At 45.9% G+C, this 67,550-nt stretch overlaps 1 protein-coding gene across 1 annotated transcript; it reads left to right on the top strand.

Moving 5' to 3' along the window:
- The first annotated feature begins 21,320 nt into the window (after positions 1-21,320).
- On the top strand, positions 21,321-38,609 carry HDAC11 (histone deacetylase 11). Its single transcript, XM_007950622.1, has 9 exons — positions 21,321-21,387; positions 23,583-23,683; positions 30,806-30,853; positions 32,024-32,066; positions 34,431-34,507; positions 35,519-35,581; positions 36,616-36,712; positions 38,027-38,205; positions 38,394-38,609. The coding sequence occupies exons 1-9, from the start codon at positions 21,321-21,323 to the stop codon at positions 38,607-38,609; spliced, it is 891 nt and encodes a 296-aa protein (XP_007948813.1).
- Positions 38,610-67,550: the final 28,941 nt, after the last annotated feature.

Below are 67,550 nucleotides of genomic sequence, written 5' to 3'. Positions count from 1 at the left end.
TTATAGAAAACTTCAATACCTCAACAATAATCCAATTTAAACAATCTAATTTAAAAACGGGCAGAGAACGTGAACAGAATCTTCACCAAACATGTTCAAGCAGCCAACAACACACGAAGAGATGCTCATGATCGCTAACCATCACAGAGATGAAAATCAAAACAATAGTGAGATATCTCACCCCAGCATTAATAGCAAAGTTAAAAAACAGAAAACAACAAATGTTGGCAAGGCTGTGGAGAGACTAGAACCCTAAGACATTGCTGGTCAAATTGTAAAATGATGCGACCACTGTGGAAAATGGTATGGCACATCTTTAAAATGTTGGAAATAGAAGTATCGTATGATCTCACAATCCCAAGACTGGGTATATATCTTAGAGAAATAAGAGCCATGACACAAACAGATATATACATGCCCATGTACATAGCATTATTCACAATAACAAAAAGATGGAAACAACCTAAGTGCCTGTCAATGGATGAATGGATAAACAAAGTATGGTACATAGACACAATGGAATACTATGCAACATTAAAGAATAGCAATGAATGTGCAAAGCACCTCACGGATGAGCCTGGAGGACATTATGCTGAGTCAAATTAGTCTGTTGGAAAAGGCCAGTGTGGTTGTTCAGTTTGTGTGTCAATTTGGCTGGGCCTGGTTGAATAGCTGGGTGGCTGGATGTAGTATTCCCCATGATGAGACTGGTAATCATCTCCATGGTGGAATTTATTGTGAGCAGCTGTGTAGTTGTCTTACAGATGTGGACTGCTTCCTGTATATAAGCAGAAGCCTTGGGGAATGGTCTTGAGCTTAGACACTGCATGTAGCCGTGTCGTTGTTCAGCAGCTTGCCATGCTCTGCCGACCTTGGGACTTACAATGGACTTAAATTAATGGCCTGTCATGTGGTTTGTACATTGGGACTGTGCCCTTTTACTTGTCAACCTTGGGTTTGTCTGCCTCAGCAGCCAGCAGCTTCTGAGTGAAGAAACAAACACCTCTAGCTCCAGTGGGCTAAGAGAGGAGGCAGAGCTGGACCCCAGGGTTGAAGAGCTTTCACCCAGCCCCTAGAGCCTGGCATTTTGAACTTGGACTTAAAGCCTCCAAACTGTGAGAGAATAAACTCCTGCTTGGTAAGTCCATCCCATTTGTGGTATATTCTTGTCAGAGTGGTACTAGGTAACCAGAACAGCCAGATAGTGTCGTTTTACCAATACTATGAAAAGTAAAAAAAAAAAAAAAAAAAAAATACTCACAGAACGAAGCATTCTTTGAAGGTTACCATGGGTGGCAGGGGAAGGGAAGGTAAGTTACTAATTAAAAGGTAAAGATATATTAACTCGGATGAAGGGAAAGACAATATATAATACATGGATGGTGATCACAAAACGATCAAGGCAAAGGAAAACACTGAGAGGAGCAGCAAGCATTAAAGACAATAAAGGTAAATACTATTACATACACAATCCTGTAATAACAGTAATAACAATAATTGGCCAGTGTATACACAGATAAACATGAAAGCTTAACAGCCATGGGAAGGGGAATTAGACTATACTCAGGGATATATAGATAGATAGATTTTGACAGAGAATATTTGTTCATATGTATTTGTATGTGCTGCAAATGTATCCATGTATATGGTTGAGCAACTTCTTAGCCATAACCAAACACCTTGAGGGAATGAGTTGCTGGGCCTGTAGCTCAGGATCACAGTCCCAGGGGACATCAAGGTCATTTGGCATAACATAATCCACAAAGACAATGTTCTAAAATCCTACTTTGGTAGCAGCAACTGGGGTCTTAAAAGCTTGTGAGTGGCCATCCAAGGTGCAACTATTGGTCTCTCCCCATCTGAAGCAAAGAACAGTAGAGAAAATTGAAGACATATGGAAGAAATTAGTTCACAGGACTAATGGATCATATGAACCCTAGCCTCCATAACTGTGGGACCAGAAGAACTAGATGGTCCTCTACTAACTTCTCTGAAAGGGATCACAATAGGAGGTCCTGGATAGAGTTGAGAAAAATGTGAAACAAAACTCAAAATAATAATAATAATAACAAGACCAGGCTGGTGGAACCCTCAAAATTATAACCCTAAGATATCCTTCAAGCTGGAACTGAACTCACTCCCATGGCTCAAATTTCAGCCAAACAATAGACAGGCCTATAAGGTGAACAATAACACCAGGGAGGTACTCACTCCTAGAATGATCAACCATACTAGTTCAAAAGGGTAGCATTTGCACAAAGACAAAGCTCAGAAGGCAGGAAGGAATAGGAAAAAAGGACACATGGAAATGGTAAACAGGGAAGGAGTGGAAGGAGTGCTATTACATTGTCTAGATTGCAGTCAATGTCACAAATCAAAATGTATGATTCTTGTTGAATGTAAAACCAAATTGCTCTGTAAACTTTCACCCAAATCACAATGTTGTTGTTGTTGTTATGTGCCGTTGAGTTGGACCCGACTCATAGTGACCCCTCCTTGGGTTTCTGAGGCAGTATCACTATGGAAGTAGATTGCCCCATCTTCCTTCCAAAGAGTGGCTGGTGGGTTTGAACCTCCAGCCTTCTGGTTAGCAGTCAAGTGTCTTAGGCACTATGCTACCAGGCTCTTCAAATCACAATAAAGAGTTAAATAAATAAATAAATAATTTTTACAAAACAAACTTCATCCTAAGTGAATGAAGCCAGACAGAAAAGGCCTTAGTTTGTGTGATTCTAGTTACGTAAAATATACAGAATAGCCAAATCCATAGAGACAGAAAGTAAGATTTGTGAATTCCAGGAGCGGGGGAGTAGGGAAAAGAGAGTGACTGCTAATGTATATAGATATAGGATTTCTATATAAGGTAATGAAAATGTTCTCAGAGCAGTTGTAAGGATAGATGTACAACTCTGAATATACTAAAAACTATTGAACTGTATGCTTTAAATGGATTAACCATATGATATAACTCAATAAAGTTGTTAATAAACACTGAGATATGACTTTTCACCCCTTAGATTGGCAAAACTCATTAAGAGTGTAGGGAAACAAAGTGTCAGATAGTGTTGATAAAGTAAATTGTTGCTGTTGTTAGGTGTCATTGAGTCTACTTACTCATGGCAACTCCACTACAACATAATGAAACATTCCCCTGTCCTGCATCATCTTCATGATCACCAACATACTTGAGTTAATTGATGAGGCCACCGTGTTTTTTGATTGCCTGCTAACATAGAGGGCTCATCTTCCAGCACTATATTGGACAATATTCCCTTGTGATTTATAGGTTTTCATTAATTAATTTTCGGAAGTAGATCACCAGACCTTTCTTCCTAGTGTATGTTAGTCTGGAAGCTCCACTTAAACCTGTCCACCATGGGAAACCCTGCTGTTACTTGAAATACTGAGGGTGAAGCTTCCAGTGTCATAGCAACATGCAAGCCACCACAGTATAACAAACTAAAAAGCAATTCTCTACCAGAATTTAAAGTACACCTTAACTCACACTTTTGTGTCTAGTTGACCCTATGGAAATATTTGTAGAAGTACATCCAGGTTACTAAGAATATCTTGGGGCACTGAAATAAAAAATAAATGGGAAATTAATATATATTGACAGAGGACACAGTCATATAAGAGGAAAAGACACAGCCTTTTAAAAGAAGGAGGCAGATCAGGTCATGCTAATGTCAAAAGATCTGTAAAGATGTATTTTAGGTGAAAAAATTGCAAGGTTCTGAATGGTGGGCAGAGATTATTTTTTCATAGGGAAAAATGATGGTACAGAAAAATATTCAGGAAGGAAAGGTAAAATAGTGACTGTCTCTTGGGGAGTAGGTTGCGATGGGAAAGAAGGGTTTTGTTTTCATTTAATAATGCATTGGAACTGTTGGTATTTTCTAAATGCCTTACTATTACTTTTTAAATGTCACTGAGATTAACTGTGCAGTGGCATAACAAGCCAATTTTGTTTTCTTTATGCTTTCCTGCATTAACACCTTGTACAATCTCATAAAATCTGTGCTAGTTCTCCACCTGTGTGTGTAAAGACTAGTTTTGTTTTAAACATCAACAACAAAAACAAGAAACTAGTTATTGTTGCATGGACTCTGATTCATGGTGACGCCATATGTGTCCGAGTAGAACTGTGCTGCATAGGGTTCTCGATGGCTGGTTTTTCAGAAGTAGAGCACCATGCCTTTCTTCCTAGGTGCCTCCAACCTTTTGGTTGGATCACCCAGGACTCTGTTGTTTTCCATGAAGATCCAAAAAAGGGCTCATGCCTTTCCTCCCTGGACCTCCATTTCCTATCCTCATGAAAAGGTAGCAGGACCAGATTAGCAGAGGACACTGCCCTACATGTGTGTGTGTCTGGGCATATGTATGCCTGGGCTCCCACATGCATTTGTAGGCTTACATTTCTGTATTTCTTGCTGTGATAGCAGATTTACTGTTCAGCTCCAGGGCCCCTTCCAAGGCCCATATCTAATCTTGTAATCCTACTTTCAATCTTTCTTTGTTTGTTTTGTTTTTTTAGAGCCCTCCTTCCCACTGTATAAACATTAGGCCCAACAAAAGCCAAATATACCCCTGGCATAGGTATATATGGTTACATCTGTGTCTTCCTACTATTCTTTAGTTCATTCATCAGTTTATTCATTCTCTGTCTTTCTCTATTTATGTGGCAGCCACTTTCCCCTTCTAAGGAAGGGACACAGTGAGGATGAAGATGCTCAGTTCCAGAGACCTTCAGGGAAACACAGAGTGCATTAGGGAGCACCTCATCCTCATTCTAGGCCAGTCAGAGAAACTGAGACTCCACGCATCAGCATGCATTGCCAGATTTGGGGCTGAGGCATGGCAGAAAGCATTATTAGTTTGTGTATGTCTGTAAGAATCTGTGCTTGTATGTATGAACTTGTGTGTATCTGTGTGACTATGACACTATATGCATATGCGTGGTTGTGATGCTGTGTGTCTGTACTTGTAGTTGTGGTGTATTATATCTCTCTCCATCTGCACAGCTGATAAGAACTTGTGTGGGTATGTGTTATTTTTTTGTTTGCCTTACATGCCTTGATGTGAGAGAGGCCAGGCAACAGTGAGCTAATGAGCTCCCAGGGCCATGGAATTCCCTTGATGACAGTCCTCACTGGTACAAGCTGCTTTCAGGAGCCCAGAGGTGGTAGCAATGATTTCATCCAGCCCATGGTGTGCAAACTTCCTAGGCCCATCCCTGTTGGTCACAAGAAGCCCTGCCAACCTCCTTTGGCTGAGGCTGCAGCTGTGGGTTCTACATAAACTCAGGGGCTTTCACAAATGCAGTGACTTCTTGTCCCTCTGGGCATCACCAGGTTGGACTAGCTCTTGGCCTGGAGTATTGATGATAGGTAGAGGTGGCCAAGATAGTATCAGGTTTCCATGGTGATAGGCCTTGTGAGATCTCTGGGTCAACAGACGTTTGCAGGCAGTCCTGGAGATAGTAGACAGGGTCACTTATCAACAACTCATTCTTGTTACAGAGTGGCTCAGAGAAGACTACAGAATTGTCTAAGTTCATTCATAATATCAGTGGACATTCTCCATTCTCCATCTTCCTCAACCTGGTCTGATGCTATGGATGGCAGACATAACCTGGCTTCCTTGTTCTTGGTCTTCCAGTTGCATTTAGCTAATGGGAGGCACCAACTGGGCAATGGAGGCCAGGAGAGAGAAAATTTGGAGTGTCTTACCATCCACATCAATTTGGCAGTGGCCATGTCTCACAGCTCCTCTCAGGTGACTACTGGCCTTTAGCTGCCACTCTCACTGGTTCCAATAACCCCTTTTTTTCTCTTCAAGTTTAGGGATGACAACTCCTCATGGCTGCCAGCCTCAGGAGCTGTGCCATCCTTTCTGGTTTCTGTAACCCTGCCCTCATCTCAGGTAAATTGTCCTTTCTCTAAACTGTTCTCAGTCAACCTGTGAGTGAGCCGTTTCTTTCCTGGTAGGACCCTGCCTGATAAATAGACTTTCCCATTGCACTATGAGTAAAATATGCACTCTCTCTCCCTGTTTCCATGTGTCTGTACTGGCTTCCAGGCCTTTGTACTTGCAGTTTCTTCTGCTTGGAACACTCCTCCCTGGCCCTTCCTATGGCTGACTTCTCATCTTTCATTCCTCCATTTAACAATCATCTCTGGTGGTGTAGTGCCTAAGGCATTCGACTGCTAACCAGAAGGCTGACAGTTCAAACCCACCAACCACTCTTTGGAAGGAAGATTGGGCAATCTACTTCCATGGAGATATTGCCTCGGAAACCCAAGGAGGGGTCTCTCTGAGTCTGAGTTGACTCGATGGCAGTGAGTTTGAGTTAGGCTTCATCAATTAAAAAAACAAACCACATTTATCGTATTCAGCAGTGCTTAGCACTCACTAACGACTCTGATTCATGGAGATAACATGTATGTAGAGCTGTGTTCTGCAGGGTTTTCAATGTCTCATTTTTTCAACAGCAAATTGCCAGGCCTTTCTTCCAAGGTGCCTCTGGGCAGACTCGAACTGTCAAACTTTCAGTTTGCAGCTGAGCACTTAACCATTTGCCCCACTCAGAGATGTCCTCACAATCTTTGCTATGTTTGCCCATTGTTGCAGCCATTGTGTCGATTCATCTCATTGAGGTACTTCCTCTTTTTCACTCACCCTCTACTTTACCAAGCACCATGTCCTTCTCCAGGGCTGCTCCCATCTGATAACTTGTTCAATGTATATGAGATGAAGTCTTTCCATCTTTGCTTCCAAGGAGCATTCTGGTTGTCCTTCCTCCAAGACAGATTTGTTCATCCTTCTGGCAGTCCATAGTATATTTAATATTCTTTGCCAACACCATATTTCAACATCTAATTCATAACTGATTCATAATCAATTCTTCTTTGGTTTTACTTATTCATGCTTTCACATGCATATGAGGAGATTGAAAAGACCGTGGCTTGGTCAGGTGCACCTTAGTTCTTAAAGTGACATCTTTGTTTTTAACACTCTAGAAAGGTCTTTTGCAGCAGATTTGTCCAATGCAATACATTGTTTGCTTTCTCGACTGCTGTTTTCATGGGCATTGATTGTGGATCCAAGTAAAATGAAATCCTTGAGAACTTCAATCTTTTCCCTGTCCATCATGATGTTGCTCTACTTATCAGGATTTTTGTTTCACATTGAGGTGTAATATATACTGAATGCTATATAGTCTTTGATCTTCATCTATAAGTTCTTCAAGTCCTCTCTGCTTTCAATAAGCAAGGATGTGTCATCTGTATATTGCAGGTTGTTAATGTGTCTTCCTCCAATCCTTATGTTGTGTTCTTCTTCATTATAGTCCAGTTCCTTGGATTATTTGCTCACTATACAGATTGAATAAGTATGATGAAAGGATATAACCTGGATGCACACCTTTCTTGATTTTAAACCATGCAGTATACCCTTGTTCTCTTTGAATGAATTCCTCTTGGTCTATGTACAGGTTCCTCATGGGTAAAAGTTAGTGTTCTAGAATGCTCATTCTTCTCAATGTTATTGATAATTTGTTATGATCCATACAGTTGAATGCCTTTGCATAGATAATAAACCACAGGTAAACATCTTTCTGGTACTCTCCGCTTTCAGTCAAGATCCATCTGACATCATCAATGACATCCTTGTTCCATGTCACTTTCTGAATCCGGCTTGAATTTCTGGCAGTTCCCTATCAATATACTGCTCCAATCATTTTTTAAATTGTCCTCAGCAAAACTTTACTTGTGTGTTATATTAATGATATAGTTTGATCATTTCTGCATTCTATTGGATCACCTTTCTTTGGAATGGGCCGAGAGTAGGGTGCTATTCCAGTCAGTTGGCCAGGTAGCTGTCTTCCAAATTTCTTGGCATAGATGAGCTAGTGCTTACAGCTCTGCATCTGTTTGTTGAGATATCTCAATTGGTATTCTGTCAACTCCTGGAGCCTTGTTTTACACCAATGTCTCCAGTGCAGCTTGGGCTTCTTCCTTCAATACTATTGGTTCTTGATCACATCCCAAAATGACTGAACATCAACCAATTCTTTTTGGTACAGTGATTCTCTGTATTCCATCCATCTTCTCTGACATTTCCTATGGTGTTCAATATTTTGCCCATAGAATTCTTTAACATTGTAAATTGAGGCTTGAATTTTTTCTTTAGTTCTTTCAGCTTGACAAATGCTGAGCATGTTCTTGCATTTGGTTTTGTAACTCAAGGTCTTTGCACATTTCTTTATAATACTTGACTTTGTCTTCTTGAGCTGCCCTTTGAAAGTTTCTGTTCAGCTCTTCTGTGTCATCATTTCACTTTAGCCACTCTATGTTTAAGAGCAAGTTTCAGAGTCTCTCAGACATCTATTTTGATCTTTTCTTTCTTTCCTGTCCTTTTAATGAACTTTTACTTTATTATGTATGGTGTCCTTGATATAATCCCACAACTCGTCTGGTTTTTGGTCATTAGTGTTCAACTAATTTTTTTTTTTTTAACCTTTTTATTGTGATTTGAGTGAAAGTGTACAGAGCAAATTTGTTTTACATTCAACAGTTTTTGCACATTTTGTTTTGTGACAATGATTGCAATCCCTTCAATACAACCTATATCTTCCCACTTCCTTCCTGTTGTTACTTTTCCCCTGTGTCCTTCTTTCCTATGCATTCCTGCCCTCTGAACTGTCTCCCTGAGCAAATGCTGTCCTTCTGATCTCCTATCATTGATTGTTCTAAGGAGTGCAACTCTCTGATGTAATTGTTCACTTCATAGGCCTGTCTATTGTTTGGCTGATGGATCAATCATGGGGAGTGAGTTCAATCCCAGACTCAAAGGGTAATGTGATAGTTGTGTGTCAACATGGCTGGACCACAATTCTGTGTGGTGTAAGCAATTGTGATGTGAGTTATTTTTATGATGGGATTGGATGTATATGTTTTGAGCAGCCAATCCATTGGAAGGGAGTTTCCCTAGTGGTGTGGCCTTCTCCAATATATTTATGGATATCCTGGAAAAAGAGACACTATTCTGTGGATCAGGATCCTGTTGTACTGCCTACAACTGCCCGTGAGTTAAAAATCCACCATTCGGCCTGGAGATCTTGGATTCATCATTTGTTGGAGTCAACAGACAGTATACGGTCTGCCAACCTTGAGCTTGTCAGCCCCTGCAGCTGCGTGAGTTGGGAAAAGCCTCCAGCTTGATGTTTGATCCAAGAACTTGGGACTTGCCAGCTGCCATAAGTGTGTGAGCCATTTTCCTAAGATAAATTTCTCTTTCTCTACATGTAATATAAGCTTTACTGGTTTTACTTCTTTAGAGAGCCCAGCCTAACACAATTTGGTACTGGGAGTAGTTCTAGAGAGACAAAATCATAGGGATGAGCTTCCTAAATTGGTTCTCACCAATTCTGCTTTGTTTTTCCAATTTGATTAATTGTAAAGGCACTGGTGACCTGCCTCCATTAGTAAAGGGGCCATGCTAATCCATTGCATGGGGTGGCAACATTAATATGCAAAATAGCATCACCAATAGATCAAGTACTTTTAGAAGTGAGGCTCTGGGTGACTGATACATTTCTGCAGTTTTGTCAGCGTGAGGAGTATAAGGAAGCTGATAGGTTGGTGCTACTTACCCTTGACAAAGTGGTAAAAGAGCAAGATCAGTCACAGCTGAAGTTTTACATAAAAGACCTCAGTGTTTCCAGTTGTGCTCTGAAGAAAGCCTTCTTTCTTCTAGCAACAGAGCTGATAATGCCAAAAAACAAACCCAGAGTCTTATTGTAAAGGTGGCTGAATTACAACGCCAATTGAATTGCCAACCCAGAATGGTGTCTAAAGTTAAAGTGAGGGCATTTATTGGGAAAAAATGGGATCCTGAAACCTAGAATGGGAACATATAGGCAAATAGTCAGGAAGATGAGGATATGGAGCCTGTAAATTCTGGTGAATCCCTCCCATCTGAAGGGATTAGTATAAAACCATTATCCCTTCCACCTCAGTTTGATGGGATTAACCCAACTCTTCCTGCTGGGTCCTTGCCTGAGGTAGATGCCATGGAAGACATTGCTGAATGTCCTCAGGAACTTCCCCAACCACCCATTGTTGCTGCTAGACCTATAACTAAAGTTAAGTCCAAGCAAGCCCCAAAAGGTGGAATGCAAAGTGTGACTGAGGAGGTGGTACACTACACCCGAAAAAACCTACTTGATTTTACTAACATGTACAGACAGAAACCTGGAGAATATGTATGGGATGGCTACTGAGGGTGTGGGATAATGGTGCAAGGAATGTAACATTGGATCAGTCTGAGTTTATTGATTTGGGCCCACTAAGTATGGATTCTTCATTCAATGTTTCAGCTCCAGAGGTTAGGAAAGGATTTAATTGTTTATTTGGTTGTCTAACTGAAGCATGGATTATGTGGTAGCCTACCTCAAGTCAAGTTGAAGTACCAGACCTGCCTTGGTATAATGTAGAAGAAGGTATCCAGAGGCTTAGGGAAATTGGCCTGTTAGAATGGATTTATCAGATTAGACCATTAGAGCCAGAAATGGAAAGTCCAGAGGACATGCCTTTCACCAATATAGTGAGGAATAAATTTGTGAAGGGAGCCCCAGCATCCTTGAAGACTGCTGTGATTGCTATTTTATGTAAGCTGGATTTGACAGTGGGAACAGCCCTAATTGAACTAAGATGCTTAACTACAATGGGGCTGATTGGACCCCATGGTAGTAGGGGCCAAGGGGAAGCAGTTAATAGACAAAGGCAAGGTGGATGTGGTTACCATAAAGGACAGCAGAGTCAAAACAATAATCAGAATACTCTGATGCATGTGGAATTATGGCATTGGCTACTTAGTCATGAAATAGATGACAAACCTACTAAATATTTACTTTCTCTGTATAGACAGAAGAATTCTAGGTCATATAAACAGCAGCCTAGATTGAATTGCCAGAATACGATCATGGCCTCTCAATCAATTCCCAGACTTGAGTCATTTTACATATTCACAACCCCTTGAATGAAGGAGAGGCTGGGTCCCCTTGAGGAAGGACCCCTTTACATTGTAAAAAAAAATGTATAATGTCAGTCTTTCTCCCAGCTTTCCCTAAAGGGATCTGAGGCCTTTTACGAGAGTGACTATTCATTGGGGAAAAGGAAATAATCAGAATTTTCAGGGATTACTGGACACTGGCTCTGAACTGATACTAATTCCAAAGCATCATTGTGGCCCACCAGTCAGAGTGGGGGCATATGGAGTCATTGGTGGAATCTTAGCTCAGGTGCATCTCACAGTGGGTCCAGTGCATCCCTGAACCCATCTGTAGTGATTTTCCCAGTTCCAGAATGCATAATTGGAACAGATAGATATACTGAGCAATTGGCAGAATTACCACACTGGGTCACTGACATGTGGAATAAGGACTATTATGGTAGGAAAAGCCAAGTGGAAGCCATTAGAACTGCCTCTGCCTACAAAGACAGTAAACCAAAAGCAATGCTGCATCCCTAGAGGGGTTGCAGAGATTACTGCCACCAACAGGGACTTGAAGGATGCAGGGGTGGTTATTCCCACTACATCCCCATTTAATTCATTTGGCCTGTGCAAAAAACAGACGGATCTTGGAGAATGACAGTAGATTACTGTCAACTTAATCAGGTGGTGATTCCAATTGCAGCTGCTGTTCCTGATGTGGTTTCATTGCTTGAGAAAATTAGTGCATCTCCTGGTACTTGGTATGCAGCTATTCATCTGGCCAATGTCTTTTTCTTAATACCAATTTCAAAGGACCATCAGAAGCAGTTTGCCTGCAGCTGGCAAGGCCAACAATATACTTCCACAGTTCTTCCTCAGAGGTATATCAACTCTCCAGCACTATGTCATAATTTAGTCTGTAGGGATCTTGATCACCTTTCCCTTCCACAAGACATCACACTGGTCCATTATATTGACGACATTATGCTGATTGGACCTAGTAAGGAGGAAGTATCAATGGTTCCAGACTTACTGGTGAGACAGCTGTGTGCTAGAGGTTGGGAAATTAACCTGACAAAAAATCAGCATCTTCCACTTTCTAGGGATCCAGTGGTATGGAGCATGTTGAGATATTCCTACTAAAGTGAAGGATAAGTTATTGTATCTGGCTTCCCCTACAACAAAAAAAGAGGCACAACATCTGGTGGGCCTCTTTGGATTTTGGAGGAAACATATCCCTCATTTGGGTGTGTTGCTTCAGCCTATTTATCAAGTGACTTGGAAAGCTGCTAGTTTTGAGTGAAGCCCAGAACAACAGAAGGCTGTGAAACAGGTTCAGGCTGCCATGCAGGCTGCTCTGTCATGGGAGCCATATTGTCCGGCTGATCCAATGGTGCTTGAAGTGTCTGTAGCAGATAGAGATGCTGTTTGGAGTCTTTGGCAGGTCCCTATTGGTAAATCGCAATGCATCCTTGGGATTTTGGAGCAAAGCCCTGCCATCCTCTGCAGATAATTACTCTCCTTTTGAGAAACAGCTTTTGGCTTGTTACTGGGCTTTAGTAGAGACTGAATGCCTAATAACAGTCCATCAAGTCACCATGAGGTATGAGCTGCCCATCATGAACTGGGTGTTGTCTGACCCACAGAGTCATAAAGTTGGATGTGCACAGCAGCACTCCATCATTAAATGGAAGTGGTATATCAAAGATTGGGCTCTGAAGGCACAAGTAAGTTGCATGAGGAAGTGGCCCAAATACCTATGATCTCCACTCCAGTCACATTACCTTCCCTCTCCCAATCTGCACCTACGGCCTCATGAGGAGTTCCTTATGATCAATTGACTGAGGAAGAGAAAACTCGTGCCTGGTTTACAGATGGTTCTGTGTGATAAGCAGGCACCTCTCGAAAGTGGATAGCAGCAGCATTGCAGCCCCCTTCTGTGACTTTCCTGGAGGAGAGTTGTGAAGGGAAATCCTCCCAATGGGCAGAACTTTGAGCTGTGTATCTGGCTGTTTACTTTGCATGGAACAAGAAATGTCCAGATGCATGATTGTATATGGATTTATGGACTGTGGCTAATGGCTTGGCCGGATGGTCTTGGACTTGGAAGGAGCATGATTAGAAAATTGATGACAAGAATGTATGGGGAAGAGGTATGTGGAGAGATCTCTCTGAATGGGCCAAAGAGTAAAGATATTTGTGTCTCATGTGAATGCCCATGAAAAAGGTGACCTCAGCAGAGGAGGACTTTAACAATCAGGTGGATAGGATGACATGTTCAGTAGAAACCAGCCATCCTTTTTCCCCAGCTGCTCCTGTCATTGCTTAATGGGCTCATGAACGAAGTGGCCATGGTGGCAGGGATGGAAGTTATGCATAGGCTCAGCAACATGGATCTACTTACCAAGGTTGATTTGATGCATAGGCTCCACTTACCAAGGTTGATTTGGCTATCACCACTGCAGAGTGCCCAATCTGCCAGCAGCAGAGACCAACACTGTGTCTGCAATATGGAACCTTTCCTTGGGGTGATCAGCCAGCAACCTGGTGGCAGGTTGATTACATTGGACCACTTCCATTATGGAAAGGACAGCGTTTTGTTCTTACTGGATAGATACTTATTCTGGATATGGATTCGCCTTCCCTGCATGCTTCTGCCAAAACTACCATCTGTGGACTTACAGAATGCCATATCCACCATCATGGTATCCCACACAGCATTGCTTCAGATCAAGGGACTCACTTCACAGCAAATGAAGTGCACAATGGGCCTATTCTCATGGAATTCACTGGTCTTACCATGTTCCCATCATCCAGAAGCAACTGGCTTGATAGAATGATGGAATGGCCTACTGAAAACACATTTACAGTGCCAGCTAGGTGGCAATACCTTGAAGTGTTGGGGCAATGTTCTCCAGGAGGCTGTATATGCTCTAAACCAGCATCTAATATATGGTGCTGTTTCTCCAATAGCCGGATTCATGGATCCAGAAACCAAGGGATGGAAATGGGAGTGGTACACTCATTATTACCCCTAATGACCCACTCAAAAAAATTTTGATTCCTGTCCCTGTACCCTATGCTCTGAGAGTCTGGAGATCTTAGTCCCAAAGGGAGGAACACTCCCACCTGGAGACACAATACTGATTACATTGAACTGGAAGTTAAGAATGCCAGCTGCCCATTTTGGCTTCCTCATGCCTCTGGATCAACAGACAAAGAAGGGTGTTACTGTTCTATCTGGTGTGATAGATCCTGATTACCAAGGGGAAATTGACTTGACATTACATAATGGAGGTAAAGAAGAATATGTCTGGAATACAGGAGATTCTTTAGGACATCTCTTAGTACTACCATACCCTGTGATTAATGTCAATGGAAAATTATAGCAACCCAATTCTGATATGACTGCTAATGGCCCAGACCCTTCAGGAATGAAGGTTTGGGTCACCCCACCAGGCAAAGAACCACAATCAGCTGAGGTGCTTGCTGAGGGCAAGGGAAATATGGAATGGGTGGTAGAAGAAGGTAGTTCTGAATATCAGCTACAACCACGTGACCAGTTGCAGAAATGAGGACTTTGATTGTTATATTTCTTCATTATATATGTGCATCAAATATTTTTGCTTCCTTCTGTTATGAACTATGAAATGTAAGTAAGGTTAATGTGTTTCAGTTGTACGCGTGTTAACATATTATGTTGGGCAAAAATATGACTTTATAATTGTCCTTATTTAGAGATTATATATGGTTAAGAAGATGTGTACAACTGCCAAGTTGACAAGGGGTGGACTGTGATAGTTGGAGCTGTGTGTCAACTTGACTGGACCACAATTCTGTGTGGTTTAAGCAGTTGTGATGTGGGTTGTTACCATGATGGGATCAGATATATATGTTTTGAGCAGCCAATCCATTGAAAGGGAGTTTCCCTAGGAGTGTGGCCTGCTTCCAATATATTTATGGACATCCTGGGAAAAGAGACACTCTCCTATGGGTTGGGATCCTGTTGTGCTGCCTAAAACTGTCTGTGAGCGAACAATCCCCCATTCAGCCTGGAGATCTTAGATTTGTCATTTGTTGGAGTCAACAGCTGGTATACTATCTGCCAGCCTTGAGCTCGTCAGCTGCTGCAGCTGCATGAGTTGGGAAAAGCCTCCAGCTTGATGTTTGATCCGAGAACTTGGGACTTGCCAGCTTCTATAAGTGAGCCATTTTCCTGAGGTAAATTTCCCTTTCTCTGTATGTATTGTTCTGGTTACCTAGTTCTGCTCTGATAAGATATATACCACAAATGGGATGGCCTTAACAAACAGGAGTTTATTCTTACAATTTTGAGGCTTTAAGTCCAAGTTCATAGTGCCAGGCACTAGGGGCTGGGTGAAATCGCCTCAACCTTTGGGTCCAGCTCTGTCTCCTACTCCTGGCCCACTGGAGCTAGAGGCATTTCTTCACTCAGATAGCTGCTGACTGCTGAGGCTGAGAAGCCCCAAGGTTGACAAGGAAAAAGGCACAGTCCCAATGTTACCAAACCACACAGCAGACCATTAACTTAAGTCCATTGTAAGGCCCAAGGTCGGCAGAGCATAGCAGGCTGCTGAGCAACAACATGGCCACATGGAGGGTCCAAACGTGCCATAAGCTAGAGACTAATCCCAAGGCTTCTCCTTATATACAGGAAGCAGACCACATCCCAAAGGTAGCTACTCAGCTGCTTGTGGTAGATCCCACCATGGAGTTGATTGCCAGTCTCATCATGGGGAATAACTACCACCAGCTGCCCAGCCACTCAACCAGGCCCAGCCAAGTTGACACACAAACATAACTACCACCCGTATATATAAGCTTTACTGATTTTGCTTTTCTAGAGAACCCAGCCTAACACAGGTGACTAGGATCCACAGTCTTGGGGGTTTTGCTAGTCTCTATCAGACCAGTAAGCCTGGTCTCTTTTGTGATTTTGAGTTTTGTTCCACATTTCTCTCCCACTCTATCCAGGATCTCCAAGTTTGATCTCTATCTGAATGGTTAGCAGTAGTAGTCAGGCACCCTGTAGTTCTTCTGGTCTTTGGGTTGTGTAGGCTGAGGTTCCCATGGTCCACTCATCCCTGGAACTAATTGTTTACATATGTCTTTGATTTTCTTCATTTTTATTTGCTCTGGACAAAGAGAGACCAATTGTTACATCTTAGATGGTTGCTTGTAAGCTTTTAACATCCCAGTAACTGGTGTAGTGCCTAAGGCATTTGACTGCTAACTGGAAGGCTGGTGGTTCAAATCCACCAGCCACTCCTCTGAAGGAAGGTTGGGCAATCTACTTCCATAGAGCTACCTCCTCGGAAACCCAAGGAGGGGTTGCTATGAGTCGGATAAGACTCGCCGACAGGGAGTTTGGTTTGGTTTAACTACTCACCAAAGTAGGATGTAGAGCAATATTTTTGTGTACTATATCATGCCACTGAGCTTGATGTCTCCTGTGAGCATGGTCCTGAGCCCGCAGGCCCAGTGACCTATCCCCTCAAGGTGTTTGATTGTGGTAAGAAGTTATCATAACTGTACCTCCCATTAGTGTTACTATTTATGTACATTTTTATAGCACAATTATGTATATAGAAATTTCATCTGCCAAATATCTACATGGTCATGGGTATATTCTCATTCATCCATCCATACCTGATCATCTTGCCTGTTTACCTGTGTGTCTACCCACAAGATTAATGTTCATTGTTTCTGATAATGCAGTATTGTGTATGTGATAGCATTTACCTTTGTTGTCTATACCTTTTGTGCATCTCTCTATGTCTTCCTTTTCTTTAGTCATATTGTGCTTGTCGCCAGCTTTTGGTATATTTCCTTTCCCTTCACCCAAATCAATATGTGTCTCTTACTTAGCTACAAATTTTCCCTCTTTTCTCCTCCCATCCTTGGTAACCAACACAGGAAGTTTTCTTCCATACATAAACTTTTCCTTGACTTTTTATAACGGTGGACTCAAATAATATTTGTCTTTCTTATTGACTTATCTCACTCAGCATAATGTCCTTCCACGTTATGAGGTGTTTTGCAGATTTTTCATTATTCATTAATGTTGCATAGTATTCCATTAAAGAGCTCTGGTAGCGTAGTGCCTAAGGCATTTAACTGCTAACCAGAAGGCTGGCGGTTCAAACCCACCAGCTACTCCTCAGAAGGAAGACTGGGCAATCTACTTCTGTAGAGATACTGCCCCGGAAACCCAAGGAGGGGCCACTATGAGTCAGATTTGACTCAACAACAGTGAGTTTTGTTCAGTTTAGTAATCCATTGAATGTATGTACCATAGTTTGGTTATCCATTCTTTTGTTGACGAGCACTTAGGTTGTTTCCATCTCTTTCCTATTGGAACAGTGCTGCGATGAACATGGGTGTGCATATTATCTATTCGTGTCCTGGCTGTAACTTCTTTAGGATATATACCTAGTAGTGGGGTTGCTAGACCAAATGGTATTTCTATTTCCAACTTTTTAAGGAAGCACCATATCATTTTCTACAGTGGTTGTACAGTATTAGTTCCACTGGCAATGTATGAGAGTTTCAATCTCTCTACACACCCTTGCCAACATTTGTTGTTTTCTATCTTGTTGAACTTTGCTATTATTGCTTGAGTGAGATGGTATCTCATTATTGTTTTTTGATGTGCAACTCTCTAATGGCTAATGATCACAAGCATTTCTTCACTTGTTTGTTGGCCACCTGAATATCTTTGGTGAAGTGTCTGTTCGTGTTTTCTGCCCATTTTTTAATCGGATTATTTGTCTTTTTGATGTTGAGGTGTTGAAGTTTTCTACAAATTTTAGAGATAAGTCCCTTGTCAGATATGTGTTCTCAAATATTTTTTTTTTCCAAATCTGTAGGTTCTCTTCTTCTGGAGAAGTCTTCTGATGCACATAAGAATTAAATTTTTAGAAGGTCAACTAGTTTATCTTCTGCTGTCCATGCATTTTTGGTTATGTTTGATAGTCTATTTATGCCATAAATTAGGATCCTTAAGTTTGCCTGTAGGAGCTCTGGTAGCTTAGTGCCTAAGGCACTTGACTTCTAACCAGAAGCCTGGAGGTTCAAACCCACCAGCCACTCCTTGGAAGGCAGATGGGGCAATCTACTTCCGTAGTGATACTGCCTCGGAAACCCAAGGAGGGGTCGCTATGAGTCAGGTCCGACTCGACGGCACATAACAACAACAACAAGTTTTCCTGTATTTTTCCTTTGATGATCTTTATAGTTTAGGTTTTACATTTAGGTCTTTGATCTATCTCAAGTAAGTTTTTGTGTACAGGCTGAAGTATGGACCTTACTAATTTTTCTGCAAATGGATATCCAGCTTTGCCAGCACCATTTGTGAAATAGATTCTCCTTATTTAATGGGCTGTCAGATTTATTCTTGAAATGGTCTCTAAATTCAGGTGAAATGTACTCAAGGTTGTACTTTGGTTCTCATGTACTTTTATCTTCAAACTCTTCAGCTTCAACTTGAACTTGCATAATAGCAATTGAGGGCCTGTTGCACAGTCAGCCCCTGGCCTTGTTCTGACTGACGATATTGAGCTTCTCCATTGTCTCCTTCCACAGATATAGTCAATACCATTCCTGTGAATTCCATCTGGTGAAGTCCATGTATGTTGCTGTTTATGTTGTTGGGAAATGGTATTGGCAATGAATAAGTTACCCATTTTTCAGATGCAGGAATCAAGAATCAAAAACCTGAAGTAACTTTCCAAAGGTTACTACACTGGCAGGTGGCTGGCTGGGTTTTAATCCAGGCCCAAACTTCAGTTACCTTTTCAAAAAATTGGGATGATGTTGGACCTCCTCATAAGGTTGGAAATATCAGATGTTTTGTGATATATATTTTACCATAATGAATAAATACGCAAAATAAATTTGGTAAAGTTTGGGCCATTCCCCTTCATTGTTTCCCGCTGGAAGTCCTGCTGCAGCCACCAGTGGTCTGAGTTGTCCTCCTGGCACCACTCTATGATCAGCTGCTTCTGTTTGGTTGGAAAGACAGCAGGACAGACAAAGGCCCATTGTCTCTGTCCTCAGGGGCTGTTGGGCACTCCTCCCTTGTTCCTGACCCACAGACATTCCCAGCTGTCCTTTAGCCTTGTCTTGGCTTTCCTGAGTGGGAGTGGGGGGTGCACCGTGAAGATGGCATCACCAGCCCAGATTTATGGATGAGGAAACTCAGTTTAAAGACTTGTTTTATGTCAGAGCTGCCAAAGACGGGGCAGGGGCAGGGTGTTCACTCTGAAAGGGTGAGTGTGCGGCCTCTGTGGGTCTATGTCAGAGATGGCAGGGTGAGAGCAATCCCTCATTAATTCGTGGAAGCACCCGAGGTTGTAGAATTGCTGGAAACAGGAAACACAAAACTAAATCCTTGTGGTTGCTGTTGGTCTTTTCCAACTCACATCGACCCTATAGATAAGAGTAAACCTGCCCCACAGGGTTTTCAAGACTGTAATCTTTGTGGGGGAGCTCTGGTGTCATAGTGCCTAAGCCATCTGACTGCTAATAAAAAGGCTGGCGGTTCAAACCCACCAGGCACTCCTCGGAAGGAAGTTTGGGCAATCTACTTCGGGAGAGATACCACCTCAGAAACCCAAGGAGGGATCGCTGAGTTCGATTGGACTCCACCGCAGTGAGTTTGGTTTTTTTGGTTTAATCTTATGGAAACAGACTGTCGCAGCTTTCTCCGCAGAGCGGCTGGTGGGTATGAACTCCCAGGAAGTCAAGTTTGTCTTTCTCTCCGTCTAGTATTGTTTACGAGTCTGAATCCACTCGACCAAAATAGCTTTTTATTTTTCAAGTGCTGTTTCTAGGACTCAGAGAAAGGCGCCTGGGACTGAAAGGAGAGGGGAAAGGGGATTAAAATGGTCCCTCCCCCCGGGCGGGACGATGACGATGACGATGACGTATTCTCCACCCTCTGTGACGCATGGTGGCGAAAGCTCGCCGCGGCCCCGCCCCCCAATGGGCGTGGTTTTTCGAGCCAGGCTGTACTCCACTGGGTATTTGCTGCGATGGGCGGGACTACGCGCCCGACCGGCCATGGGGGCGTGGTCTCCTTTCCTAGCTGAGAGCTCAGCACAGGATTCCAAGCTTTTGCGACCTTAGCGCTGGCGCCAGCGGGGCGGAGTCGCGCCTTGCCAGAGGTCCGTCCCACAGCGGAGGCGGCCGGGCCGGGGCGTGTCCTAGGTGGGGTCCCGCCCCGCCCGTTCTCGGAGCTGCTGCCTCTGCCGGGAGGTCTTGGTCCCGGGATGTGAGTGGTGCGGGGTTGGGCGCGCTGGGTGGAACGCCGAGATTGACCCCAGGGTGCCTGGGGTCCCTGTGAGCAGGGACACAAGTGCGCAGGCGACTGGGCAGAGGGTGCGGGGGTTGTGGGGCGCCCGCGCAAGGTGTTCCCTGGCGAGTCCCCGTGCGCACGGCCAGCCCAGAGCCTTTTCGCCGCTGCTGAGAGCGACTCTGCAGCGCAGTCCAGACCAGGCGGGAGCCTGTGATTTGCTCGAGTCTGACGTCTGTCCTCTCCCGGGCCCTACCAGCTGTGCAGAGGCCCCTGTAATGGCAGCAGTTGGTGCGGGGTTCCTGGTGCTGGTGTGGTAGCTGCAGGGGGTAGGAAGAGGATTGGCAGGGACCCAGGTGACCCACGTCCCTGGTGCAGGATTGGGCCACTGCCTTCTTGTGCCCGGCCCTGCTGTTTCTGAGAACTGTAACCCCAGTGCTCACAGACAGATCGCTTTCTGGGCCAGATCTTGCAATTCATTACCGAATTCTCCCAACAGCCCACATTTCACAATTCAAGAAATTGAGGTTAAGGGCCCAGGACCACACAGTTGTTGAGTGTGATGGTTATAATGTGATAGATGATAGTACGATGCTGAGGCCTTGTAGCCAGACAAGGGAAGGCACCTCACTGATACACAGACCCCTTGTTTGTGTGACCTGGGGCGCATCTTACCCTCTCTGAGCCTCTAGGAGGCCGTGGTACCTACCTCCAAGGCTGCTGTGAAGTAGATATTTTAGGGAAGGACAGTGAGCCCTCAATAAAGGTTGTTGGTGCTGCTGTTCTTAAGTGGCCCTTTTCTAGGCCCAGGGAGTGATGGTGCTGGGTCAGGGGTGTGTGATCAGCCAAAGCAGAACTCATAGGAGCGGGAGGACATGATGGTTACTCTCCACACTGAGACCACCCCATTTGTGCACACTGAAGGCCACACACAACTCAGCTGTACCAGCCTGTGCCAGAGATGCGCTGGCCCATCGTGTACTCTCCACGCTACAACATCACCTTCATGGGCCTGGAGAGGCTGCACCCATTTGATGCGGGGAAATGGGGCAAAGTGATCAATTTCCTCAAAGGTATGTAAGGTTCTCTCTCTCCCTCCATCTACTCCCTCTACCCCACCTGTCCACCATTCCTGTCTTCCTGCTGCCTTTTCTTGAACACAAGCCTTGGACCCTCCCACCCGACTGCCTTCTACCCATGCTATTGAAGGTGTCTTTCCAACCTAGCCCTTTAAGCACTGTATTTGCCTGTCTCAGACCCACTTGACTGTGGACCTGTGTTCTGTCTCTGCCTCTGCCTCTGGAGGCCAAGCAGAAAGGAAGCTGATTAATGATGGACACAGAAGAGTAGTTTGGAAAAGTCCAGTGTCCATGCCCCACAAGTGCACAGAGCCCACGGGGCAGAGAACCTTTGCTCCAACCCTCTGAATACAGAAAGTAGGGCCCAGAAAGTTTAGGGGACATGCCCAAAGTTCCTGAGTGGCAGAGTGGAGTTCAGAACTTAAAACCTCAGGCTCCTAGCAGGGCTCCTTCCATCACTTCACTGCTCATCTCGCTGAGCAAGCTGATGCTCTGGAGCACATGTGTTTTAGCTGCAGCTTATAATCCAGTGGTCTGATTTAGGTGGGAAATTCAGGTATACACGTAGACTTGTGTATGAATATTCTCCTTGTTTCCTTTATCAAGGCTTCTTTCTTGGAGGGAGGTAGGCAGTGTTACCTGGCATAGAATGAAACACTGAATATCTTAAAAAAAAAAAAAAAATCTTACCACCCTTCTGATCATATTAAGGATAAAGTCTCACTTTAGGGCTAGCCCATCTTTAACACCTTTCAACACTTGCCCTTTTTAAAACAAATCTAGAGCAAGTCTCTGTGCCTTGCAGAAAACAAGATCAAGTTCAAGGTTAATAAGAGTATTTGTTTCATTGTATTTATTTTTTTAGTTTTTAATTAATTTCTATTTCTGGTAATTGATAGTGAATTTCCATTTGTAGTAGTGACTAGAAAGAAAAATACTGGGTAGAAAAGAGCTCAGGTTGTGTGTCACCAGGTGAAGTGACCAAAGCCAGGCCTGCCTCATGCCATGCTGTCGTCTTGTCTTCTTGTATATGGTCCCTTGTATGCCATTTCTAGCAGACTCAGCTTGAATTGCTCCCTGGTTCCCCTTCTCAGACTTCTGTGTCACCAGGAGCTCGACAGGAGGGTTCCTTGTCTCTCTGTCTCTGAGCTGATAGTCATCCCTGAATTCCTCCTTTTATCTTTGAGGATGAAGGTGAAGAGGAAGCAGGAACCTTGATGGTGAAAAACCTTGAATGTCATGCCAATAAAAGAGTTTGTCCTTTGCCTGAAGGCAATGGGGTAGACATGAAATGTTCTTGGAGAAAGATTACCTGTTTGGTGCTGTACATGGGAAATATATGTAACTGGTTGGTTTCTTACCAGGGCTGATTTCTAAGATTGATACGTTAAAATAGATCCCCTAAAGTCTGACTTTGTCACTTCAATTTCCCTAGAACCCAGAGCACCATGGTCCTGTCCTCCCATGCCCTGTGGTACTTCTTGCTCTGAGTTTCTTCATTTGCAGAGTAGAGTGAATCCTGTCTGGTTTATGCAAGGGATGAGAAGACCATGCAGTGTTTCCCAAACATCAGTCATTTGCTAATCACACTTGGGGGCGGTGCCTACTCAAAGCATATTTTTTATTTACTTAGCCTCTTTTTTAAAAACTTGTTTTAAAAGGAAACATTATGTTGTCTAAATGGGAAAATCCCATTTCAGTTGCCATAAAAAGGAGGTCATGGTACAAAATAAATGCCATGAAAGCACAGCAGTGTAATTCCATTCAAGCCAGTTTCCGCTGCCTGAAGACCTGCTGTCATTCAGTTAAAAAGGAGCAAATGTCAGGCAGGTGTTAGCAAGAGGCCAGCACTGCACTGAGACTTTCCAGATGTCATCAGAAAGTGAGAGAAAATCAGTAATAGCTTTACTCACCTTGAGGGTCAATATTCTTGACTCCTGTGCCACCTGGCTTTGAAATTGCTTGGTCACACCTAGACTCACCTTGTGGCTGTTAGTGCCTTGGAAACGTGCACAATGTCCGAGTACAAAGGGCACACTGGCCTGGGAGGTGGCTCTTCTTGGAATGCCCAGGAGCCAGCAGTCCCCTCCTACTCCAGGGAAGGGGCTGATAGTGGCCAAGTCTGCAACCTGGGGGTGGGGTCTGGCCTGGAGGTCAGCAGGCAGCAGGGTACCATTCTGTGGTTTCAGAGGAGAAGCTTCTATCTGACGGCATGCTGGTGGAGGCACGGGAGGCCTCGGAGGAGGACCTGCTGGTGGTGCACACGAGGCGCTATCTCAACGAGCTGAAGGTACAAGGCAGCGGGCCCTGAGGAGCTGCTGACCTGGAGCCTTTCCTAACTTTTAGGATTAGGTGGGGGAAGGGACTGGGGATGCCCAGGCCTAGCCAGAGGAGAGGGAGCAGCAGCTCAGCCTAGAGAAGCACAGCCTCGAGGGCTCCCATTCCTGTCATTGGGGCAAGGGGAGCATGTGGTCTTTGGTCCCCAAGGGAAGGAGGAGAGAGTGGGGTGAGTTAAGCTGCTCCAGGTGGTATGACCTCACCATTGCTGGGGGTATGAAAGCATGGATGTCCACTGGTGGAGACTGAACCTTTATAGGGACTTTGTGCTTCTTCATTAGTGACTTAAAATATCTGTATGCTGTAGACAAGCCTTAAAGACTATTGCTGGGGTGATATATGAGGTGTGTGTGTGTGTGTGTGTGTGTGTGTGTGTGGCTTTATCCTATCTAGCCAGAGCTGTTTCAGTTTGGCCTGTTTTTATAATGGGCTGAAGTTTAAGACTCTGTCCCAAAAATTTCTGTTGATAGCCAAACAAAAGACAGGCATATGAGTGGAACATTTACATTAGGGAGATACATTCCTTGGACAGATCAATCATGGGAGAATAGAAGGGCTGTGTATGCACAAGGAGACAGCTTGGGGGGCAGGAGTGCATGAGAGGGAAGGACACAGGGAAGAGGTAACTATGGGAAGTGGGAAGAGAGCTGTTGCATTGTGGAAGATTGCAGTGAATGTCATGAGACAAACTGTATGTGAACTGCTGTGTGGAAAATGAATTTCCTCTGTAAACTTTCACCCAAATCACAATAAAAATTTTAAAAAATAAAAAGAAATTGAAAAAGATTTCTGTTGATAAAGACTTGTCAAAAACTATTGGACTAAAATCTAGTTTTAGGCATGAGAAAGTGGGCAAGTGGGGAGGAGGGCATGTGGGGTGAACTTGACAATGCCTGTCCCTTCCAAACTAGGCCCAGCATGGCTAGCTCTGGTTTTCAAACAGAAGCCAGAAATCTCAACTACTCAGTGAAATTTCTTCATGTGATAATGCAACTTAAAATTTAAAAATCCTAACTGCACACTGAACTGGGCCCTAGGCTGCCCACTGTGACCTTTTTCTAGAGGAGCCCACAAAGCTCCAGTTACTGGCTGGGGCTCTGAGGGCCTCAAAATTTAGTCAGTCCACTCTGTAGGAGCAGAGGGGAGGTGGCATCAATATGTGAGGCCAGTGTGAGCCCTGGTAGGGGACAGACCAGGGAGGCCACAGGTGCTCTCTCTCCAAGAGTATGGGAGCCCTGACCCTGTAAACCGCCCCCCCCCAAAAAAAAAAAACTCATTGCCTTTGGATGCCAGAGGTCACCAGGCCCTTTTTTTTTTTTTTTTTTTAATTGTGATTTGGGTGAAAGTTTACAGAGCAAATTCACTTTCCATACAGCACTTCACATACACGTTGTCTGACGACATTGACAGTTTACCCCAATGCAACACTTCCCCTCCCACTTCCTCCCAATAGTTACCTCTTCCCTGTGTCCATCCCTCCATGCACTCCTGCCCCCTGAACTGTCCCCCTGTGCATAAATAGCCCTTCTTTCTCCCATGATTGTTCTCTCCAAGGGACGTATCTACCTCAGGTACATGTTCATCTCTTATGCCTGTCTTTTGTTTGGCTGGAAGCCACAGGTGTGGGTTCAATTCTAGACCTGAAGGGCAGCTATGGGCCATAGCCTCAGTGGTTCCACCAGGCTCTATCAGACCAGCAAACCTGGACTGCCCCTTTTTTTATTTTCCCAAGTGATTTTGAGTTTTGTTCCACATTGTTCTCCCTCTCTATCCAGGTTCTCCTACATAGATCCCCCTCTGAGTGGTTGACAGTGGTAGCAGGGCACCAACTAGTTCTTCTGGTCTCATAGTCGTATAGGCTGAGGATCGCATGGTGTCCAGTCACAAGGACTAAATGTTTCCATGAATCTTTGGTTTTCTTCATTCTTCTTTGCTCTGGATGAGGAGAGACCCATCATTGCATCTAGATGGCAGCTTGCAAGCTTTTAAGATCGCAGTCACTACTCACCAAAGTAGGAGGTGGAACAATGTTTTGTGTAGTATGTTATGCCAATTGAGCTTGATGTCCCCTGTGACTATGGTCCCAAGCCCACAGGTTCAACTATTCAGTCCCTTTAGGTAGCTTGCTGTGACCAAGAAGTGACTACAACCTTGTCCCTTGTCAGCTCTACTATACCCCTTGGAGTTCTTACGAACATAAACATACACTTGTAGAACCATTGTCTGCCAACCCTATACATGGTCTTGGGTACACTCCCTGCTGCATAGACATACTTAATAGTTCAGCTTGTCTACCCATCTATCTACCCGTATACTCGTGTTTGCCTTCACTGACAATGCGGTACTGTATGTGCAAAAGGTTCATCTTTGTTGTCTGTACCTCCCATGTACCTCTCTATGTCTTCCTCTTCCTGAATGCCACCACGTTGATCACTCACATTTGTAACATTGCTCTTCTCTTCACCCAAATCAATACTTATGTCTACCTATCTAACAGTGTTCAAGAAGGCTACTCTTATCCAAGAATACTCAGGAAATCAGGGTCAGCTGCTGGAGACCCTATCTTCAATCTGGGCTCCTAGTTCCGGGCCATGGCTGTTACCTCCCTCCCCTGTCATCTGACCTGAGCTGTGAAAGTTCTAGATGGGGCCAGGATAGTGTAAGCTCATGAAAGATTACCAGGAAGAGGCTGATACTTGCCTCCTGGGAGAGAGAGGTGTGTGAGGCCTTGGCAATGAGCCCAGTACTTGGCTGCCCTCATTTCTTGGGGCCTGGGCATGCGTTTTAGATCCACAAACCAGGGGCTGGACCAGGAAGTTAGAATCCAGCGGGTGAGGTGAGAGCAGAGATGAAGCTTTGAATTGGGCAGGGAGATATCAGCTCAGGTGGGGCCAGGGCTGGGGTGAGTAGATTGAGAGAAAGGCTGTGAATGGGGAGATGGCCTTCTGCATGCCTGTTCTTGGGACCACGAAACATTGGAAGAAGCCTACTGTATGATAAATATTAATGAAAAAGTCCCAAATAGAAAACTGAAGTCAAGAGTAGGAGGAGAATTCAGATATGTCAACTGGAAGGGCTAACCAAGATACTGAGATTCAGCTGCATATTTGACTTGAAGCTCCCTGGCAGCCAGAGCAAAAGGAATGTAGTTTCCATAGCACCTACTAAAGTGAAGAAGTATTCATTTATTCATTCAATGTATCTATTAAAAAAAACCAAAAAACAAAAAAACACCGCATTGCCTTTGAGTCGATTGCGACTCATAGTGATCCTTCCTTGGGTTTCTGAGGCGGTATCTCTATGGAAGTAGATAGCCCAGTCTTCCTTCCGAGGAGAGGCTGGTAGGTTTCAACCACCAGCCTTCTGGTTAGCAGTCAAATGCCTTAGGCACTACACCACCAGACTTCCTAATGTATCTATATCGAGTGCTAATTTTGTACTGGGTGCAAAAAAAAAAAAAAAAGATTCCAGGCTCCCTGCTCCTATGAATTTGCATTTTCACTGTGGGAGACTGGAAATAAAGCAGCAAACACACAGGAGCATTTCAGAGAGCTCCAAGGGCTAGAAAGAAAAGTAAAAGTAGAGGGTAACTGAGTAGAGGTGTGCTTATTTAGACTAAGGTCAGGGAAGGCCTCATGGAGAAGGTGGCATTTGAATTAAGACTGAAGAATGAGGAGTAGTTGACAATGATGTGGAGCTTTGAAGGAAGAGCATTCAAGAATCAAAGATCAGCGGGAAAGAACATCCTGGCTTGGTACTGGGACCACACTGAAGGAAGCAAAGGGCTGGGGTGGTGCAAATGAGGTCAGGGAGCAGCAGTGACCAGGTTACACAGTGTCTTGGAGGCTGTGGGGAGGTGTTTGGATTTTGTCCTAGGTACTCTGATGCCCAGCAGAGACCCATGCCCATTTCAGACATTGTCTAGCATCTAGCGGCTGCAGCTCAGGAGGGTTCCTCAGACTTATAGTCAGCCAGATGCTTGGGATGTTTCTTTGCTCTGCTTTGCTAAGAGCACCAGAGCTATATCCCTGGAGAATCCTATAGGTCCTCTCAGGGAGTGTTCCTTGGCTGTTTTGGTTCTATGTGTTTGGGAAGCACTCACCTCTCCCTATCCTACCTCATTCTGCCCCCTCACTCTGATTTTTGGCCTCTGCCAGGTCCTTTGCTGGTATGCCCCTCCGTTGCTTAATAAACAGGACCCTGAAGGAGAAGCAATATCCTGTTTGCAAGATGATGTCAGTTCAGGGAACAAATGTTTATTGAACACCAGTGCCTAAGGCATTTGACTGTTAACCAGAAGACTGGCAGTTCAAACCTACCACCCACTCCTCGGAAGGAATGTTGGACAATTTACTTCCATAGTGATAGCACCTTGGAAACCCAAAGAGGGGTTGCTATGAGTCAGATCCGACTTGAGAACAGTGAGGGAATACTGTGTGCAAGGCCTAGAGTTGGGCCCACAGAGGGTGGTGGTTGGATTGGGCTAGTGCCGAGCTTTTGTCTTCTGCTGACCCAAGTGACCCTTTGCCATGGACTATGGGTTAGTGCACATGGAGTGTACACATCTTGTCCTTGTTCACCCTGTGCTGGTCAGTGCTTAGGTCACACTCATCCTGCTGATATTTAGAGAGCACCAGGCTCTGTTCTAGCAGCAGAGATAGAACAAGAGACACCAACTTCATTTCCTTATTTAGGTGTGTGGGGAGGTGCAGACAATAAACATGAGCATCAAGTAAATTATGTAGAGTGCGAGCAAAGAAATGGAATCTAGGGGCCCCATTACCATATACAGACCAGTTGCTATGGAATCATTTCCAACTCTAGGCGACCTTGTGTGTGTAGAACTGTGCTCCACAGGGTTTTCAGTTGCTGATTTTTCAGAAATACAGTGACAGGACTTTCTTCCAAGGTGCCTTTGGGTAGACTCAAACTGCTGACCTTTCAGCTAACAACTGACTACTTAACTGTTTTACCACCTAGGGACTCTGGAAGGGGTCTCAGCAAAGGCATTTGAAACGAGTTCATGAGGTCAGGCCTCCCTGACTGGTTTCTGTTTTGAGTCCACGTTCGAAACCTTGTGAGGAGAAACCCCTGTTGCCCACATTTGCTGCCAGTGGCCAAGCCAGGAGCTGAGACAGTTTGGCTCTGAGCCTGTCCCCTCCCATACCCACCTAGTCCAGTCCTTTAGTGCCCTGGTCTGGGGTGAGGTGATCAAGGGCCTGACCGCTTGCTGATCTGGGTGACCCACCCTGGCCAGCTGCTGTAGAAGATAAAGTATCTGTCCCTTCCACTGTAACACCCCTGCCCACCCCTCCCTGCCCCTCCCTGCCAGACTACTCTCCAGAGCTTCCACTCCAGCTGCCCTGAGAGCACCTTGGTGGGGGCGTTGCTGGCACTGGAATTCTATTTTTCAGTTCTGCCCCCACCTTTTGTCAGTAAATGAATTTCCTGATGTCACCCTTGTCTTCCCTCCCCTGCACATCTGTCTACTCACTAGGCTTTGCCTTCTCATGCCTGTCACCACCTATTTGCATAGCCCTGCCCTTCCTCTAGTGCCTCAGCTGCCAATCTGTCCACCCCCTCCCACTTACTTTTCACCCTAGCTACCCATGGCCTTTATTAAGGCAGCACTGTCCATAGAACTTTTGCAGTGATGGACATGTTATATTCTATGCCTGCTCTGTCCCATCTGGTAGCCATGAGCCACAGATGGCTGGTTGAAACTTGGAATATGGGTAGTATGACTAAAGAACAAAATTTTAATTTAAAAATATTTTAATTCATTCATAATTACATGTAAGAAGTCACACGTGGCTAGGTTGGACAACCCAGGTCCAGAGCACTGGTAGTCCACATCACTGCCATGCACAAAATGCCATAGGACCAGAGGAGAAGCTGAAGTGCCCAGCCCCCTCTCTTTAGCTTTCCTAAGTCTTCCCACACACACTCCCACCCAGGCTCCCAGCTTTGGCAGACTTATGCCTTCTCCCTTTGGCTGGATTCCGTTCATGCTTTGGGGACTTCATGCCAGGCACCAGACTCTGCAATACAAAATTCACTCTAGCTTAGAGATCCCAAATGTATCCCAGAGGACTCCAGTTTTGCAGAAGGTTATTTGAAAAGTAAAGGGGCAAGCAGGGGCTTGTGGTTGAAAAGTTTGGAAGGTACTAGGTGAACCGAAGAGAGGATTCTTTAGTGTGGAACCTCTCAGAACCTTCAATGTGACGAAATGCTTTGTGAATTTTCAAGAGGTAGACAACATAAGTAGTGTTTCCCAAACTTATTTGACTGTGGAACCCTTTCTTGGTACAGTATTGGGATAGGCCAGTTGCTATGGGCCACAAGTCTCTGCTCACTGGGCCTGCCCTTGAGGGAAGGTGCATGGAGAGCATTATAGCCTTTCCAGCCATCAGCTATCCTCAGCCTTGAGCCTGGCAGGGGTGCCTATCTCTGCTTTGTGTAGGAACCTCCTGGCTGATGCACCTGCTTGACCCTTAGGCATGTCTCCTTTCCTCCACCACACCCATTTTGGTCTCTCTCCTTCCTGCTCTACTGTCTCCTTTAGTAGACATGCTCTGGTCTCACTTACCTTAAAACTCAGCTGGGATAAATAATTCTTGATGGATAAGAGGCCCTGTGGTAAAAGGGAGAAAGGAAGGAGACCTGGGTTTCCAGTCTTGGCTCTGTCTGCAGCACACTACGTGACCTTGGATAGATCCTTCCTGTTCAGGCCTCAGTGTCCCCTTTTGTACAGTTCTGCAGAAGCCATCTTTGGGCTACACAGCTGATCTGGACCCCTGCGGCTCCTGGTATGGCCACAAGAGGGTGGCCAAGGGCTTTGGAACTTTAAGAACGTAGCCCTTAGTGCGAAACTGCCCTGTTGTGGGGCCTGAGGGTAGTGGGGATGGATGCCCTTGTTTCTTTAGCCAGGGCCACTATGAAACTGTTCTCATAGCATTGAATCTGATTGCCCAATGAAGTTCAGGGGCTGTGTCTCTTTCCACAGTGGTCCTTTGCTGTCGCGACCATCACAGAAATTCCCCCTGTCATCTTCCTGCCCAACTTCCTTGTGCAGAGAAAGGTGTTGAGGCCCCTTCGGACCCAGACTGGAGGAACCATCATGGTAGGTTGAGCAGTGAAGAGGAGGGACTTGGCTGGGACCCCTATACCTTGGACTCCTCCCCACTGTTTTGAATGACCTCCTGCCACTTGGTAGTTGAACAAAATCCTAACTATTCCTCAGTGTCCAGCACAATGACTTTTTCTCAAAAAAGCCTTTCTTATCTTGGGCATTAGAATTCATAATTCCTTCCCCAATGGCCTTCTGTTACTGCATTTGTTGGTATATAAAATACAGCTCTATTCCCCAAAGATCATATCCAAAAACTATGGCTCCATTGTACCCAAATTTAGGATGGAAAACTGAACATCATATTTAAATAATGATGTTTCCCCACCTCCATTGTGAGTGTGTCAATAAAGGAAAATTTACCTTATACATCATTTGTGTAGTTTTCTTAAAAATCAGTGCAGGCTACCAAAGTGATTGGAGGTAGAAGAACAATCCAGACTTAAATATATGAGGAGCTAACCCAGGCCTGGATCTTTACTTATTGATCCTTCTAGTTTTTTGTTTTTCTTCCTCAGTTCTTTTAATGTGATAAAATATATATAACATAAAATTTATCATTTTAACCATTTTTGTGGGTATAATTCAGTAGTCTTATGTACGTTCGCAATGTTACATAACCATCACTACTATCAGTTTCTGGATCTTTTTTATTATCCCAAACAGAAACCCTATTCCCATTAAGCATTAGCTTTCTGTTACCCATCCCTAGCTTCTCTCTCTAATGTTCTGTGGAGCTTTGTGAATCCATACTTTATTTGGTTAGGGGAATGTTACTGCTCCCTCAAAAACTATGATCTTTTACAGGATTTAAGTATTCAGTCTACTGAATTTCCATGAGCAAAAAATAGTCTATTTTCTCTTTCAGAGCTGCATTAAAACTGTTGCCAGCTTATGTATGATGATAAGTAGTTAACATACATTTCTTTGAGCTTCCTTCCAAAATTTTGACGGGGCTCCCACACTGCCCCTGTCATATGTCAGTCCCTTTGCTTCTGGGACTGACTCTGGGATTACTGAGGGTTGCCATGCTCCCCAGATCCCTCCTCTGGATGGCTCAGACACACCCAGAACCCATAGAGACAGTTGGGGAAGGGCTAAGTGATGGGTAAATAAGTGGGGGAAGGACCTGGACTTCTGGCATCACCTATCTTGTTTCCAAAGGCAGGGAAGCTGGCTGTGGATCGAGGCTGGGCCATCAATGTAGGTGAGTACTGTAAGTATAGGAATGTCCAGCATAGGGGTCTAGGGGCAGCAAGAGTCCAGAGGAGCTTAGGGGTGGCACTGTGCAAGAAAAGGTTTGCCACTCCTTAAGGGACCTTTTGGAGGTAAGACCTGAGAGGGACACCTAATCCCTCTATTTGATGTGGGACCCTAGTCTCAAGAGAGTTCCCAGGGGCTCTTCAGCCTTACTTTGCCCATTTCTGGGGATTTCCTTCCTGTTAGAAACCCTGTACCATCCTGGGCAGCTCTACATGGGGCTGAGCCTCCCCTGAAAGGCTCTGTGCCACCTCCTGATGCATGCCCCATGGGGAATGGTCATGTTGTGTAGCTGGACAGGCCTCGTGTCAGTGCTACTTCCTTCTCAGGGATCCTGAGGGTCTGTGCTTCCCAGCCCCAGAGCAATGGGATTTGTAAATGCCCTGGACTCTCCCACAAGACTGACTCATGGGAGGGCTGCACATAGCAGTCTTCCTGGTTTCTGCCATTGTCCTCCATGGCAGGACAGCACTTTACAGTTAGAAAAGCCCTTTCCCCTTAGGCCTCTTATGTAAGCCTGGCATAATTGTTATCAGCCCTGTTTCATGGATGAGGAAATGAACATGGAGAGAGGAATAGTGGCTTGCTCAGAGCTCCTTGCAGGGTCCCCTTGGCTGTGAACTCTGCAGGGGCAGGGTCTGGGTCTCACACATGTTGGTGTTGCCAGGACCTGGTGTTAGATCTGGGATAGTGATGGTGTAATGACTTTCTGCTTTGTATTGATGGTGGGGTTCTGGCTCAGTGCCTGAACTGTCCCTTCCATCATTGGAAGGCATTATGGTCTGGCAGAGTGGTTAAGGGCACCAGTCCTGATCCTGCCTGGGTTTGAATCCCTGGGTTCTGCCATTAACTAGCTGTTTTGACTATAGGCAAGTTGCTGAACCTTTCTGTGCCTCAGTTTCCTCACCTGTAAAATGGGGATGATGATTATAGTACCCTCCTTATAATACTTTCCTTATAGGACTACAGGAGCTCTGGTGGCATGGTGCCTAAGGCATTTGACTGCTAACCAGAAGACTGGCAGTTCAATCCCACCAGCCACTCCTTGGAAGGAAGGTTGGGCAATCTACTTCTGTAGTGATACCACCTTGGAAACCCAGGGAAAGGTTGCCATGAATCAGATCTGACTTGATGGCACTGAGTTTGGTTTTGGTTTATAGGACTGCAGGGAGGTTTCAATGAGCTCAGTGCCTGGTGAGGACTTCAATATATGTGAGCTTTTGTCTTATCATCATCATCATCATCATCATCGAACAGTGGCTGTTTGAGTAGTGAGAAAAATAAGACTGTTTGTATCGGTAGGCCCAGCTTCACACTCTGTTCTCTGGGGCAGGTGCTGGCCTAATTTCAGTGGGCCTTGCAGCTCAGGTTCCCCTGGGCTTGCAGGGAAATAGTCTGAGGCTGGGTCCTCAGGGATGAGAACAGACGGGGTGGATGGAGCTGGATCCTGACTTCCAGGGCCCTCCCCATTGCCATGGGCAGCCATGGCCAACAGAGGGTGCCCTTCCTAACCATCTTCTCTAAAACTATTGCTGTGGAGGTGATTCTGACTCATAGTGACCTGCTATTGAACAGAGTAGGAGCTCTGGTGGCATAGTGCCTAAGGCATTTGACTGCTAACCAGAAGGCTCATGGTTCAAACTCACTGGCTAATCCTCGGAAGATAGTGAGCAGTCTACTTCTGTAGTAATACCGCCTCAGAAACCCAAGGAGGGGTCACTATGAGTCGAATCTGACTCTATAGCAGTGAGTATAGAACAGACTAGAACTGCCCCATAGGGTTTTCAAGGCTGAAATCTTAACAGAAGCAGACTGCCTCATCTTTCTATTGTGGAGCACCTGTTGAGTTCTAACTGCCGACTTTGGTTAACAGTCAAGTACTTTAACCACTGCACCCACCAGGGCTCCTTAACTATCTTCTCTGCTACCTGCAAAAAGTCTGCATGTCAAGCCTGGTACACCCCCCTCCCACACACGCCCCAGGATGAGAGAGTCACATGGAGGCAGGCCCTAGCTCTGGGAGCAAGGAGCAGTTTTCTGCCATGAGAAGGAGCATGCTCCCGTCAGCTAGGATGCGAGTGGACACTTGGGACCGACTTGTTTAGAGACCCTGAGAGGGTTCTTCTTGCTCTGGGCAGAGGTAGGCCACGATGGCACGGCCACCTTCTCTCCCAGGGCTAGAGACATGCCAGCTGCTCAGTTTCCTGGAATCTGAGAAGTGGATCCTGGGTGCTGAACCAGGAAGGGACTTTGGGAGGATGGAGGCATGAGGGTCTGGCCCTGATCAGCACCTCTGTCTGCCCTTCTGCAGGGGGCGGCTTCCACCACTGCTCCAGTGACCGGGGTGGGGGCTTCTGTGCCTATGCGGACATCACGCTTGCCATCAAGGTGAGTTGTGAACATGGGTGGGGGAGGGAGGAACTTCCTCTAAGAGCCCTCTCTAGCCAGGCTCTGGGCTGGGCCAAGATTCCTTCCTGCAGTGCCAAGTTTGGTGTTCTCATTTCAATGTTATAGAGAAGGAGCCCAAAACTCACAGAGGGGTGGGCTGGGCTGGGTGGCTTGGGTCAGGCTTAGACTCACACCCAGCTCTGACACTCTTATATGTCACTTAAAGAGGTTGCCTGTAATGGAAGGTAGATATTATAGTTCTCAAGGGTAGAAGGGGCCTGGGGCAGAGAGGGATGTATAGCAAAAAGTTTTGTGGAAGAAAAAGGAGGAAGAAGAGGAGGGGGAGAAATGGTAATGATGATGATGGTGGAGGTTGTGGTAGTGGCTGGCATTTACAGCATGCTCACCCCTGTGCCAGCCTCCATTCTTTATAAAATAGAGTCTCTGCTTACCCTTATTTTGTGGATGAGGACACCGAGGCCCAGAAAGGTAAGGCACAGCTGAGGGGCAGACGGTCTCCATGTCTGTTGGGCCTCCAATCCCCACCTACTCTGCACCCAGTTTCCTTTTGGGCATCAGGACTTTGCTGAGGTGCCCCCTACTCCCATGGAACAGACTAATAGGCAGGCAGGTCAGGAGATGGGAATCACAGGAGACCTTCCTGGAGGGCAGGGAGGGGAAGGAAGGCTTCCTGGAGGAGAGGCACAAGAGTTGGCCTTGCAGGATGAGGCAGAGATTGAGGATGAAGTTCTAGGCAAAACTTTGGGCTATGAGGTCCCTGGGGAACCCTGGGCTGTCACTGAGGGCCAAGTCTGATCTCCTGCCCTTCAGTAACACATGCCCCCCTCCTCCAGGGAACCTTCCCTGATTGCCTCCTGCAGCTCTGCCTACTGGTCTATCTGTTTGCTGATAGCATGTGTGCCCTCATGAGCTCCTCTGTCTCATCTAGGCAGTGCTGTGAATCCTCTGTCCCATCCAGGTTCTCATGTCTGTCTTCTCCTCCCTGCATAGTTTCTGTTTGAGCGTGTGGAGGGCATCTCCAGAGTCACCATCATCGATCTTGATGCCCATCAGGTGAGTGCTGGAGCAGGCTGGGCTCCCACAGGACCTCCCAGGCCCCAGAACCTCCCCATTTTCCCCAACAGCCTCTGTCTGTTATACAAACCCCTCACTAGGGGGCTCCCCTCCTCTGGGAACATCTGGAGCCCCAAGCTGGCTTCTGCCAGCCTCCCACATTCCCACACTGCTTTCCTGTCTCTCAAGCTATAAGTAGAAGGGTGTCTTTGACCCTCTGCCCCATTCGTCGCAGCCAGGTGGGCCAGGTCCTGCTCAATGTCCTGCTTTTAGTCCTGGGCCTTTTTCTCCCTCATCCCTCCCCTCACTTTCCTCCCTGCTTCCCCTGGCCCATCATATACCAGACTGATTGCTTTTCTCTCATGCACTAAACTCTGCCATTGCTTCCCATTGCTTCCTAGTCCATTTGGGGTGCCCACCTCCTGTCCAAAGCTGGTGAAGTCTGTGGACCCATACCTCAAGTGTTTGTTCACACACAGGTCATACATACAACTTCAGGACTGTGCAGGCTCCTAAAGCCACTGTGTAAGAGCTCATTGCCTAGAGGGTATAATACCAAAATGTGGAGACACCTTCTCAGGACTCTGGGCTGGTTCTTCTAGTCAGGGACAGGGGAGTGGATTCTATGGGTTCTGGAAGGCCCCACTGCACCACTGCCATTGCAACTTTGTGCTGGTTGCAGCCCTGCTCAGAGCTCTTAGCACACTGAGCTCCTGGACCAAGTCAGGGGCTCCTGACCTGTCAAATGTGCACAGTCGTTCACAGTTTAATATTTCACATCCATGGGCCCAACTGATTCTACCACAGACTTGGTGGTGGCCATGACTCAGAAAAAGGAAACAAGGTCTGAGACTTGCTTAAGGTCACGTGAAGGTCACAGGCCATGTTTGAGATTGAGTCCCAGCTCTGTCACTTGACAGCTGTGAGACTGCTGACCCCAGGGGCAGCAGTGTTGCCCAGGCCCGTGTGGAGTTTCCTGGAGAGCAGAGGTGGGAAGAACACCTTCCTTCAAGTGGCTCTGTGTTCTTTCGCAGGGCAATGGACATGAGCGGGACTTCATGGGGGATAAGCGTGTGTACATCATGGATGTCTATAACCGCCACATCTATCCTGGGGACCGCTTTGCCAAGCGTGAGTTGCTGCTCTGCCTCTCACTCTGACATGCATTCTTGCTCAGACAGGGGTCTCTCTCCTGAATATTTCCTGTGCTGGGCCCTGCAGAAGTCATTAGCATCCCTGCGAGGTAGGGATTGTTTACATTTTATAGATGAGGAAACTGAGACCTAAGGAAGTTACTTGACCCATTTAAGATCACACAAACCTATCTTAAACACACATATGGGTTCTTAAATCACCTCTAATTTAGTAGCGTTTCCTTCTCCTAATGTGCATCTGTCTAGGAGCTCTGGTAGCATAGTGGCTAAAACACTTGACTGCTAACCAGAAGGCTGGCAGTTCAAACCCACCAGCCACTCCTCGGAAGGAAGGTTGGGCAATCCTACTTCCATAGTGATACTGCCTTGGAAACCCAAGGAGGGGTCGCTATGAGTCGGGGCCGACTCGACGGCACATAACAACAACAACAACAACAATGTGCATCTGTCTAGTAGAAGGTAGGAAAGGACAAAAAAGAAGTAAGGAGAAAAATATGAATAGAAAATACAAAATAAGATGGCAGGGTTAAGTTCAAATATGTTGTTGTTAGGTGCCATCGAGTCAGCTCCAACTCATAGCAACTCTGTGTACAACAGAAAGAAGCATTGCCCGTTCGTGTACCATCCTCACAATCCTTGCTATACCTGAACCCATCCTTGCAGCCACTGTGTCAATCCATCTCATTGAGAGTCTTCCCCTTTTTTGCTGTCTCTCCACTTTATCAAGCATGATACCCAGTTCCAGGGAATTGTCCCTTCTGACATGACCAAAGTAGGTGAAACAAATAAGTAGTTACTAATGAAAGTGAGTTAAACTCATTAATCAAATGACAGACTCTGAGAAGAGATTTGGAAGCATAGGCACCTGCCTAGTTTGTACACTGGGGACACATACACATGAGGTGGTAGCAAGTCTGGGAGGGTATGGCCAAAGGACCAATTTCTGAACTGAATCTTGAATGTGTTGACTTTAGGCTTGAGGGCAAAGCAGGGTATGCACATGTTTGGGCAACAAAATCAGACATTGCTGACATAGGTCCCTGAATCCCCAGGGCAAAAATGTTGCTGATTTAATCCTCCACCTTTTTGTGTGTGTCTGTGTTTTCAGCTCTCATTAATCATTTTAGGTGAGGTAAGAAGCAGAGCAGTGTTTTTGCCTCTGAAGTCAGGCTGACTAGCTTCCAGTCCTGGCTAGGGCACTAACAGGTTCTGGGACTCTGGGCAGTCTTCCCCCTCCTGAGCCTCAGTTTTCCTTCTTTGAAAATTGGGGCTATTCCTGTGTCTGTCTCAGAGGCCATCAGGCGGAAGGTGGAGCTGGAGTGGGGCACAGAGGATGATGAGTACCTGGATAAGGTGGAGAGAAACATCAAGAAAGCCCTCCAGGAGCATCCACCCGATGTGGTCGTGTACAATGCAGGCACTGATATCCTTGAGGGGGACCGCCTTGGGGGACTGTCAATCAGCCCACAGGTAGGTCCTGATCCTGAGGTGGGAGGCGGGTCTGCTCTGGGGACTCAGCCATAACAAGAAAAGTGGGCAGCATTAGTGCTTCTACTAATGTCAGAGAAGAGCTAGGGAAAAGCAGTGGCTGTCAGTCTGGTCCAGGGTTAGACTTGTAACAGGACTTCTTGATACTCGCCTTTACCCCACACCCCCAGGGCATTGTGAAGCGGGACGAGCTGGTGTTCCAAATGATCCGTGGCCAACAGGTGCCCATCCTCATGGTGACATCTGGTGGGTACCAGAAGCGCACAGCCCGCATCATAGCTGACTCCATCCTCAATCTGCATAGCCTGGGGCTCATTGGGCCTGAGGCCCCCAGTGTCTCGGCCCAGAGCACAGACATGCCTCTGCTGCCTCCAGCAGTGCCCTGACCCAAGTTGCCCTGCTGGTCATCTCCCTGCCTGCCTTGAGCCCAGCCCATCTCCTCTCCTACCTGTCCGCCTAGTGCTTTTTGTTTTCTAGCCTGAGGGGTGGGAGGTGCAGGGCAGCCATTGCCAGGAGGCCTGGGCTGCGGGGTGGGGAGAGTGACCTGTGTGGCTTCTTGAGAGCATGGAGGCGCAAGGGCCTGTCCTGACTAGGCCAAGAAGCTCCTCCCCTCTCACCATGACAGCTGGGAGGGTCTCCACTTTATGGGCTGGGGACAGAAGGCAGAGTCTGAGTACCAGGGAAGACCCCCACATGGGCCCTGGTGAAGAGAGCTCATAGCTGTCTGAGAGAGGAGAAAGCAGATGGACAGTTCACAGAGGAGGGGAGAGGATAGATCAGGCCCTGGGAAGCCACAAGGAGGCTCTGGAGGTAGGGTGCTCTGGTTTCCAGAAAGTCAGACTCAGATTGAAATGCAGAAGCTTCCATCACTACTATTTTTGGCTTCGTCCCCTGCTCTTTAGTCTATGATATTTGCTTCTCCCCTCCCTGCTTCAGCCAGGGTGTGAGGAGCAGGGGCACCTGGAGACAGGGCCTGGGAGCAGGATGTTGAGCCAGGCTCCAGGGTACGGGGATGGGATTCTCAAATTGCCTGGCCTTGAATTTGATAGCAATAGGGAAGGGGGTGCAGGTGGCTTCTCCCATCTGGGACTTCTCTCAATAAACCAAGGGCTAGACCTGCTCTCTGAGAGGTCCTCCGTGTGACTCCCCTGGGGTGAGGAGGCCTGTGAACACCTAACCCCCTGCCTCAGCAGTGGTCTCCTATGTTCAGGGCAAGTAGCAAGTGTAGGGGGAGGATTCTTAGCTCAGGGAGGGGCCTGAGCACAGGAGCCTTGAATGGGCTGCTGACGCACGTGGGCAGGGGGCAGAGGAGGGTAGGGATGGGAAGACAGAGCCTGGCAGGTGAGGATCAGGGATAAGGGCAGGGGGGCAAACTAGATCCTCCAGGAACTGCAGCCCTGAGGTACTGGTGAGGCTAAGATAGGGGGCTTGGAGGGACACCAGAGAGTCTCCATCATGGCCACGCCCCAGGAGACAATGAGGGCAGGTGACTTAGGGAGGCCCCAGGTGGGACTGCTGCCTCCCAGGCTCTGACCCAGGTGGGTCCTGACTTCCAGCCCTGGCAAAGCCCAGACCTTGGCCTTGTCTTCAGCTCTAATCTGAAGGGGACATTTAGGCACCCCCCAGGAAGCCAGGCAGTGGGAAAGTCTACTCCCTTCATTTTCTGGGCTTGTTCTTAGCCAATGACTATGGCCTTGACCACAGTCAAGAGAGGAAAAGTATCTTCAGTAACCCCCCTGATGGGACTTGTGCCCATGGTCATCTGGGGGTGCTTCTGCATTCTCCCTCACTCTCCACTCCCTCTGGTAGGGCAAGGGTTTCCAGGACCACAAATTGGCTCAAATGTGCTGACCTACTGACTAGGCTCCAAGGCGCTAACAATGTACTTGGACCCACTGCCCTGGCCAGTAGTCCCTCTGGACCTGACTCTTGGTACCTGACATCCATGCATTGCCACTGCAGGCCGATGGCATTGGGGCAGGCAGTGTACGTGATTTGGCATTGTTGAGTTTCAGTTCTGTTCATGGAGAGCCATAAAGGCTCTTGAGTGAACCCAGCTGCTGTGTATTCTTGAGATGAACAACCCCTCCCTCTTGAGGGTGACATGAAATAAAGATTAGAATTCATACAACACGTGACCAGTACATTCTAGGCTTTTATTTCGTCCTCACAGTCCTATGAAGTAGGGAAGTGTTCCTGTTTTATAGATGAGGAAACCAGGGCTTGCAGAGGAGAGGGAGTTGCTTTACATTGCACATCTAGTGAGTAATGGAGCCAGGTTTGGACCCAGCTATCTCACTCTGTGTGTGTGTGTGTGTGTGTGTGTGTGTATTCTCTGCACAGCTGCCTCAAATTTGGTGGGGGAGAGAGGCAGGGTAGGGGTTAGGGTAATGGTGTTGCTCTTTAGACAAGAGGGTGTAGGACCTCTGGGGGATAAAATATCTAGGAATGGGGTCTGGAAAAGCATGGGAGTGGGCAGGCTGGCAGCTTTGAGCTGGGTGGTTGTGTGTGGTACAGTGGGGACAAGGGGTGGCAACCAGCCTTGAGTTGCAGTTGGAATATGCTTAGGGGTCCTTTGCCCTGAGATGGGGTAGGCCTGGGGCTGGTGATTCTGTGCTGGGAGGGGTTTAGGCAGATGGTGAATGCAGAACCTTGTCCTTGTCCTGGCAGAATGATGAAGGATCCCCAATGTCAGCAGCACAGCTTGTATGGGGAGCAGGGTGACCCCTCAAGGGTTAGATACCATGCCAGGCAGGGAACTAGGTCAGCCCCACAGTAAGTGTGGGGAAAAGGAGAAAGTTGACATTGAATGAGCATGTACGACATGCTGGGTATAGTTCTAAACTCTTGATGGGAATTATCTGCTGAACATCACAACAGCATTCTGAAGTAAGAACTGTTTTTATTCCTAATTTACAAATGTAGAAACTGAGGCATGAAGGGGTTTAGTTCAAAGCCACAGAATCTTCAGTCTGTAAAATGGTGATGTTTGGAGCCTTACCTCATGAGGTGGTTCCAGGAATACATGCTTCAATCCATGGACAGCATGCTGGGTGGTACTTGGTTAGCAGTCAGTAAAGATTAGCGATGATGGTGATAATTTTTCCAGAGGTCAGGACTTGAGGCCAGTTGAGATGACATGTTCAGGAGTTCTTCAGATCCTATGCGTTTTACTGTATACATATAATATCCCATTTTTTAAAAAAGTTCAAGGGACACACACAAGCTCAAGGAAGTGGCTGTGGGGCCACCCAGCAGCCTTAGCAGGCCCAGTGTGCACTCACAGTGTGGGTACCACATACATGGGTTGCCAGGCCAAATGCAGTCCACCTGGGTGTCCTCTGCTGGCTTAGGCTAGCCACTAATGCCTGGTAGAAGGGTTTCTATGCAAAAGGAGCTGGTTAGCACCTCCTGAGCACTGGAGGAGACATCTGGCTAAGGAGGCGGAGCCTTGTGTTGGGGTGGGCAGGCTGGACTACAGGGGGGTCTCGGGTAGGTGGCTTAGCCTCTCTGAACCCAATTTCCTCAGCTATCATGCCAGGTCAATTCTTGAGCTTGCAGGGCTGGATTGGGTGGCAGGGGTGATGAGTCCAGAGCCTGACACCAAGAAGGAGCTGCATTCATGCAGCACCCTGACCTCTTCCCCCTAGTGGTTGACTGTGCCTGGCTAGGGGCTGGCTGATGCTGGGAAGACCTACAACTCCCAAGTTGAGTTACAACTCCTTTCTCCTCAGGGGTCCAGTGAAGGGCCCTCCAGCAGGAAACCTACCCTATCACCTGGCTTCCCACAGGGATCACACTTGAGTATGGAACAGCAGGACCTCAAGCAGGAATGAATACACCCCCTGCTGCTTTAGGCATAAATAGAGATACAAGCTGGTATGACCTCCCCCAATTTGAGGGGGGGGTCTAGGGCAGATCAGAAGGAAGACATTTATGATGCTTCTCTGGCTCTTCAGCCAAATTTTGGGGTTTCAAGCCTGCCCTGGAGTTGGTTTAATTCAGTTCATACAACACTGGCTGGGACACCCTGTTCCTGGCCCAGGACCAACACCCTCATCCCCGGGGAGTCTCAGCCCTGGAATGCACAGTTACCATGATTGTCAGGGATGTGGGATACAGTGGTAAACACATGGGCTCCAGTCCCTCACCGGCCTGCTAGCTGGGTGATTTTGCTTCTCTGTACCTTAGTTTACTTACCTGTAAATGGGGCTAATCACACCAAACTCAGGGTTGTTATGAGAATTAAATGAGTATATGTATATGTGTGTGTGTGTGTGTGTGTATAGGAGCTCTGATGGTGTACTGCCTAAGGCATTTGACTGCTAACCAGAAGGCTGGTGGTTCAAACCCACCAGCCACTCCTTGGAAGGAAGACTGGGCAATCTACTTCCATAGAAATACTGCCTCGGAAACCCAAGGAGGGCCGCTATTAGTTGGGACTGACTCAAAGGCAGCGAGTTTGGTTTGTTTTGGTTTTATATATGTATATATATATAAAAAAAAAAAAACCTACCCACATTATTTCATTATTTGTCACTCAGAAGTTTGGGAACATCAATGGCTTAGTTGGATCTCTTACTAGAGGCTGTTGTTGTTGTGTGCTGTCGAGTCGGACCCGACTCATAGCAACCCCTCCTTGGGTTTCTGAGGCAGTATCACTATGGAAGTAGATTGCCCCATCTTCCTTCCGAGGCTATGAGAGTAATTTCACTTCCAAGACCATTCAAGTTATTAGAAGAATTCAGTTTCATGGTGTTGTAGAACAGAAGTCTGGTTTCCTTATAGGCTTTTGCCATTGTTTGTTTTCAACTTGTTCTGATCACCTGCATGCCTTGGTTTGTGGACCAAATCCTCCATCTTTAAGCCAGAAATGGCTGGTCAAGGCTTTCATATGCTTAACATCTTTCTGACTTCCCCTTCTACCTCATTTCTTTTATTCCTCCCTCTTTATCACATCTTTCTGACTGACTTTTCTGACTTCCCCTTCTATTTTTAAGGGCTCATATGATTATATTAGACCCACCTAGATAATCCAGGATAATGCTATCTAAAAATTCCCTTCATAGTAGTACCTATACTAGTATTTGTTTGACTAACCATGAGACAAGAATCTTGGGAGCACATCTTTAAAATTGCACCTCCCACACCTTGTATCTGTTAATTCTAATAATTTATCTGTAGATACTTTAGATTTGCACAATTATAGAATCTAAAAAATCTGAAAGTGTTATTTATTCCTTTCTAGTTATTATTTTTTAAAATAGCATTTTTAAACTGTGCTTTTGGTAAAAGTTTACACAGCAAATTAGATTCCCATTTAACAATTTCTATACATATTGTTCAGTGACATTGGTTACATTTTTCACAATGTATCAACATTCCCATTATTTTTACTCTGGTTGTTCCATTTTTGTTATTCTAGTTTCCCTGTCCCCTTTGCCTTCTTATCTTTGCTTCAGGGTAACTGTTGATCATTTGGTCTCAAATAGATAATTTGATTTTTTTTAAAGGTCACAGTATTTACAGGTGATAATGCTTATTTCAAGAGCCAATCTATTATTTAGCTGAAAGGTGACCTCTGGGGGTGGTTTTAGTTCAGGACAGTAGTCTCAGGGGTCCCTCTAGTCTCAACTTGTCCAGTAAGTCTGGCTTTTTTTTTTTTTTCCCCCCAAGAATTTGAGTTTTGTTCTATATTTTTTTCCCATTCTAGGACCATCTAGTCAGAATGATCAGTAGTGGTACCTGGGCACTGTCTAGTTCTTCTGGTCTCAGGGTAGATGAGGCCATGGTTCATGTAGATGATTAGTTTTGTAGATTAGTTTCTTCTTTGAGTCTTTGGTTTCCTACTTTCTCTTTTGCTGTGGACAAGTAGAGATCAGTTAAAAATCAAACCCAAACCTACTGCCATTGAGTTGATTCCAATTCACAGCAGTTCTATAGGATAGAATAGAACTGCCTTATAGGGTTTCCAATGTAAATCTTTATGGAAGCAGACAGCCTCATCTTTTTCTGGTGGATTTGAACTGCTGACCTTCTGTTAGCAGCAAAATGCTTTAACCACTGTGCCACTAGATGTCCTTAGAAATCAATAGTTGTATCTTAATGAGTTGATACTGAACTCATTAAAGTGTTTAAAATACTATCCAGCATGGAATGAGCACTCAATACAAGTTACCTATTGTCATTATTTTCATCATCTCCATTGTCACCATCATCACAGTCATCATCACATGTCATCATTATTATTGATATTATCTTTATTGTCATTATCATCATCTTTGTCATCATCACCACCATTAATTATCATCATCATCGGTTGTGATCTGCATCATCGCCATTTTACAAATGAAGAAACAGACTTAGAGGGTGAAGTGACTTTCTCAGTCAGTTCACACCATCAGGCAATGAATGAATAGCAAAGCCAGAGGATGGATCCAAGTCCATCTGACACCAAAACCAATGCCTTTTTCCCAAACCAGGCTCACTGACGAAGGACTGGGATAACAATAGTCTTGGGGAACATTGCATCCCATGCCCTGTCTGGATTTCTGAGCCCTGCACAGTTCCCAACCTTACCAACAATCCTGGAAGAGGTAGGCCTCAGCTTCCCCATTGGCCAGATGAGAAAACAGGCCCATTGGGAGGAGGCCACTCATCCAAGGACTCTGAGTGGGCAAGTGTGAGGACCAGGTGGAAAGGAGTATGGTGGGTGCAGGTGAGTGGCAGTCTGCTGGGTCTGTAGCCTCTGGAGACTGCCCTGCTAGCACATCCTGTCCATGAAGTGCTGGGAAATTGGACTCATACATTGGGCTTTCTGTAGGGCTAGTGGCTTTCAGCTTGAATTCTCAAAGTACAAAGCGTGAGCATGCGCACATGTGTGTAAATAGAGCAGGCAGCTAAGACTGCCTTATGGACTTGTTTTCTGCACAGTGAAAGCTAGGAGGGCCTGTTGGAGACCACTTGTTCCCACCTGCTCATGTCACATGGAACACTGAAGCATACATGGTAGCATTGCTGCTGGACAGAGTGGGCTGGGGGAGAAGTGGAGTGTCCTTCGCCCAAGGCTGATGGTTGCCACCCCTATGCTGTTCTCTGGATTCACAATATACCATAAATGGCATGGCCTTAACAGGAGTTTATTCTTACAGTTTGGAGGCTTTAAGTCCAAGTTCAAAGTGCCAGGCTCTAGGGGCTGGGTGAAAGCCCCTCAACCTTGGGGTCCAGCTCTGCTTCCTTCTCCCGGCCCACTGGAGCTAGAGGCATTTCTTCACTCAGACAGCTGTTGGCTGCTGAGGCTGAGAAGTCCCAAGGTTGATAAGTAAAAAGGCACAGTCCTGATATTCCCAATCCACATGGCAGGCTGTTAACTTAAGTTCACTGTAAGTCCCAAGGTCAGCAGAGCATAGCAGGCTGCTAAGCAACAACATGGCTACATGCAGGGTCCAAGCATGCTAAAGGCTAGAGACCATTCTCAAAACTTCTCTTTATATACAGGAAGCAGACCACATACCCAAAGTCAGCTACTCAGCTGCTCATAGTAGATTCCACCATGGAGTTGATTATCAGTCTCATCATGGGGAATACTACATCCAGCTGCCCATCTCCTCAACCAGGCCTAGCCAAGCTGACAAACAAACATAACCACCACACCCAGCATAGGTGACATCTGCTGTCTGAGCCTCATTTCTTCCTCTGTAGAGGACTATGTGAAAAAATAGTGGAAGTGGGACTGACATATGCATAGTAGGTGCATAGTGTATGTGACATCCACCACATTCTTCTCCACTCTGTTCTGTCCTCATCTCTTCAGCCCAGAACATGGGCAAAGTAATTTCTCTATTTCTAATTATGGGCGTTGGAGTGGGCTGCTGGGGTGGGCTTACAGGCCTTCTGAGGGTCTGATCTTGCCCTACCCTCAGCCCACCAATCTTGGCCTGAACACCTGCCAGCAGCTCCTTGGCCTGAGGGCTGGTTGCTTTCCTGGAGTGTTCACAGGATCTTTTTGGCTATGAGGACCTGGGCAGCACAGCCAGACCAGGCCTCCGGGATGTGAGGGAGCATCCCTGAACCTCCTGAAGCCCTCAGCAGGGAAGGAGCTGGGTGAGTTTGAATATCATTCCTGCTCCTACTCCCCATGTGACCATGGACAAATGATAACTTCTCTGTGCTGCAGTTGACCTGTCGGTAAAGTGGGAACCACACTAGTGCTAACCTCTCAGAGCGGTTGGGGGGATGAGTGAACCAGTCCACTTAAGCTCAGAGAACTGCACCTAATAAACTTTTTTTTTTATTGTTATTACGCACTGTTGAGTCAGTTCCAACTCGTAGTGACCCCATGTACAGCAAAATGAAACACCATCCAGTCCTGCACCATCCTCACAATCCTTGCTATGCTTGAGTACATCATTGCAATTATTGTGTCAGTCTGTCTTGCTGAGGGTCTTCCACTTCTTTGCTGACCTCTACCAAGCAAGATATTCTTCTCGTGTCAGAGTGGTCCTTTCTGACAGTATGATCAAAGTAGGTGATATGAAATCTGGCAATTCCCTCTTCCAAGGAGCTCTCTGGCTGGACAGATTTGTTTGTTCTTCTGACAGTCCATGGTATTTTGAGTATTCTTTGCCAACACCACAATTCAAAGGCATCAACGCTTCTTCAGTCTTCCTTATTCATTTTCCAGCTTTCGTATGCATAGGAGGCTATCAAAAATATCGTGGCTTGGGTTAGGTGCACCCTAGTCATCAATGTGTCATCTTTGCTCTTCAACACTTTAAAGAGGTCTTTTGCAGCAGATTTTCCCAGTGCACTATGACGTCTGATTTCCTGACTGCTGTTTCCTGACTTGACTGTGGATTCAAGTAAAATGAAATCCCTGGCAACTTCAGTCTTTTCTCTGTTCATCATGGTGTTGCTTTTTGGTTCACTTGTGAGGTTTCCATTTTCTTTATGTTGAGGTGTAATCCATACAGAAGATTATATATAGTCTTTGGTCTTCATCAGTAAGTGCTTCAAGTCATCTTCACTTTCAGCAAGCAAAGTTGTGTTGTCTGCATATCTCAGGTTGTTAATGAGTCTTCCTCCAATCCTGATACCACACTGTCTTTCTTACAATCCAGCTTCTCAGATTATTTGCTCAGCATACAGATTGAATAAGTATGGTGAAAAGATACAACCCTGGCACACACCCTTCCTGATTTTAAACCATGTAGTAAATCTCCTTGTTCTGTTCGAATGGCAGCCTCTTGGTCTATGTGCAGTTTCCTCGTTAGCACAATGAAATGTTCTGGAATTCCCATCCTTCTCAGTGTTTTCCATAATTAGTTATGATCCACAAAGTCGAATGCCTTTACATGAAAAACACGGGTAGTCATCTTTCTGGTATTCTTTGCTTTCAGCTGAGATCCATCTGACATCAGCAAAGATATCCTTTGTTTTGAATCCAGCTTGCATTTATGGAAGTTCCCTGTCGGTATACTGCTGCAACCATTTTTGAATTATCTTCAGCAAGATTTTACTTGTGTGCAATATTAATAGGAGCTCTGGTAGCATAGTGCCTAAGGCACTGGACTGCAATATTAATGATATTATTTGATAATTTTCACACTCTTTTGGATCACCTTTTTTGGAATGGGCACAAATATGGATCTTTTTCAGTCAGTTGGCCAGCTCTTCCAAATTTCTAGGCATAAACAGGTAAGGTCCTCCAGGACTGCATCCATTTGTTGAAACATCTCAGTAGATATCCCATGAATTCCTGGAGCCTTGTGTTTTGCCAATTCCTTCAGTGCAGCTTGGACTTCTTCCATCAGTACCATTGGCTTTTTTTTTTTAATCATATGCTACCTCCTGAAATAGTTGGACCTTGACTAATTCTTTTTTTATACAATGACTCTGTATATTCCTTCCATTATCTTTTGATGCTTCCTGCATTGTTCAGTATCTTGCCCATAGAATCTTTCAGTACTGCAACTCGAGGCTTGAATTTTTTCTTCAGTTCTTTCAGCTTGAGAAATACTAAGTGTGTTCTTCCCTTTTGGTTTTCTAACTCCAGATCTTTGCACATTTCATTATAATGATTGACTTTGTCTTCTTGAGCCACCCTTTGAAATCTTTTGTTCAGTTGTTTTATTTAAGCATTTCTTTCATTTATTTTAGCTACTCTACATTTAAGAGCAAGTCTCTTCTGACATCCATTTTTATCTTTTTTTCCTTTCCTGTCTTTTTAATGACTGTTTGTTGGTGTTCAGTGCATCAATCTATTCTTCAGACAATCTCTAAATTCAGGTGGGATATATCAAAGTAGTATTTTGGCTTTCATGGACTTATTTTTTAAAATTTTCTTCAGCTTCACCTTGAACTTGCATATAAGAAATTGCTGGTCTGTTCTACAGCTCCTGGCCTTATTTTGACTGATGATATTGAGCTTCTCTATCTCCTCTTTCCACAGATATAGTTGATTTGACTTCTGTGTAGTCCATCTGGTGAGGTCCATGTGTATAGCTGACATTTATGTTGTTAAAAAAAAGATATTTGCAATGAATAAGTCATTGGTCTTATGATCTCCACCATCATTTCTATCACCAAGGCCATATTTTCCAACTACTGATGATTCTTCTTTGTTTCCAACTTCCGCATTCTAATCAGCAGTAATTATCAATACATTTCTATTGCATGTCTGGTCAATTTCAGACTGGAAAAGTTGTTAAAAATCTTGAATTTCTTCATCTTTTGCTTTGGTGGTTGGTGCATAAATTTTAATAATAGTAGTATTAACTGGTCTTCCTTGTGGGCATATGGATATTATCCTATCACTGACATCATTGTATTTCAGGATAGATCTTGAGGTATTCTTTTTGATGATAGATGCAATACCATTTCTCTTCAGTTTATCATTCCTGGCATAGTAGATCATATGATTGTCTGATTCAAAATGGCCAAAACAAGTCCATTTCAGCTCACTAATGCCTGGGATATCTATCTTTATGTGCTCCATTTCATTTTTTGACAGCTTTCAATTTTCTTAGGTTCATACTTCATACATTCCATGTTCTGATTATTAATGAATGTTTGCAGCTCTTCCTTCCCATTTTGAGTCATGCCCCATCAGCAAATGAAGGTTTCCAAAACTTTACTCCATCCTTCTTATGTAGGGTTGACTTTACTTTGAGGAGGCCTTCCAACATGAGCTGCTCATCTTCATGCACTTTGGCAGACAATGTGTTTCATTGCTATTCATAAGGCTGTGAGTGGCCAGTTTTTTCAGAGATGGATGGCCCCATTCTTCTTCCCAGTCTGTCTTCATCTGGAAGCTCTGCGGCAACCTGTCCACCATGGGTGATCCTGCTGATATTTGACATACCAGTGGCATAGCCTCCAACCTCACACCAACCACACAAGCAACCACACAGCAAACCACCACAGTCCAACAAACTGACAGATGGTGGTGGTAATAAACTTTAGCTCTTATTATTACGAGGGACACAGGTAGTTGTGATGTTGGTAAAATCGTAAGCCTTCATGTCTCTTTTGCCTGCAGAGCAGTATTCAGTGATTTCACTGTTGTTGTCAGGCACCTGCTGTAGGCAGGCCCTGGGCTGGCTGCTGGGTGCACACTGTCTCTCAGCACCCCTACTGGATCCAGGTTTCCTGAGTGCATGATCTGGGCCTCAGACATCTGAGTCTTTTGAGGATTGAATCAGAGTCCACAGGGTTGGTGTGGGCAGGATCTTTAAGACTCCTGTAATCTAATCCTCTCATTGCACAGATGGGGAAACTGAGACCCCAGGAAATAGGCAGAAGCTGGGCTCACGGGTGCCTGCTATAGTAAGGCAGTGTGACATAGGGCTGAGAGGTTGGCTTTCCTTCCTAGCTTGGCTTCTCACTAGCTGTGTAGCCCTGGTAAGGCATGGCACCATCACCTGAGCTTCAGTCTTTCCTACTATAATATGGGGCTCAAAATAATGCCCCATCAAGGGTCATTGAAAAGATCAAATGAGATGTAATACAGTAAACCAGGAACTCAATTAATATTAACTAATGGTGGTATAAACAGTTAAGGCCTTCAACTGCTAACCAAAATGTTGGATGGAACAAAATTCAAAGTTATAAGAAAGACCTGGCTTACTGGTCTGATGAAGACTGCTGGAACCCCCAGTCCCATGGCCCTTAGACATCCCTTAACTGGAAACTGAACTCAAACCGTGTGGATCAACTTCCAGCAAAATGATAGACCTGTAAGATGAACAGCGACACTGGGAGGGTATGCACTCAGAACAATCAACATATGAGATCAAGAGGGAAGCATTTGTCCAAGGATAGAGCTCTGGTAGCATAGTGCCTAAGGCACTTGACTGCTAACCAGAAAGCTGGCAGTTCAAACCCACCAGCCACTCCTTGGAAGGAAGGTTGGGCAATCTACTTCCGTAGTGATACTGCCTCGGCAACCCAAGGAGGGGTTGCTATGAGTCGGGTGTGACTCGATGGCACATAACAACAACACAACATAACAGAGCTAGAAAGGCTGGAAGGGATGGGATGGCAGGACAAAGGGAAGGAATGGGCACAGCCAGGAAGTGGGAAGATTGCTGTTGCATTAGGGGGATTGCAGTGAATGTCACAGAACAGAATGTGTGTGGATTGTTGAATGGAAAACCAATTTGCTCTGTAAACTTTCACCCAAATCAGAATTTAAAAAAAAAACAAAACAAAAACAAAACAACCCACACAAAATGTCGGAGGTTTTTGAGTACAACTACGTGTGCCTCAGAAGAAAGGGCTGGTGACCTATTTTTGAAAAATCAGCCGTTGAAAATCCTATAGAGCAAACAGGACAGCTAGAATGGAAATACTGAGGATGTTCACACATTGTGAAGAGTGTAACCAATGTAATTGAACACTTTGCATAGAAATTGTTGGATGGAACCCTAAACTGTTGTGTAAACCATTAAAAACATAATACATTATTTTAAAAATTATATATTTAAAATATTAAAACACAAAGCAAAAACAAAACTACAGAGCACAGTTCTCCTCTTACACAATATATGGAGTTGCTATGAGTCAACAACTTTTTTTTTAAATGATACTCAGGTCAGAATGAGGACGGAATATTCTAATCAGAGCTGTGCAAAGACCATCATGATAGTGGTGGACACAGACAGGCCTCCAGGTTCATGGGCATGCTGTAAACACCAGGCAGGAATCTCCTTGGCATGTGTTAAAGCCTTGTCCTCACACAGCTGTGCTTTGCAGATGGGGCAAGGGGCTGGGGAGGTGACTTGCTGAAATTTCACAGTCAGGATGGAAGAGGCAAGGCCCACTCCAGCACTCCCTCAAGAGCTTGACATCTAACTCCGCTGCGTGTTCACCACCTATAAGAGCCCTGCCTGGGTGACCTCTCCTCCCAGGAGGTGTATTAGTGGAGGGTTTCCTTTCAGAGGGGAGGCCATTTGGCTGGGCAGCTGCTAGGCATGCTCCTAACCCTTTCCCACTCTATGAGCCTAAGATCTATCCTCACTATGGGGTCCTGGTCTTAGGACTCTTGGGGAAGAGGTAGCCTGCCAGCGAGGTTCCTGCTGTGTTGAGGGTAATTGGCTGGGCCCATGGACCCTGACTCCATGTACAAGCAGCAGCTGATCATCTTGGTAACTGATACCCCAGGCTGCCAGACAGAGTTATGGCATGTGCCTGTGAGCCTATTTTGTCTAATAGGTTAAATAGCCTTTGGAAATTCCTAGAGCCCATCTGGTCCTAGTTACACCACAATATTGCTGTCTCTTCAGCTCACAGACAAGGGAACACTTTTATTTCTCCTTTCAGAGTTCAGGAATGTGCTTTAAACACTAGTGGGTAGACGCCCATTTGGGTCCCGGAGTTCCTTGCTCAGCGGTTGGACCCATCATTCATTTAAAGGGCCACACCTCCTTCCCCTCAGCTCTCCAAGCTCCATAACACCCTGGGAATCCTGAGAGTGCTGTGGGAGGGCAGCCATTTAGTGATGTCGTCAACCTCTGTGCTTCCTATCTGAATGCTAGGGTCAGAGTTCTGACTTTCAGGGTTCTTGTTAGAACTGAGCACAGCCTCTCATGTGGTAAAAAACCAGTTGCTGTCAAGTGGATTCTGACCTCATGTGTGTCAGAGTTGAATTATTCCATAGGGTTTTCAGTGGCTGATTCTTTTGAAGTAGATCACCAGGCCTTTCTTCTGAACTGCCTCTGAGTGGACATGAACTGCCAACTTTTTGGTTAGCAGTTCAGATTTAACTGCAGCTTACATGCAGATTTCCCAGATACCTCAGTGAATTTTAGCAAAGCCCTGACAAGTCCAAGTGCTGGTAGCCTCCTCTGTAAAATGGGGTAAAATTGGGGTGAAGGAGCTTTGGAAAGGGTTGTGTAACTCTTGGGGTTGTCAATCAGAGTCCCTCCTGCATCTCATCTACCCACACACACCACAGTCATCTCAAGAACCAGCAGGTAAAAATAACACAAATGCTCCACATCAAAGACACCCTTAAGAGGCCCAGGTCATGCTCCATTTGCTTTTCCTGGGGCCCAAGTATGTTTATTTCTTCCCTGGAGTTCTTGTCCCTTTGGGTCCCCTTGTTGTTGTTGTTGTTATGTGCCGTAGAGTCAAACCCGACTCATAGCGACCCCTCCTTGGGTTTCCGAGGCAGTATCACTACGGAAGTAGGATTGCCCAACCTTCCTTCCGAGGAGTGGCTGGTGGGTTTGAACCGCCAGCCATCTGGTTAGCAGGCAAGTGTCTTAGCCACTATGCTACCCCTGATTGGCTGTGGTGGACTGAGGCTGGCTGTGGCTGCCCCATGCTGCCTCCCTTACCCACGGCCCTCCCACTCCATACTTCCGGACTCTTGGCTACAGCCCTGGACCACTGGGGCCAGCGGTAGCTTTCCTGCTTCCTTGAGAATGTCCCACTCCTCCAATCCTGTTACTCTGGCGAAGTGCCAGGTTCAGCACCTTGTCCTCCCTGCCCCAGCCCTGCTGCTCCTTCCAGGCCAGCTGAGTTTGTGCCTTTCTGCGTTTTCTGAAATTAGGTACTGCCATGTACTTGCGTAGCCGAGGAACTGTGACTGCAAGTGGCTTGGTCCCTTCCAGGTGGAAGCTAGTGCATGTTTCTGCACATTTCTCCATGTTCCAATGCGGAATCATATTTTGAGCTGTAGCCTTTGTCAGCCTGATTGCCCCAGGCAAACTGGAAAAGGTCCACAGATTGAGCAGGAAGTAAACGTTTGTGGTTTTAAGCTACTGAGATGTAGGGATGGGTTGTCACTGAAGCACAAACTAGCTCATCCTGATTAATAGATACCCCATTTCCCTGATCACAGAGAAGTTAGCAATGCAGTGAGACTCCTGGCAGACTAGAGTCCTTACCTAGGTTTAGTCATTTTGTTGCAGGAGGGAAGGGGCTTTGTTTCACAGATTATAGAGCAGCCGTATTTCCCACTACAAAAAGGAAAGCCTGTCTAAGCATGGAAGAGTAAACAGATTAAAAAAAAAAAAAAAAAAGTCAGGCGAGGGGAATCTGGTGATATCAAGACAGGATAGCCATGAACACCAATATAAGTTGTACACTGCACAACTCCAAGGAGTGCTATGTATGGTAATCACTTTCCATGTGTAAATTTATTAGGACAGTGTTCCAGGACACAGCAGTCAACTGTCTTGAGGAAATGGAGCACAATACACAAAACTGCTATACAGGCTAGCCCCCATCCTATGTGAATACCTGATTTCACCAAGTATTTCCCTGGTTTGAGCAGTATTGGTAGAATGTATTCTTCTGATGAATTTCCTTTGTTGCCAAGTCTTGTTCACAGCCCAATCATTGACAGTTTAGTCACCTAGAAGACACACAAAACTTGTCTTCTATTTCTAGAGCAAACTCTATATGCTTTTAAAAATACCTTGACAGTAAAAGAGGAGACAGAATAACCATTAAACACAACAACAACAACAACAACAATGACAATTTGAGGCCATTTGTTTTGGGACAAAAGACCTTTCCTATCTCAGCATGCACTAAGAGCCCCACTGTACTATGGTGTGGACTGTAAATTGTTCACATTGGTAAATTTTCTTTAGGAACACAGAGAAAACATTGTGTAGACTTAATTTCCTCTTAAAATGATTAAATTAGAACTATGTTGTTGCTTAAAAGGATAAACAAAAATTATCTTGAGAATCCACATATGTAGCATAAGCTTGGTAAATATCATGTCATTGTATAAGAAAGGACCCCTACCCCAGCTGGGACCCTGACTGTAAATGACAAGTGTTGCTGGGAAGGTTCAGAGAGCTTGGGTTCTGGGCTCAGACGTTCTGGGCTAGAGTCCTGGAGCTGCCTCTTTATATCTGTGTGACACCCCCCTCCAACAAGCTTCAGTTGACACTTCTCTAAAATGGGCATGCTGATACCTGGAGCCTATCTGGTCTTAATTACACCTTAAGGGATGGTGGGAAGGGTAAAGTGGATGTGGAAATCACACAGCACGTGGTAGGTGCTCCGGACACAGTGCTGGTGTCAGGGCAATGGCTGAGTAGGCTGATGCATGGTCCAAGGGGCCCAGGCCTACTGGCCTTGAATCCTCACATGGCTTCACTGAATGCCTGTGACCAAGTCACTCCACTCAGTAGCATCCCCCCACCCCCAGTCAAGTGCAGATATAGCACTTTCTGTGACTGCTTATTTCATTGTCCTCTCTTCAGAAAGAAAGGGGCAGAGACCGGGTTTGTTTCCCCACAATGCTATGCTAGAATAGGGCCTGGGGCACTTAGTAGGTGCTTGGTCCATACTTTCACTTGCATTAGTTGGGAAAGAGTTGGCTGGTGCCCATTGGGGCTGCCTGTGGCCTCCCCCCCCCCCCACACACACACTGTGGGGAATTGGCCAGGAGAAATCTTTAGCTAGGCCAGAGTAGAGACCTACCTCCTGTTTCAGTTCTGTGGAGTAGCAGGCTGGGTGTCCCCTCCAAATAGAAGGGACCCCACCCTCTCCTGGGCCAGTACCCCTGCTCCCTGCTCCATTCTGGCCCCCTTCCCAGGTTCCTCTCTGTCAGGCCACTTGGCAATGGCAAGACATCAGGAAGGGAGTTCCTGGCCCCTTCAGCATACGAAGGCTAACACCACAATTATTTTTCCACCTGGAGTTTCCAAGGAGTTGCTGCACGCCAGTGGGCAAGGGAGGAGCCAAGTTTTTTCTCTCTATCCCAGAGGAGACCAAAGCTAGGGTGAGCTGGGTGGGGCTGGCTGGCGCCTATGCTCTTCTGATCTTAGGCTGATGACTTAACTTCCCTGGCTGCCTTCATCTGTAAAATGAGAATGATCTTCATAGCTACCTCTTAAGGCTGTTGTGAGGAATAAATAAGTCAATCCATATAAAAGGCTTAGGATGAAGCTTGGCACAGAGTAAATGCTGCAGAAACGAAGTATGATTATTATTATTAAGCTTCATTCTGATCTGGATTCTAGTCTTAATTCTGACACCTTACACCTGGGCAACCAGGTCTCACTCTTGTCTCTGAGTCTCTGCGCTCCCACGTGAGGAGAAGGTTGTGAAGTCCATGTGAGGTCTCATGTAGGACAGCCCAGCTCAGAGGCAGGTATGTAGGTGAAGCTGAGTCTGTGCAAAATGCCCCCTTCCTTTTGTGGCTCTCCCACTCTCATCTTTATTCCTCTAGCCTGAGAGGTACCCAGAGGCAGGAGATGGGTCCCCTGACCTCTGGCAGGTCCTCCCAACTCTGTGAACCACAGAAAGGGTAGCCCAGTGGGCCTGTGGATGTGGCCCTTTTCCATCCCCCATTGTTGAGAAGGAAAACTGAGTCCTGGATTGGATAGACCGGCCCAGGTCATCCTGCAGCTGAGCAGCTGTCCAGAGCCCAGCATTGCATGGTCAGGCCAGCTCCCCAGGGCCCAACTATGGGAACATGCTGTCCCAGCCTGCCTGGCAGCCAGTCCTGGCTGTTGTTCGGGACAGAGAGCAGTCATCAGCTCTGCTTGTGACGGCCCACCCTGTCCTCAGCTCCTGTAGCTGATGGCTGAATGAGGTTGTGTGCTGGGTGACCTGGGGACAGGCCTGACCCTCCATAGGCTCCTTCACCACCATCCAGAGAACCAGGGATGGGGTAGGGAGGGAGTGCCGCTCCAGCTCAGGGCCTGTGGAAGGAAATAGGCGGCCACAGGTAGAGTACTGATGCTCCATAAGACTGCATACCCTGATGGCATTTGGGTGGCAGGAATGATGTCATCGTTTCACAGAAAATGCAGAGGCCAGGGTGGCTTCTCTGGCTATGGGCAGCTCTCCCATGGCCCTGCTTCCCTGCCTCCTCTACCTACCTCCTACTCTGGCCCAGATGAGCCTGTGCTAAGGGAAGCAGCCCCTAGTGTGGCTGGGCAATGGAGGAGAGTGAGCCACTAAGGCTTTTGGGAATAGGCCTCCCACAGGAGGAGTAATGGTGGCACTGGTCAGGAGAGCCTGTCCTGGGCTAGGTAGATCTGGTGAGGGAATGGGGCTGAGGTTGGCCATGCAGGAGTTAACAGTCTGGCAGAACCAGGAAGAGCAGCAGGTTCCAGCCTTGTAGGCAGTCTTGGAAACCAAGGCAGAGGCTCAGTCATAGGACCTGATAAATATGACCTGGGTGAGGAGGCAGCTACTATGTGGGCACTGGAGCCCAGGGTCACTGTGCATCAGGGTCCCAACCTGCAGCCATCACCCTCCAGCCCTACATGCTGTCTCCTCCTTGCCCTATCAGGTCAGGCACAGGCCCAAGCAGGGGACGCCTGTTCAGGGGCACTAGAGCCTGGGTCTTGGGTTCAAATTCTGCCTGTGCCCCTCCCTGACTGTACTCCTTGGGCAAGCCCCTTCTCCTCACTGTGTGTCCATTTCCTCTCTATGAATGGAAAGCAATGGCACCACCACACAGGGTAGATGAGAAACTTGGCAGCTGGGTACCCTGAAGGCCTGGCTTGTAGTTAGTACTCAATGCCTGTATCTTCCTTCCCCAACCTTTCTATGGCTAAAGGGCCTGAGGATGCAGGTGCTGGTGAATTAGTGCTGGCACTGGCTTCCAAGGCCTGGGAACCCTCAAGATCCGTCCTTGGCTTCTTTTGCCCATGGTGCCAGCCCAGAGCATATCCTCTGCTTGTGGGAACTTGGGTTAATACCAGGAACAGAGGGCAGACTGTGGGGAGGGGAGAGACAGCCTGGCTGGATGCTTGGCTCAGGAACTGCCAAGGTCTCTCAGGCACATGATAGACAGTAGGCACCTGCTGGCCAAGCTGAGGGCCATGGGCTGCTAGCTAGATCCAGCAAAACAGTGGTGACCCCACAGGGCTAGGCATTGGGAGGCTGGGGGAAGCCTGCATGAGGGTGAGCTAGTATGTTCCCAAAAGATGGTTGGAATGATGCTCACCCTGGAGCTCCCTATGGTGGATAGATGTGTGGGATGTGTTGTGTGTCTGTGTGTGTGTGGCATCAGCTGGCTGTGTATGTGTAGGATATCCAACCAGCGTTGACAGAGCCCAGAGCCTGAATCAGGTGTGCTAGTTGACTAAGGTATCAGGGACCGAGCTCCATCCCAGAGCCCAGGCGGGCCCAAACAAGTGGGGTCTGGGTTCCTGGAGGACATGGATGAGGGTTAGAGCTCAGCATGCCTTTGTGCACATGAGAACATGCACTCGGCAAATATAGCTGGCATACTCAGGCATGGGGTGTGGAGTGTAGGCTTAGCTCCAACCCCGGTCTGCGCTCCTAGTGTCCTTGTGCAGTTGCACCCTGCACTCCTGAATTGTCCTCAGAACCTGTCCTTCCCTGAGGCTGGCCCTGAAGTTCTGTGAGCAGGGTGGTGGTGGGGGAGATGAACAGTGTTTTGACTGGCTGTGTCTTTTAAGTCCCTGCCTCCCTCATCAGTGACTTCAGGCCTTGGGCGTGCATGCAGTAGAGTAGGCTTTCTCTCTCTGGTGCCAGCATCTGGGGGTTCTGCCCCTGCCATCCTGGAGGACAAAGAATTGGACTATTGGGACATCTTTATGTAGATTTAGGGGTGCCTTAGTGTCTTAAGTGGGAGCTCTGGTGGCACAGTGCCTAAGGCATTTGACTGCTAACTGGAAGGCTAGTGGTTCAAACCCACCAGCAACTCCTCAGAAGGAATATTGGGCAATCTACTTCCATAGTGATATTGCCTCAGAAACCCAAGGAGGGATCGCTATGAGTTGGATTCAACTCGATGGCAATTAGTGAGTTTAGTGTCCTAAGAAGTGAGCCAGTGGAGTGTGACCTCACTGTGGAGTGACCTTCTGTTGCAGATGCTACAGCTGCTCCATCCAAGTACTGTGCGTCAGGCTGTGGCTGTGTTCCTCCCAATCCACATCTTTGCCCACCTCCTTCCCAGGCCCTCTTCCCTTGGTGCCTCAAAAGCTTTCCTGGGAGCATTCCCTGCTGGCACTACAGTCCCCCCACCCAGGGCAGGGCCAGGCTGAGATGAGGCACTCTTTGCTTTGCACAGGGGCTGCCTCTGATCTTTGGGGATGGTCTCAGGGCCACCAGAGTTCTCTCCCCCTTGGCAGCCTGAGCCCTGGAGAGAGCTAGGGCTGGAGACAGAGGCCCACTGGGGGATCTCAGAGAGCTGCTGCTTTTCTCAAGGAAAATAAGAGTTGAAGTTGAAATCGTAGTTATGTTAGTGTAGGCCCAAAAGGATGTAGTTGGCCAACTAATTTGCAGGTACTCTAGCTCTGATAGGAACTAAGCCATTGGCTTCCCTTCCTTCTAAAGGTTCTGTGGCAGCAGAACCTAAGAGTGTCTGGCACCAGAAACCACTAGGGCCATCTCCCAGCATCCTAGCATAATCAGTGCTTTGAAGGCAGGAAATGCAGGAGACTATGTGGGCTCTGAGGAGACAACTCCAGCCAAGGAAGGCTTCCTGGAGGAAGGTATATGTGAGTTGAGCCTTGAAGGGTGAATAGTATATCTCTACGTTGGGCAGGCTATTCTAGGCAGAAGCACAGCATGTGCAAAAGCCCAGGGGCTTTGTACCTTTTGGACGAGATGGATAGGGCAGTGGTTGGAGCCCAGAGGCCTGTGGAGGACAGGACAGGAAGCTTTGGTTTTCTAAAATGCCTTCTCCCTACTTCAGGCCTCTTCCTGTTTTGACCTCTTCCTCCTGCTGCCAAAAAACTACCTCTCTCTTTGGCAGCTGAAAGGGCATGCAGTCTGGAGTTAAACATGTGTGAGGCCCCTACTTGTCTCTGCCACTTGCTTTTTAGCTTTGGGATGGTTGCTTTTTCTCTCTGAGTCTCAGTTTCCTTATCTATAAAATGGGGTCGATCCTCCTTCCACAGTTGTTGTGAGGAAAGAATGGAATAAGCTTGACTAAATCCTCTCCCAAACTCTGTTAAAAACTAGGGGATAAAATGATGAAAAACCAAGGAAACAAGCAATAACATTAAAATAGTGAGTTTTTTTTCCCCCTTCCTCCCCTTCCCATCGAAGCCTCTGCTCTCTGGAAACCCTCCTCCCAAGTCCAGGGAAAAGCAATAATCCAGGACTTTTCTGCTTCCACCTCCCTATGTGATTCTCAAATGAGCCTTGCTTCTTCCTGAGCCTCAGTTTTCTCATCTGTAAAATGGGCATCACAGGAAGGATCCATAGAGGTGGTGCTTAAAATGCTCCTGACTGGTAAGGGACCTTCTTAGAGGGCAGTCAAGCGCCTCCCAACTCCTCTCCTTCCAGTTTTTAGGACAATATGCTGGGTTGTCCACAACTAAGGAAACTGATGCCCAAAGGGAAACGAGATGTAATTCCTAGCTATGCTCTTGCTGTGTGGCCTTCAACAAGTCCTGGTTTCCTGGGACTCTGTTTCCCCAGCTCTGGCTCTTTCTACGCTGTTTCTGGAACTTCTTATTGGATCAAAGTGGATTCCAAGGCCAGGGAAGACTTGGTGGAGGGAGGGAATAAAAGGAAGGATAGGCTTGGAGGAACTCAGCCTGGGAGGCCCAACTGTTAAGGACATGAGAATAGTCTGAATGCCCTGCCTCCTGAGAAGGCTCTCTGCCACCGTGCATTCCTTCCCTGCCTGGTTGTCTTTCTTGGCTCCAAAGGGATGGTATCAGTCCAGATAGTGCTGCCTGAGCTGAGGGCAAAATCCTTAATGAGGGGAGCTGGCAGTGTGGCCAGGGACTTCTGGGCAGCTATCCAGCTGGACAGGTCTCCCAACAGGGCCTGGTCTTAGCACCCTCTCATGAAAGCCTTTTTCAGGGTACTCTGCTGGACTCAACAGGAGAGTGCGCTATGAGCTTTGAGGCCAAAAGCCCCACTCCCAGATGAGCCAGGATATAAGATGATAGGTGAGAGCAGACCCTTCCATGGGTGGGAATTGTAGGAGCCTCAGAGTGGGCACCATACTCTCTACCTCTATTAGAAATCTTTTGTAATAAAAAAAATTATAAGACAAATCCTAAAGAATGACAAAATGCTTTGACCATTGTGCCCTAATCTCTCATTTTAAGCTGTCAGCTCATGAGTACTTTATTTATGAATATAATAGGGAAGCAATCTACTTTCATAGGGGTGTAGACTTGGCAATTTGCAAAATAAAAGTGTAACAAAAAGTGGAAGCAGCTCAAATACACATCAACAGAAGAATGGATAAACAAAATGTAGTATGTCCATACAGTGGAATATTATTCTTCAATAAAAAGGAGAGATGGTAAAAAATAAAAAAAGATACGAATTTCTGATACATGCTGCAACATTGATGACCCTTAAAAACTTTATGCTGTGTGAAAGAAGCCAGACACAGAAGAACAAATCCTGTATGATCCCACTTATATGAAATATCTAGAATAGGCAAATGCATAGAGACCACAGTGTATTAGTGGTGACCAGGGGCTGGGAAAGGAGGGTGGAGAGTGAATGCTAATGGGTACAGGTTTCTTTTTGGGGTGAAGAGAATGTCCTAAACTTGGATTGCAGTGATGGTTGCACAGCATACTAAAAGCTAGTGAATTGTAACCTCTAAATGGTGAATTGTAGAAATGTGAATTATATGTTAATAAAAATATTTAAAAAAGATGTGTGCTTTATTTGTTAACATGAGTATGCCAATATTAAACAATAAAGTCTTTTGTATTGAAGATTACGAAAAGTCATTAAAGTCCCTGAAATCAGTGTGCCCGTGGTCTGAGCATGGGGTATCTTCTTTGAGCTTTGATTTCCTCTGTAAATGGGTATATAATAGTGCCTTTCTCATAGGGTAGTTGTGAGGGGTCAGGGGAGTGCTATCTCTTTCATTATTGCTATTTAATCACTATTACGGTTTTTTCCACTAAGCTGTTAGCCCCATGGGTGCAGGAAATTTGTCTGTTTTATTGATGATTGGCTCCCCAGTGTATGGAGTTGTGACTGAGATGATCCTCAACAAATGTTCCTTGAATTGATATTACTAGTTTCCTACTGGTGTGTACACATGCATGACCACCTATAGGAAAATGTCTGAGAGGGTATGTACCAACTCATGGCCATGCTCCCTGTGGGAACCTCTCCTTTAGGAAGCTCTGGTTTCTTGGATGCCATTCCCCTTCTCCAGCCCTCTTCTTGTTTTAACCTCTTCCTCTTGCTGTCAGAAAACCACTTCTCTCTTTGCAGCAGGAAGGGCATGCACTTTGAAGTCAGGCATATCTGGGGCCCCTCCTTGTCTCTTTTCACTTGCTATTCTTTCCCATAAATGCCAGGCACTGTTTCAGGGGCAGGGCTACAGGGAGGAAGAGGCGAGTGAAGACTTGACCTCTGTGGAGCCAAGTGTAGAGCTAACACTGTAGAGGCAGAGGCACCAATCAATATAGTCAGCACAGAAGTTCTCAGTGCAGTCCATAGGCTCCAAGGATTTCCCAAGACTCTCTCATGGTGTTTACAAGGTCAAAATGATCTTCTTAATAACGTTGTTGGTTGCCATCAAGGCAGCTCCCACTCATGGTGATCCCATGTACAACAGAATGAGATGTCACCTGGTCCTGTGCCATTTTCATTTTTGTTGGTATGCTCTAGTCTGTTGTTGCAACCACTATGTGTTTTGAGTGCTTTCCAACCTAGGGAGCTCATCTTCAGCACTAATGTCCTTAAGAGAATTGAAAGCAGGCATTCAAACAGATACTTGCACACCAATGTTCACTGCAGCACTATTCACAGTAGGCAACAGGTGTAAACAACCCAAATGTTCATCAGCTGATGAATGGATAAACAAAATGTGGCACATCCATATGATGGATAATTATCAGCCATACAGAGAATGAAGTTCTGACACATGCTGCAATATGGAGCAATGTAGATAAATCTTGAAAACATTATGCTGAGTGAAGTAAGTCAGAGACAAAAGGATGAATACCGTATGATCCCCCTTACAAGAAATATCTAGAATAGACAAGTGTATAGAAACCAAAGTTTATTAGTAGTTACCAGGAGCAAGTGGGAAGGAAGGAAAAAAGAGGACTCAATGCTTAGAGGAACCTGAGCTTCTGTTAAAGGGGATATGATTTTGAATCAATAAGGGTGATAGTTGAACAACATGGTGAACATGGTTAATTGAACGGTCCATGTGAAGATTGTTGAAATAGCAAATGTTACATATTTACTACACACACACACACACACACACAAAGAATGTCCTTGGTGAAGTGTCAAAATTATGAACTTTATGAAATCTTGACACTTGAGTGTACACCTTTTTAATATTCTGTGTGATGAACTGGGAAGTGTCCATAAAGCATGCCAAAGAATCATGGTTTCTCATGGAAAAGCACTTGTGAGCTGGTTGTTTTGCAAGCTAAATGGGACACCTTATTAATGGAACATCATTTTTCCTTTGTAAGAATGACTGACAAACTGTGGCTATACAGACTTGGGTATTTGGCAGATGTTTTCTTGAAATTAAACAAAATGAGCTATTACTTCAAAGGAAAACCCCAATTGCAGTTGCTGCTGATGATAAAACTGAAACTTTCAAGTGGAAATTAGGATATTGGAAAACGTCCATCAGCACTGGCAGCTTGATATATTGCTTCCCAACACATGAAGACTTCTGATGAGGTCTGTAGTGATACCAACCAGTGTTATTTTTAGCTATTGAAAAATGAAAAGTGTTAACTCTTAGATCAGTCAACTAGTACTTTCTAAATAACAAAGAACTTTGCTGGTGCTGTAGTGCCTAAGGTATTTGGCTGCTAACCAGAAAGCTGGTGGTTCAAACTCACCAGCCATTCCTTGGAACAAAGACTGGGCAATCTACTTCCGTAGAGATACCGCCTCGGAAACCCAAAGAGGGGTCGTTTTGAGTCAGAACTGACTCGATTTGGCTTTTTTTGGTTTGTTATAAATCATACCTGAGTAAAAGTTCCATTCCAAGTGCAAGATACCAAGCCCACTGCATTGAGTTGATTTTGACTCATAGTGACCCTTTGGGAGTAGAACTGCCCCACAAAGTTTCCAAGCCTGTAAATCTTTATGGAAGCAGACTACCTCATCTTTCTCCCATGGAGTGACTGGTGGGTTAGAACTGCTGACCTTTTAGTTAGCAGCCGAATGCCTTAACCACTGTGCCCCCAGAACTCCTAAGTGCAAGATAGACCCATAGATATTCATGTAATGGAGTATGAAAAGTTTGTTCATAGCTTTCAGTATACTGCAACTGAGTATTAAAAAGTACCACTTGTTGAGTTTTGGTGTTGCAGGTAAGAAAAATATTCACAATGATCCAAAAAGGCTATAAAAATACCCTTCCCTTTTCAGTTCCCACATAACTGTGGGAAGCCAGCTTTTCTTCACATAATTCAACCAAAATCACATATCACAACAGACAGAAGGCAGAAGAGATATGAGCATCCATCTGTCTTCTATTAAGTTAGACATTCAAGAGATTTGCAAAAGTATAAAACCTATTCCATCCTTTTCACTACTTCTTTTTTGTTTGTTTTGAAAAATATAGCAAGTCTCAAAATAGGTATTTATGTTAACATCTAACAGAGTTATTGTTACTTTTAAATCAATGAATAAAATATTTTAATGATTTTTCAGTTTTAGTTTCTCATACAGTAAATTAAATATCAATATTCCTAAACTACATAAACTAAAACTCTTTGAGGTCTTCAATAATTTTTAAGACTGTAAAGGGTAGAACTGTCAGATAAAATGCAAGTATATCTCTTATAATATTTGGGGCACACTTACACTAAACAATTATTTGTTATTTATCTGACATTCAGATTCTTTTATTTATTCATTAAATTTTATTTATTCATTAAATCTGGCAACCCTGGTAAAGGGATCTTGACAACAAAATATTTGACAACTGCTGGTATAATATATTAATAAGTGTTCAGAAGGAAAATAATCAGATAAGAATTCAAAGAGTGAGGAGGGCTCTGGTCAGTCTCAGCCTTGGGCACTGGCCGCATAGCTAGAGGCAGTGGAGCGGAAGACCCAGCCATGGCTGCAATCCGAAAGAAGCTGGTGATTCTAGGCGATGGTGCCTGTGGGAAGACCTGCCTCATCATCTTCAGCAAGGATCAGTTCCCAGAGGTCGACATCCCTACCGTCTTTGAAAACTATATTGCAGACGCTGAGGTGTATGGCAAGCAGGTGGAGCTGGCTCTATGGCACACAGCCTCTTTCCTACCCAGATCCTGATGTCATTCTCATGTGCTTCTCCATTGACAACCCTAACAGCCTAGAAAACATTCCTGAGAAGTGGACCCCAGAGATGAAGCACTTCTGCCCCAAGGTGCCCATCATCCTAGTGGGGAATAAGAAGGACTTGAGGCAAGATGAGCATACCAGGAGAGAGCTGGCCAAAATGAAGCAGGAGCCTGTTAGGTCTGAGGAAGGCCAGGATATGGCAAATTGGATCAGTGCCTTTGGCTACCTCGAGTGCTCAGCCAAGACTAAGGAGGGGGTATGGGAGGTGTTCAAGATGGCTACTCACTGCAGGCCTCCAGGTCCACAAAAACAAGGTCAGAGGGGCTGTCCCACTCTTTGAGAGCCCTAAAGCCTACCTACCTGTTTTCCCCTCCCCCAATAAGCATGTAGAAACTATCCCCCTTCCAGCCCCACCATCACGACTCTTGCTGAAGGCACCCTTTTCCAATTCCCTCCAGTCCAGGACTGCATTGAGCTTCCCTAGCCCCACTGGTGGTGGTAGGCCCTCCTCCCAGCCCCCTGGGAACCTGGGCCTGTGCCGTGCCCTTTCGGAGTCCCTGTTGCCTCAGGGGTGGAGCTCTTTTTCCCTTTGGCCTTCCCCAGAGGATCTCTCACACCAGCACTTTATCCACTTGTGGCTCACAGGAGAGTGTCTGGGGCAGGGGACTTGCAGGATGTAACCAGAGTTCCCAGCCCCTGCTTTTAGGGCTTGTCTCAGACTGTACTTCGTGGGGAGCATGAATAAAAGACACAGGCTCTAAAAAAAAAAAAAAAAAAGAAGAAACAAAGAGTAAGGAGGATTGCTGTTTTATTGGTATTGGTTGGTCAGGGACATGGTGACATTGAAGAACAGGAGGGGTCTCCAGGTGGAGGTTACAGTGAGTGCCAGGACCCTGAGGCTGGAGTGGGGGCCTGGGTGATGGAGACACAGCAAGGAGAGAGGGAGATATGTGCTCCCATTTCCCTCTGTTCTCTTCCGTAAGGTTATTGTTAGCTGCTGTTGAGTTGGTCCCCTATTCATGGCAACCCCATGCACAATGGAATGGAAGGCTCTCCAGTCCTTTATCATACCCATGATTCATCATGATCAGACTGTTATAATCCACAGGGTTTTCATTGGCTGATTTTTAGAAGTAGATGGTCAAGTCTTTCTACCTAGTACATCTCATTCTGGAGGTGTCACTGAAACCTATTCAGCATCATAGCAACACACAAGCCTTCACTGATAGATGGGTGGTCCTTGTGCATGAGGTGCGTTGGTCAGGCAGGAATCAAATATGAGTCTCCTGCGTGAGAGGGGAGAATTCTACGACTAAATCACCATTGCCTCTTGTACTGTGAGGAAGGACATCTCTATGTTCAAGAAGTGGAGGCTCAGAGAAGTTTAGGAACAAACTGTGCATTTGCACAGCTGGCCCAGGAAGTCAGAAAGTGTGACACCAAAGTCTATGTCTGGCCATTCTTGCATCTTCCCCAGCTGCAGGACAAGGGCAGGCTGGCACAGTACCTGGCAGTAGTAGATGCTCCACAGGAAGTTTTCTCTGTCCCTGGCTGAGAGGAAGGCAGTGTGGGGGGTGGAGGTGGCAGGAGAACAAAGGCCTTTTGTGAGTGGGAGACTTCGGTCTGGCCCTGTCTGCACATGGGATTAGGGTCATCAGTCTGGAGGAGCCTGCTCAAATTGATCCTGGCTGGCTGCTGGGTAGGGCATCCCTGCTGATAGAGGCTTGACTGCTGGGTCACATCTTAGCTGTGGTGGGCTCACACCCATCTGGGCTGGCAAAATGAGAGCGTCTGGGATCCTGACAAGCATACTCCTGGGGGTAGTAGGGTGGAGCCTGAAATGTCCTCATCCTTGACGCTGTCCCGTCAGACCAACTTTGCCACCACTTGTATCAAAGACCTGGTGGTTGCTCTAGGCAGGCTTAGGTTGCCTTCAGCTTCTGGACACAGTCAGGGAAGGCAGAGGTGGTCTGAGGCAAATGGTCAAAGGCTCCAGCCACAGGGCTTATGCTGTGGCCAGAGAACTAGGTCTGGGGCAGCAGGGAGCAGCTAATGAAATGCCAGGACAGCAGTGGACAAGAGCAAGCATTAGGAGCAGCCCTCCCCACTACAGCCAAGAAAGGGTGTTTTGCTTCACGTTCATCATCAAACTAATCAGCTAATCTCTTTTATTATCACCATGTTCTGGACATGCTGAAAGAAGTCAGTGATAAAATATTCCTCCCTGTAAATACCTTTTTAGACTCAGTGCTAAACAATCACCATGGATAGTGTTACTTTTTTATAAGACATCTGCTTAAAATTAGCATATCTTTATGACTTGAGCCCTGGTGGCTCAGTGGTGAAGCACTAGGCTACTAACTGAAAGTTCAGTGATTTGGATCCATCAGTTGCTCATCAGGAGAAAGATGAGGCAGTCTGCTTCTGCAAAGATTCACAGACTTGGAAACCCTGTAGGGAAATTCTCCTCTGTCTTTTTTATTTTATTTTATTGTGATTTGGGTGAAGATTTACAGAGCAAATTCACTTTCCATACAGCAGTTCATATATACTTTGTCTCATGTCATTGACCACAATTTACCACAATGCAACAGCTCCCCTCCCACTTCCTCCCCATAGTTACCTCT

Source organism: Orycteropus afer, unplaced genomic scaffold (assembly GCF_000298275.1).
Source record: "Orycteropus afer afer isolate SDZICR_OR568_19922 unplaced genomic scaffold, OryAfe1.0 scaffold00283, whole genome shotgun sequence".
NCBI classification, from domain to species: Eukaryota; Metazoa; Chordata; class Mammalia; order Tubulidentata; family Orycteropodidae; genus Orycteropus; species Orycteropus afer.
This window is presented reverse-complemented; position numbering and strand designations above follow the sequence as displayed.

Coding starts and splice junctions, on each gene's coding strand:
- HDAC11 (XM_007950622.1), top strand. CDS start 21,321: ATGGGCCTGGAGAGGCTGCACCCATTTGATGCGGGGAAATGGGGCAAA. Junction 35,582..36,615: donor TCGATCTTGATGCCCATCAG/GTGAGTGCTGGA, acceptor GTTCTTTCGCAG/GGCAATGGACATGAGCGGGA. Junction 36,713..38,026: donor TGGGGACCGCTTTGCCAAGC/GTGAGTTGCTGC, acceptor TGTCTGTCTCAG/AGGCCATCAGGCGGAAGGTG.